Source organism: Aegilops tauschii, chromosome 3 (genome assembly GCF_002575655.3).
Source record: "Aegilops tauschii subsp. strangulata cultivar AL8/78 chromosome 3, Aet v6.0, whole genome shotgun sequence".
In the NCBI taxonomy this organism is placed as follows: domain Eukaryota; kingdom Viridiplantae; phylum Streptophyta; class Magnoliopsida; order Poales; family Poaceae; genus Aegilops; species Aegilops tauschii.
The window spans coordinates 289,843,189-289,915,277 of record NC_053037.3 but is presented as its reverse complement, the minus strand read 5'-3'; the positions used below and the strand labels follow the sequence as shown (position 1 = coordinate 289,915,277).

The 72,089-nt window shown below is 49.0% G+C and overlaps 1 protein-coding gene across 1 annotated transcript; it reads right to left on the bottom strand.

The window, feature by feature from the left end:
- Window positions 1-41,761: 41,761 nt before the first annotated feature.
- LOC109756130 (protein ROOT HAIR DEFECTIVE 3) lies at window positions 41,762-50,295 on the bottom strand. Its single transcript, XM_020314999.4, has 23 exons — window positions 50,057-50,295; window positions 48,973-49,122; window positions 48,795-48,861; window positions 48,585-48,687; window positions 48,055-48,125; window positions 47,900-47,963; window positions 47,755-47,820; window positions 47,572-47,619; window positions 47,421-47,483; window positions 47,270-47,326; window positions 47,013-47,171; window positions 46,865-46,933; window positions 46,681-46,772; window positions 45,837-45,915; window positions 44,873-45,035; window positions 43,899-44,023; window positions 43,517-43,779; window positions 43,346-43,442; window positions 43,106-43,267; window positions 42,878-42,982; window positions 42,580-42,674; window positions 42,390-42,486; window positions 41,762-42,293 (listed from the first exon to the last, which is right to left on the bottom strand). The coding sequence occupies exons 2-23, from the start codon at window positions 49,118-49,120 to the stop codon at window positions 42,069-42,071; spliced, it is 2,418 nt and encodes an 805-aa protein (XP_020170588.1). The 5' UTR covers window positions 49,121-49,122; window positions 50,057-50,295; the 3' UTR covers window positions 41,762-42,068.
- Window positions 50,296-72,089: the final 21,794 nt, after the last annotated feature.

The following is a 72,089-nucleotide window of genomic DNA, read 5'->3' as shown; positions in this document are numbered from 1 at the left end:
ATATTGGACATCCCATATGGCGCTACTCGGCCTAATTCGGATAGGCTATAACAGGACGTGAGTTAGCGGGTTGTAAATGGGCTATATGCGAACAGGTTGTTGATGGGCTTTCCGTGGGCCGGCCTGCTACCTTTTGACCAAGTCAAACGGGTCGGCCTTTTCACCTGAATGGGCCTCTATTGGGCCGAGCCACGTGTCGACTTATCATTGGCGCGTCCCGTCCATTGGCTGGATGACATCTGTCCCGAGGCTGAGCTGACACATGGATCCTCCGGCATATCAGAATTTTACACGTGGAAAATCCCCATTGGTCAGGGCTGTTAACGGGTTATCGGATCCAAACCGGAACCCAATAGCTTAACGGCGACCCGTTATGGTGGATGCCACATGTCGGTTACCCTTGGCGAAAGCACTTCGATGACGCGCGATTTATCGTCATGGAAGTGGACACTTCCATGATGACAATTTTAGTAATGTCATGGAACAATTCTATGACAGCACAGGTATGACTATCTTGATTCTGTCATAAAATCGTCATGGATGTACATGCATGACAGAAAACGTGACCTACTGTGACAAACACGTATCATCATGGAAGTGTATTTTTGTGTAGTGCAACTGCGTCCTTATTGCGTAAAAAAATGATTCCTCTCCCTGACGGCTGGGACCTTACAGCGTGAGTTAGCAGGTTGTAAATAAGGCTATTCAGATAGGCTATAACGGGCTGGTATCATCACGGAAGTGTATGGAAGTGTATCTTAGCATGCAAGGAAGTGCCTGCTTATTAAGCGGGAAAAATCGAATCCTCACCATGACAGTTGGGACTCACCACCTATATCTTCACAGGAAGGAAGTGCCTCCTTATTCCCTCTGACGGTTGGCACCCACCAGGTCGAAGCGTACATAGCATTATTTGTCTGGTCGCAAACGTGTACGTACATAGTGGTCGATCAGTCTCTCGGTAACGATGAACCATGGTCGAGTAAGGAACGACGTGTGTCGTAGTAGAGCCCCTGATGTAGCATGTCACGCGGTCCCGTCTACATCATGTACACGTACATATAGCCACGCTGCAAGAAATACTGCCACATACGTACATATGGCCGGGGTCTCAAACCCGTAATCGCGCATACATATGGCCAGGGCTTGTGTACATGGAGAGGCAACGGACGGCAGCAACGACCTCCTGTTCATCGGCAGCCAATCAGCTGGATCGGAACGAAGAAACGGCTACGCCTTCTTCCTCTAGAGCCAACCAACTGGGTCGGAATACGTCCTGCTCATCGGGAGCCAACCGGCTTGGAAAGAACAGCCAAATCGGGGTCATGTTCATTGATCCCCCACGGCTCGGGGTCTAGCGTACTACAAAACGGATGAAATGGAGTTCTCTTCGACCACCTACTGTTCATTGGGAGAGGTCTGTGTCGGTGTACTAAAGTAGGGGCACTCATTTGTACCCCTTTACTCGTGCACGGACAGTCAGAGCCGCACCCACGGCCACGCTAAGCAGGGCAGAGGAGGGAAACCGGGAAGAAGCCAAAGCACAAGACGGCCAAGGCAACGCCAAGACCAGAAACACCAAAGAGCAAGATGGCGAGGTGGACTCCCCCGGCAAGGCTCTTGCCGGGGCGGCCTCCGCGGCCCGGCAAGAGCCTTGCCGGGGTAACTTGCCCAACGCCAGCAGAGCGAGCCACCCTTGAGCCCAAGGGTTCCAAACGCCATCAACAACTACTTTGGAACCTAGGCTCGGGAGGCACCTCCATGGTGGCATGCAGATCTTTGTCAAGATCATAAACATACAAGATCAGATGAGGACCAGAAGACGGCGACCCTCGGCGGGATCCTAGCCGAGGAGATCCACAAGACCCCCGGCAAGCACCTTGCCGGGGACAACTGCGCGCCACGGCAAGACCCTTGCCGGGCCCCCGGCAAGGCCCTTGCCGAGGGCGCCAGCAGGGCCACTGCCAGGCCCGCACCAGCCAAGGTTCCACCGCCATTCACATGCAGCTGCCAGCCCAACCAGCTGGGCAGGCACCTGCGCGGCAACACGTGGCTTCCAGACCAACTCAGCAAGCACCTGCGTGGTGGCATGCAGATCTTCGTGAAGACCCTGCCACCGCGCCACCTCAGCAGCCTGCCTGCCTACATGGCATCACACGCATCGCTGACCTGGGCGCGTGTCGAAGCGAGACGGAGCGGCGACGGACGGGACGGGCCTCGTTCCCGTCCCCGATAAAGCTAATGGACACCTAAGAAGCGCATTTAATGCGCTTTGTCCCGTAATGTCGGGCGATAAGCTCGCGCACTGTACACCTTTCCACCTCCTGTGTGCCACTGTGGCAACCCCTTTTCGACTATAAAAGGAGGCCCGAGGTATACTGGAGAGGGATTCGGCTCTTTGGAACTACGCACCCACCGTAGCTAGTTCGAGAGCTCAAGAACACTCAATACATCCACCAAAGGAGGACTAGGGTTTTACGCATCCTCGTGGCCCGAACCTGGTTAAACGATCCTTGTGCTAGCTCCTGGACCTGCTCTTCTCACAACCCCGCGCCCGCCGACCGTAGAAGGGATTCCAGTGATCCCATAGGTGTCGTTCCCACCGACATCTTTCCAGTGATCCCATAGGTGTCGTTCCCACCGACATCTTTGGCGCGCCTGGTAGGGGGCGCAGTTGTGAGAATCTGGTCTAGCAGTTAGCCTATCAGTTCTTCGTGGCCACGGCTTCCAAAGAAGAAGACGGCCAAGAGGACGACACCGCCTGCAAGCGCGAAGGACGCCGGTGCGGCGACAGGAAAGCTAAGACATGCCGAACTTTAAATAATTTCTTTTTATATAAGGTTATTCCCCTCGGAGATCTCGTTCTTTGTATGGAAAACCTGCATGCAATGGGGCCATCCCGCTATTGGCAACGCCCTTATCCTGTTTCGAGTCCGCTCAACAGCTTAAGCGGCCGCGTCGAGAGCGGCATGGTAGCCTTCCGCAATCGGCAACGCTCTCGATTCTGACTCGAGTCAAGCTCGACAGTTCGAGCGGCCGCGTTGAGAGTGGTGAGGTGGTTTGCCCGGCAGCAAGCACACCCGGCAGGCTATCGGGGATCCGTCCTCAAGGCGCCGCGCCCTGGGTTACGCGCCGGCGAGCCTACCCGATTAACGTAGGGTGGACATACAGAGAGAGAGATTGAACAGGAAAATAACATGCCATGGTTCAGAAGTAATGCAGAGTTATATTACATCAATTGTTGATGCGGTTCTAACTAAAGATAGAAATTGTCTTGGCCATGAACCTGCAGCAACGATAAGAAGCGGGGTGCCTAGTCCCAGCGCTGGCCCTCTACCCTCTGGATTTTGTCGATGCCGCTGATGACGGGCTCGATCCGCTCCCTGAGCGGCGTGAGGTCCACACCCTCCGGCAAGCTCTCCAGCGCAGCGTCGAAGTCGAGGTTGGGATTCCAGTATGCCACCTTGGTGAGAACCTTGGCCATGGCACCCCGGCAAAGCCTCCGGGCCTCATTGGCCAGGAAAGTCGCCCTGGTGGAGCGGAAATGCTCCAGGGCTCCAAGAACACCCTCGAAGAACAGGGTCAGCCTGGTGTTGGGAGTCGTGCTGTGATCCGGAGCGTACCTCACAGTTGGCATCCCCATGGTGGCCAGCTGCGTGGTGATCCTGCTGGCGACATCTTCAAGGCGGCCGATCCAGCGATTCTCACCCTCCACAAAGTCTTTGTGGCTGGCGGTCTCGTTCTTCCGCAGCTGCTTCTTGTTCTCCAGATCTTTGGTCAGGGTCTCCTCCCGGGCCTTCCTCTCCCACAACATCCCCTCGAGACCCTCCGGCTTCAGCTTGAGGTCTTTAATGGAGTTGTTGGCCTTGGAGAGCTCCCCGGCCCTGCTGATGGCCGCGCCCTGCGCCTCCGTCAGGGCGCCATTGAGCGTGTCCTTCTCCTTAGACAGCTTCAGGTCCTCGTCCCTTAGCTCATCCCGCTCCACCTCCAGCTCCTTCACCCTGCCGGCGTGAACCAGAGCCTGGGCATCGAACGCCTCTTTGTGCCTCTGCTCCAGCTCCTGGGTCTGCTGCACGACGAGCTTTTCCACCTCTTCATCCTTGCCGCGGAGCGTCGCGGAGCGTCGCGGCAAGCTTCTCCTCACGCGCGGCAAGGTCCTCCTCCTCGGAGTTCAGCGCGGCCTAGTGCTGGGCCCGAGCGGCCTCGGTTGCGGCGGCCAAGCTCTCCGCCGTCTCCTGGGCCTTCTCGATGTTGGCCCGCTTCATGGTGAGCTCCACGTCGCGCTTGGCCAGCTCACCCTGGGCGGCCTTCAGCTCCTCACAAACCTAGCGGAACCAAGTCTGCGTCTCGGCGACGCGCACCTTGAGGTCCGCCTCCGCCTTGTCCACCGTTGCCATCCTGGACTTGGCCTTGTCTAGGCGGGCGCGGTGGAGCATCTGGAGCTTCCGAAAATTGGCGCCCATGGCCTGGAGAAGCCGCTCCTCCTGAGAACCGTCGCCACCGGTGCTCGGCTCGTCAATAACCTTGAGCCCGGCGGCGGCAAGCACCTCCTCATCGAACACCTCTCCCTCAATGGGCGCCCTGGAGCTCAACGACACTGGGAGGTGGACGAAAAGGTCGTCACTCACCCCTAGGTACTTGCCGGAGCCAGTGGCAGCGGAGGAGGAAGGCTGGTCGTCAACCACCTCTTCCTCGGCAGCGGCCTTGCCGGCCTCTCCGGCAGGCCCCTTGCCGACCTCCTCGGCAGTAGCCTTGTCTGGCTCCCCGGTGCGCCCCTTGGCGGCGTCCTCAGCAGTGCCCTTGGCGGCCTCCTCGGCGGCGATCTTCTCGGTCTCCGCCTCGGCGGCCTTGGCGACGTCCTCGATGGTGGTGTCTATGTCCTCTGGGTCGACCAAAGAAGGACCTGGACACCGAAAAGGGGATAAGGCGAAGCCAGGAACAGAAAAGACAGGGACGGAAGGCGAGTGACTTACCCGTGCCGGGCTGGGAAGCAGAGGTCCCCTCCTCGCCAACATTTGGTGCTGATGTGAAGCCACCAGCGCCGGGGTTCTCCTCCTCCTCCGTGTGCATGGGCTCGGTGCTTGGTGCCCTTGCCGGGGACGCCCCTCGGGACGGTGTGGTTGATGGGGGCGGCGTGTTGGGGGTAGCCCTCTGTGGCTCCTCGTGCTGTTGTCCTCCTCCTGCAACCACGGCAAGGTCAGCGCCAAGAGATCATGCCCCCAACACACGTCGATGAGGGGTGAGTGGGAACTTACGCTGGGGGCTCTGCCAGGGGCTGCTGTCCGGGCTGCTCAACACCACCAGCGGTGTGCCGGAAGTACCTGCCGGGGGCTGGCCACTTGCCGAAGCCCTGGCCCTCTTCACCCTCTGGGCCAGTGTCTCTGCATCCCTGCAAAGAAGAAGAACAGGTCAAGACAAGCGGCACAGATTGAGGAGACGGGGATGACAAAAAGGAGCAAGATACTTACTCGTCCTTTACCTCCTCCTCTGCTGCCTTCCTCTTCCTCCTTGGGTTGAGGGACCCGAAGTCGAACAAGACCTCCGTGTCGACATCTGCCGGAGGAGGGGAAGCCGATGGAGTTCAAGGGCGCTTGGACGAAGAAGAGGCAGTTGCCTTCCTCGTCGCCATCGCGGCCTTCACCGATTTCTTTGCAGCCGCGGCCCTCGTTTGGCGCGCGGACGCCTCTTGGGCTTGCCGGGGCTGCAAGACCCTGCCGGGCCGAACCGGCTCGCCAGAGGTGGCCCGCCGCAAGACTCGCCCACCCCCCGTGGCCGGAGGGTCGACGGCCACGATTCCTCCGACGACGACTCGTCGACCACATCTTCGACGAGAGGGGCCCCGGTGCCGGCGCTGCTGGCCTCCCCAGCGGCCTCCGCCCACTGGGCGAGCTCCTTCTCCTCCGCTTCCGCCGCGGCCTTGTCCTCCACGCCGCCGGCGCTGCCGACCTCCTTGGCGAGCTCCGCCTCCACCGCCCTGGCGGCGATATAGTCCAGCTCCACCTAGGTGGTGTCCTGGACGAGCCGCGGCTCGGCGGTGATGTACTTCTCCTTCAAGGTGTCGAAAAACTCCTGCACCTGGTCCTCCGACGGCTCGGCCCAATTTGGGACGAGGCCGTGCGCGTTGAAATCCGGCATCATGGCGATGATGTCGCTCCGACGCGAATTGTTGCACAGCGGGACCACCCCCGTCGGCAACTTGAACAAGGGCCCCTTTGCGACCTTGCCGGCCTTCACGGCGGCCTTCGCGGAGGCCTTCGCGGCCTTGCCGAACCGCTTGACCTCACCATGGCGGTTCACGTCGAGCTGAAAGAGCTGCTGGCAGAAGTGGGTGTGCCCCATCACCGTGAAGTTGTGATCCAGGCCGGGGCGGAGCCTCATGATGTCAGCGGCATTCGTGAAGAGCCAGGCCGACCTCCCCTTGTTATGCAGCGGAGCGATTCGGCGGCGGATGAAATCCGCCCCGATCATCTCAAGGGTGAGCTTGGCCTCGGTGAGACGAAGGATCCTGGTGGTGGCGATCATGAGCTTCTTGTCGTTGACATCGACATCGCTCCAGTCGTTTCTGCGGACCGGCGGCGCCTGCCGAACCTCGCAGAATTCTGGTGGGTCCTTCTCCTCAATCCAGCACCACCGGCCTCGCCACTCCTCCCACCTCTCCTTCTGGGCGCCGTCCGGATATGTCTCTTTCTCCTGGGTCCTAGGGATCCAGGCGACGCAACCGGAAATGGCGCCCCCCTTTTGGATGCGAGGGAAGAAATAGTGGCGGAAGAGCGCCGTGTTGGGATGCACCCCGGCGAAACCTTCGCAGAGGTGCGCAAAGAGAGCCATGCACGCCACGGTATTTGGAGTAAAATCCAGAAGGTGGAAGTCGTAGGTGTGCATGATGTCGCTGAAGAAATCAGAGAAGGGGGCAGAGGCCGCAAGAAAAGTAGTCGACGAAGAACGGGTACCGATTCGGGCCGGCTTCGGCGAAGGCGGCGGGGATGACACGCGTGGCCGGATGCCCCATCGTCTCGCTTCCCGTCTTGCACCCCCACGGGTGCTTGAAGTAGTCCCGGAGTTCAACCGCGTCGACCGTTGACGGGAAGTAGGTGTGCTGCGTCCGCCGCACCGCCAACCCGCTCTCCGGCGGCTCCTTCTCCCCGGCGTCCTTGGCAACTCCCTTGCCTCTGCTGGTCTTGGGTGCCATGGCGGCTGCGGGAAGCGGGGGATGGGACATGGCGAAGGCGCAGCGGCGGCGAGCGCAGGCAAGAGCTTGGGAAAGAAGGAGGGGACGGTGGTTCCGAGATTGGGGAAGGCACGGAGGGTAAATGAGCAGCGCGCCCGCGGTTATTCCTTTTTACAGGGAAGGCGCGGGCCGCCTCTTTTCCCATTAACTGCGACGTGATGCATGCATGCGGGAACCGCCCCACGCATGACCCCCACGTCATGCACGACCCTCCACATCGCGCGCAGGTCGTGGGGAAGCGCAGCGGGCGAAAAATTACTGCGGTAAAATCCTGCCTCGACTGTCGCGCACCGTTCTGGGCCTGGCCCAACACCGTGCCGCGCTTGTGTGTGGCCCAGGCCCGGGGGCTCCTGTCGGTGTACTAAAGTAGGGGAACTCCTTTGTACCCCTTTACTTGTGCACGGACAGTCAGAGCCGCGCCCATGGCCACGCTAAGCAGGGCAGAGGAGGGAAACCGGGAAGAAGCCAAAGCACAAGACGGCCAAGGCAACGCCAAGACCAGAAACACCAAAGAGCAAGAGGGTGAGGTGGACTCCCCCGGCAAGGCTCTTGCCGGGGCGGCCTCCGCGGCCCCGGCAAGAGCCTTGTCGGGGCAACTTGCCCAACGCCAGCAGAGCGAGCCACCCTTGAGCCCAAGGGTTCCAAACGCCGTCAACAACTACTTTGGAACCTAGGCCCGGGAGGCACCTCCATGGTGGCATACAGATCTTTGTCAAGATCATAAACATACAAGATCAGATGAGGACCAGAAGACGGCGACCCTCGGCGGGATCCTAGCCGAGGAGATCCACAAGACCCCCGGCATGCGCCTTGCCGGGGACAACTGCGACGCCACGGCAAGACCCTTGCCGGGCCCCCGGCAAGGCCCTTGCTGAGGGCGCCAGCAGGGCCACTGCCAGGCCCGCGCCAGTCAAGGCTCCACCGCCATTCGCATGCAGCTGCCAGCCCAACCAGCTGGGCAGGCACCTGCGTGGCAACACGCGGCTTCCAGACCAACTCAGCAAGCACCTGCGTGGTGGCATGCAGATCTTCATGAAGACCCTGCCACCGCGCCACCTCAGCAGCCTGCCTGCCAACATGGCACCGCACGCATCGCTGACCTGGGCGCGTGTCGAAGCGAGACGGAGCGACGATGGACGGGACGGGCCTCGTTCCTGCCCCCGATAAAGCTAATGGACACCTAAGTAGCGCATTTAATGCACTTTGTCCCGTAATGTCAGGCGATAAGCTCACTGTATGCCTTTCCACCTACTGTGTGCCACTGTGGCAACCCCTTTTTCGACTTTAAAAGGAGGCCCGAGGCATACTGGAGAGGGATTCGGCTCTTTGGAACTACGCAGCCACCGTAGCTAGTTCGAGAGCTCAAGAACACTCAATACATACACCAAAGCAAGACTAGGGTTTTACGCATCCTCGCGGCCCGAACCTGGGTAAACGATCCTTGTGCTGGCTCCTGGACCTGCTCTTCTCACAACTCCGCGCCCGCCGACCATAGAAGGGATTCCAGTGATCCCATAGGTGCCGTTCCCACCGACAGTCTGGCATACCGAAAAATGGAGGAAACAGATTTGTCTCCAACCACCTACAGTCAAAACGGGGTCATGTTCATTGGGAGGGGTGTGGCGTACCACAAAATGGAGGAAACGGACTTCTGTTCAACCGCCTACTGTCGAAACAGAGACCTGTTCATCTGGACGGGTGTGGCGTACCGCAAAACCCGACTCCATGGGCTACTAATCATCTACCATCAACTTCCTCCAGGCTCCATCGGCTATTGTACATCCATGCTCCACGGGGTCATGTTCATCCACCCGCAACCGATTGGGGTGTGGCGTACCGCGGCATAGCCTCCTCAGGGTCATGTAGCGGCAACTGCCTACTACCATAGGGTCATGTTCATCCAAGCCCCACCGGCTGGGGTGGGGCGTATGAGCAGGCGCAGCAATGGGACTGTTCATCCACAGCCAACCAACCGGCTAGGTCAAATCACCATGTCTTGTGCAAGGAGCTCAACCGATGCGTCTCGACTCATGTCTACGTGTATCACACATGTAGTAGCAATAGGCACTATTAATCGAGAGGCAACCCAACCGGCTATGTCTCAAACAGGGGCTCAATGCAACGCATCGATCGATCAGCTTCAGTAAGCAGCAACAATGATTGATCGCTCGGGTTCATTTAGCAACGAAGAAATCGCTTGGGTTCAGTTAGCAGCGAAAGGATCGATCGGCTTCAGTACATAGTGGGATTAATTGCTCGTGTTCAGTATGTAGCTAGTGCGAGGGATCGATCGATCGCTCGGGTTTAGTAAGTGAATGCCTTGTTCGGGTTCAATTAGCGAACGCCTCACACGCACGCGCGTACAAGAGAAACACGCAAACCACACTGCATCGCTCGGCCCCGACCACCCACCGTAACCGAGAACTCCCCAACATTTTCCTCGCCCTCACTTCTACCATGATTTTTTTTACATCATCGACGGCCCAAAGAATATCATGCAGATGCGTCTCTGGCCCGCCCAGGACAAAAAGCCCATTTTCTGTCATAATTTTTTGTCATGGAAGTAGGAGCCCACCACATCTATGATGATACGTGTTTTTGTCACAACTATCGTCATAGAAGAGTCACATCCATGATAGAATGAAATTTTCGTTCGGGCCATAATGTCACGGATGTGTCTTTTTTTGTAGTGGGCCTTGGTGGCCCAATTCTTCCTCCAGCACTTGGCCTTTTAAGGCTCGTTGATATTAAATTAAATATAAAATCCTCCAAAGAATTACTACAACCTTTTATTATTATTTTAGCATCAACGGAAACATTTCCCACCTATATATTATTTATCGGTAATACACATTATTACCAGATAAACTCTAAAACCCTTCGAGTGACCCCAAAACGCTTCCGGTTCCTCTCGAATGTATTCTGAATATTAATGAAACAATTCCACAAATAAATCCTCATACTCTCGTCCTACTAAAAGTTAGCAGATCATGATTAGCTTAAGCTTGTGACCTCGTAGGTTCGGTAAAACATAGACATGAACGAAACCCCTCCGTTCAATGACCGATAGCGGAACTGTGGACGTTCATATCGATCCCTATGATTACATGTATGACATTTGAGTGAACCTTTGGTTATCATGTGATGTTCCGTTTGCTTTTGCGATACTTTACAAAACCCGAGATGTATCGGTATCCTCTTGAGTCATACACATGCTCACTTACCGTTATACTCATTACTGGTTTTGTTCTCTTTCTCATTGAAGTGTTTTGGCATCCCTGTGACCTAGTCACCTATGTCTATCCGGACGATGATTGATGCCGCCACACTAAGAGGGCCCTAAGAATATCTCGCCATCGTCGGAGGAGCGAATCCCACACTCGAGCTATCTAGTCCCTTGTCAACCTTTTCAATGAACCTATAAGTTGTCGATATGACTAACATGTTACAGATGATGTTTGAGCAACCCCAAAGTCTGCCATACGGTAAGAAGTAACTATGATACTCTCATGGTCTAAGGAACAAAATCACATGTTAACACTCCATATTATAACAACTAATTTCGGACAATATTATCTTAAAGTATAACAAACAAGTTTGGGTCGATTCAATATGATCGTTCTTCTAACGTCATACTCTCACTGTTGTTTTAGGTCTATCGTTATACTTAGCGATATCCTAAGATCTAGAAAACATGATCACCAACAACACTTGAGCCAGTCTTAGAGGCAAGACTAGGAACCTATTATTTACTGTTTATCATTCCACACGTGCATATGAATCTTCCACTGAATCACATATTCCAGGATCATAGCAGTTATAACATGAAATATAAACTCTTAGTTATGAAAATGGAAATGTAGTAATACAATATTATTGCCTCTAGGGCATATTTCCAACAGTCTCCCACTTGCACTAGAGTCAGTAATCTACTTGCATAGTCTATTTTAACACATATGGATTATCTGTTGTTGCTCATGCTTTGCTTGTGGTAGAGTCTTCGTCATCGGCTTTGACACATTCAAAACTATATAATATTTGTGTTATTCTTAGCCATGTCTGATTTTTTTATGTAGGATCTTTATTCCTTTTGCTTCGAGCAATGGCACTATTATTCACAATATAGTGCCATTGGTTTCATCGCATTTGAGATCACACCAACTATATCAAGACACTTCTTGATTACCTATATCAAGACACTTCTTGATTCAGACTACTTTGAAACATCTGATGCTTGCAACATATTCTTATTACGTTATAGTATCCACAATATTGTTCATGCTTGAAAACTATTCCAAACTATTATTTTATCATAGCCCGATAATAATTTATATCATTCATGAAGTTGTTGTTCATGTAACCATTTAGAATGAACTTCTTCATCTCCTGTATAGTCAATGAGAAAGTCCTTTGTCCTTATGAGGTACTTAATATATTAACAATTACCTAGTGAGCCAATCCAGGATCACTTTGGTATACATATCATAACATTCATGTTGGATTGAATTATCCACTGTCTTAGGACACTGATTTCTTCTAAGCATCATGTTATGTGACATTGGGAGAAAACACATTCTCATTTTAAACCTTTTGAAACCTTGTCAATGTATTCAAATCAGCTAGCGCAATTAGAGATCTTGATCTATCTTTATGGATCTCTTATGTCCAATAATATGCTTCGCTTTAGTCTTTCATTGGAAACATATCTTCTCAATCTTTTATTGCGCTTAGAAACTTTATATTGTTTATAATCTACAATATGTCATTTACATATAAGATCAGAAATGCTATATAGCTCCCACTGAACTTCATATACACGCAAGTTTCTTCATCATTTTAATAAAGTCAGAATCTTTAACTATTTCATTAAAATGTTGATTCCACCTCCTTGATACTTGATTCAAAACATAAAAGTCTTTTGAAGCTTGCACACACATCCGGTATTCCGAGGATCTACAAAACTTTCTAGTTGTATCATTCATACATCCTTCCCATTTAGGAAACTAGTTTTGACATCCATTCCATTTACTCCATACCTCCTGGAGGATCAACCAAATTCCAAACTTAATTATCGTATATGAATTCCACATGTTCTGGAGGATCAACCAAATTCCATACTTAATTGTATATGAACTCCATTTCGGTAAGCATGGCTATAAGCCATTCTTTTGAGTTGGGCGCCACCAACGCTTTCTTGTAGTGCGCAGTTCATCTTCTTCTAAGATGAATATCTCACTGTGAGATTATTTAGGAGGTTCGTTAACTCTTCCTGATCTACACAGTTGGTTACAAGCTTTAACTAGAGTACATATAGATGGTGTTGTAACTTATGGCTCGGATGTGCGGACAACTTTCGGAACAACTTCTGGTTTGTTAATCCCGCTAACTTCCACGAGAGATTCAATAATCTTATTAAGTTGCACTGTCCTCCCATTTACTTATTTAGCAACGAAACTCCTTCTCGATAAAGTGTTCATTCTTTGTGACAAACACTTTGTCTTTGTACTTTGGAAGAAGGAATACCCAATTACTGTTGGGAAACGTTGCATGGAAAACAAAAAAAGTTCTATGCACACGCAAGATCTATCCATGGAGATGCATAGCAACGAGAGGGGAGAGTGTGTCTACGTACCCTCGTAGACTGTAAGCAGAAGCGTTTAGTAACGTGGTTGATGTAGGTGAACTTCTTCGCGATCCAACCGATCGAGTACCGAACGTACGGCACCTCCGCGTTCAGCACACGTTCAGCTCGGTGACCTCCTCGCCTTCTTGATCTAGCAAGACGGCGAAGTAGTGGATGAGTTCCGTCAGCACGACGGCGTGGTGATGGTGGTGGTGATGCTATCTCCGCAGGGCTTCGCCTAAGCACGACGAAAATATGACCGAGGGACGAAACTGTGGAGAGGGGCGCCGCACACGACTAAGAGATTGTCGTGGCCTTCTGTGGAGCCCCCCTCCCACATTTATACTGGTGGGGGAGGGAGGAGGCAGCTAGGAGGCGCCCCAAGTGGGCCCGAATCCCACTTGGGCTCCTGCCCCTACCCCCCCCCCCTTTCCTTTCTCCCATGAGGAGGGGAAGGCGGGAGGGGCTAGCCCTCCCCCCTTTCCTTCCCTAGGGCCAGCAGCCAGGGAGAGGGGCGCGCCAGCCCCCTTGTAGGCTGGTATGTCTCTCCCCTTGGCCCATTAGGCGCATAGACCTCCCGGGGGTGTCCGGAACCCCTTCCGGCGATCCGATGACTACCCGGTGTACTCTGAAACTCTTCCGGTGTCCGAATATCATCGTCCTATATATCAATATTTACCTCTGGACCATTCTGGAGATCCTCATCATGTCCGTGATCTCATCCGAGACTCTGAACAACATTCGGTCACCAAATCATATAACTCATATAACATTATATCGTCAACAATCGTTAAGCGTGCGGACCCAACGGGTTCGATAACTATGTAGACATGACCGAGACACCTCTCCGGTCAATAACCAATAGCAGAACCTGGATGCCCATATTGGTTCCTACATATTCTACGAAGATCTTTATCGGTCAAACTTTATGACAACATATGTAATTCCCTTTGTCTATCGGTATGCTACTTGCCCGAGATTCAATCGTCGGTATCTTCATACCTAGTTCAATCTCGTTACCGGCAAGTATCTTTACTCGTTCCATAATATATCATCTCATAACTAACTCCTCGGTCATTTGCTTGCAAGCTTATTATGATGTGTATTACCGAGAGGGCCCAGAGATACCTCTCCGATACTCAGAGTGACAAATCCCACTGTCGATCCATGCCAACTCAACAAACACCTTCAGAGATACCTTTAGAGCATCTTTATGATCACCCAGTTACGTTGTGACGTTTGGTAGCACACAAGGTATTTCTCCGGTATCTGGGAGTTGCATAATCTCATAGTCGAAGGAATATGTATTTGACATTAGGAAAGCAATAGCAATAAACTGAACGATCATATGCTAAGCCAACGGATGGGTCTTGTCCATCACATCATTCTCGTAATGATATGATCCCATTATCAAATGACAACACATGTCTATGGTTAGGAGACCTTAACCATCTTTGATCAATGAGCTAGTCTAGTACAGGCTTACTAGGGACACGGTATTTGTTTATGTATTCACACATGTATTTAAGTTTCTGATCAATACAATTCTAGCATGAATAATAAACCTTTATCATGAATAAGGAAATATAAAATAACAACTTTATTATTGCATCTAGGGCATATTTCCTTCAGTCTCCCACTTGCACTAGAGTCAATAATCTATTTTACATTGTAATGAATCTAACACCCATGGAGTCTTGGTGCTGATCATGTTTTGCTCGCGGAAGAGGCTTAGTCAACGGGTCTGCTACATTCAGATCCATATGTATTTTGTAAATCTCTATGTCTCCATCCTTGACCTTTTCACGAATGGAGTTGAGCGTCTCTTGATGTGTTTGGTTCTCTTGTGAAACCTAGAATCCTTCGCCAAGGCAATTGCTCCAGTGTTGTCACAAAAGATTTTGATTGGACCGGATGCATTGGGTATTACACCCAGATCGGATATGAACTCCTTCATCCAAACTCCTTCATGTGTTGTTTCCAAAGCAGCTATGTATTCTGCTTCACACATAGATCCCACCACAACGCTCTGCTTGGAACTGCACCAACTGACAGCTCCACCATTCAATATAAATACGTATCCGGTTTGTGACTTAGAGTCATCCGGATCAGTGTCGAAGCTAGCATCGACGTAACCATTTACGACGAGCTCTTCGTCACCTCCATAAATGAGAAACATATCCTTGGTCCTTTTCAGGTACTTCAGGATGTTCTTGATTGTTGTCCAGTGAACCACTCCTGGATTACTTTGGTACCTCCCTGCCAAACTTATGGCAAGGCACACATCAGGTCTGTTACACAGCATAGCATACATGATAGAACCTATGGCTGAGGCATAGGGAATGACTTTCATTTTCTCTCTATTTTCTGCAGTGGTCGGGCTTTGAGTCTGACTCAATTTCACATAACACAGGCAAGAACCCTTTCTTTGACTGGTCCATTTTGAACTTCTTCAAAACTTTATCAAGGTATGTGCTTTGTGAAAGTCCTATTAAGCGTCTCGGTCTATCCCTATAGATCTTGATGCCCAATATATAAGCAGCTTCACCGAGGTATTTCGTTGAAAAATTCTTATTCAAGTATCCTTTTATGATATCCAGAAATTCTATATCATTTCCAGTCAACAATATGTCATCCACATATAATATTAGAAATGCTACAGAGCTCCCACTCACTTTCTTGTAAATACAGGCTTCACCGTAAGTCTGTATAAAACCATATGCTTTGATCACCTCATCAAAGCATATATCCAACTCCGAGATGCTTGCAACAGTCCATAAATGGATCGCTAGAGCTTGCACACTTTTGTTAGCACATTTAGGATCGACAAAACCTTCTGGTTGCATCATATACAACTCTTCTTTAAGAAATCCATTAAGGAATGCAGTTTTGATGTCCATTTGCCAGATTTCATAATTATAAAATGCGGCAATTGCTAGCATGATTCGGACAGACTTAAGCATCGCTACGGGTGAGAAAGTCTCATCGTAGTCAACCCCTTGAACTTGTCAAAAAGCTTCTGCGACAAGTCGAGCTTTGTAGACAGTAACATTACCATCAGCGTCAGTCTTCTTCTTGAAGATCCATTTATTCTCAATGGCTTACCGATCATCGGGAAAGTCCACCAAAGTCCATACTTTGTTCTCATACATGGATCCTATCTAAGATTTCATGGCCTCAAGCCATTTACCGGAATCTGGGCTCATCATAGCTTCTTCGTAGTTTGTAGGTTTGCCATGGTCAAATAACATAACTTCCAGGACAGGATTACCGTACCCCTCTGGTGCGGATCATCCTCTCATCGTCCTACGAGGTTCAGTAGTAACTTGATCTAAAGTTTCATGATCATTATCATTTGCTTCCTCTCTAATTGGTGTAGGCATCATGGGAACGGTTTTTTGTGATGTGCTACTTTCCAATTCGAGAGAAGGTACAATTACCTCATCAAGTTCTACTTTCCTCCCACTCACTTCTTTCGAGAGAAACTCCTTCTCTAGAAAGGACCCATTCTTAGCAACAAAGATATTGCCTTCGGATCTGTGGTAGAAAGTGTACCCAATAGTTTCTTTAGGGTATCCTATGAAGACGCACTTCTCCGATTTAGGTTCGAGCTTATCAGGCTAAAGCCTTTTGACATAAGCGTCGCATCCCCAAACTTTAAGAAACGACAGCTTAGGTTTCTTGCCAAAACCACAGTTCATACGGTGTCGTCTCGACGGATTTAGACGGTGCCCAATTTAACATGAATGCGGTTGTCTCTAATGCATAACCCCAAAACGATAGTGGTAAATCAGTAAGAGACATCATAGATCACACCATATCTAATAAAGTACGGTTACGACATTCGGACACACCATTACACTGTGGTGGCGTGAGTTGTGAAACAATTCCACATTGTTTTAAATGAAGGCCAAACTCGTAACTCAAATATTCGCCTCCGCGATCAGATCATAGAAACTTTATTTTCTTATTACGATGATTCTCCACTTCACTCTGAAATTCTTTAAACTTTTCAAATGTTTCAGACTTGTGTTTCATCAAGAAGATATACCCATACCTACTCAAATCATCTGTGAAGGTCAGAAAATACGATACCCACCGCGTGCCTCAACACTCATCGGACCGCATACATCGGTATGTATTATTTCCAATAAGTCATTAGCTCGCTCCATTGTTCCGGAGAATGGATTTTTAGTCATCTTGCCCATGAGGCATGGTTCGCAAGTATCAAATGATTCATAATCAAGTGATTCCAAGAGTCCATCCGCATGGAGTTTCTTCATGCGCTTTACACCAATATGACCTAAACAACAGTGCCACAAGTATGTTGCACTATCATTATCAACTTTGCATCTTCTGGCATCAACATTATGAATATGTGTATCACTACGATCGAGATTCAACAAGAATAGTCCATTCATCAAGGGTGCATGACCATAAAAGATATTATTCATATAAATAGAACAACCATTATTCTCCGATTTAAAGGAATAACTGTCTCGCAATAAACAAGATCCAGATATAATGTTCATGCTCAACACTGGCACCAAATCACAATTATTGAGGTCTAAAACTAATCCTGAAGGTAGATGTAGAGGTAGCGTGCCGACGGCGATCATATCGACCTTGGAACCATTCCCGACGTGCATCGTCACCACGTCCTTAGCCAATATTCGTTTATTACGTAGTTCCTATTTCGAGTAACAAATATGAGCACCTGGACTAGTATCAAATACCCAAGCACTACTACGAGCATTAGTAAGGTTCACATCAATAACATGTATATCAAATATAACTTTGATCACTTTGCCATCCTTCTTATCCGCCAAGTATTTGGGGCAGTGCCGCTTCCAGTGACCATTCCCTTTGCAGTAGAAGCACTCAGTTTCAGGCTTGGGTCCAGCTTTGGGCTTCTTCCCGGGAGTGGCAACTGGCTTGCCATTCTTCTTGAAGTTCCCTTTCTTTCCCTTGCCCTTTTTCTTGAAACTAGTGGTCTTGTTAACCATCAACACTTGATGCTCCTTCTTGATTTCTACCTCCGCGGCCTTAAGCATTGCGAAGAGCTCAGGAATCGTTTTATTCATCCCTTGCATATTATAGTTCATCACAAAGCCTTTATAGATTGGTGGTAGTGATTGAAGAACTCTGTCAATAACACTATCAACCGAAAGATCAACTCCCAACTGAGTCAAGTGGTTATGATACCCAGACATTTGGAGTATGTGTTCACTGACAGAATTGTTCTCCTCCATCTTGCAGCTATAGAACTTGTTGGAGACTTCGTATCTCTCAACCCGGGCATTTGCTTGAAATATTAACTTCAATTCTTGGAACATCTCGTATGCTCCATGACGTTCAAAACGTCTTTGAAGTCCCAGTTCTAGGCCGTAAAGCATGGCACACTGAACTATCGAGTAGTCATCAGATCGAGCCTGCCAGACATTCATAGCATCTGCAGTAGCTCCTGCAGCAGGTCTGTCGCCTAGCGGTGCATCAAGGAAATAATTCTTCTGTGCATCAATGAGGATAATCCTCAAGTTACGGACCCAGTCCGTGTAGTTGCTACCATCATCTTTCAACTTAGCTTTCTCTAGGAACACATTAAAATTCAGGGGAATGGTAGCTCGGGCCATTGATCTACAACATAGATATGCAAAACTATTAAGACTAAGTTCATGATAAATTAGGTTCAATTAATCAAATTACTAATGAACTCCCACTTAAATAAACATCCCTCGAGTTATCTAAGTACATGATCCAAATCAACTAACCCATGTCTGATCACCACGTGAGATGGGGTAGTCATCAATGGTGAACATCTCTATGTTGACTATATCTACTATATGACTCAGGTTCGACCTTTCGGTCTCCAGTGTTCCGAGACCATGTCTGTACATGCTAGGCTCGTCAAGTTTAACCCAAGTATTCTGCATGTGAAAAATTGTCTTACACCCGTTGTATGTAAACGTAGAGTCTATCACACCCGATCATCACGAGGTGCTTCAAAACGACGAACTTTGGCAACAATGCATACTCAGGGAGAACACTTTTATCTTGAAATTTAGTGAAGGGATCATCTTATAATGCAACCACCGTTCTAAGCAAAATAAGATACATAAAGGATAAACATCTCATGCAATCAAACTATGTGACATGATATGGCCATCATCATATTGTGCTTTTGATCTCCATCTCAAAAGCATCGTCATGATCTCCATCGTCACCGGCTTGACACCTTGATCTCCATCATTGCGTCGGGGTCATCTCGCCAACTATTGCTTCTACAACTATTGCTAATGCATAGCGATAAAGTAAAGCAATTACACGGTGCTTGCATTTCATACAATAATTAAGAGACAACCCTAAGGCTCCTGCCGGTTGTCGATATTACAAAACATGATCATCTCATACAATAATGTATATCACATAATGTCTTGACCATATCACATCACAACATGCCCTGCAAAAACAAGTTAGACGTCCTCTACTTTGTTGTTGCAAGTTTTACATGGCTGCTACGGGCTTCTAGCAAGAACCGTTCTTACCTACGCAAAAACCACAATGGTGATTTATCAAGTTTGATGTTTTAACCTTCTTCAAGGACCGGCCGTAGTCAAATTTGATTCAACTAAAGTAGGAGAAACAAACACCCGCCAACCACCTTTATGCAAAACTAGTTGCATGTCAGTTAGTGGAACCGGTCTCATGTGCGTGGACATGTAAGTTTGGTCCGGGCCGCTTCATCCCACAGTACCGCCGGATCAAAATAAGACGTTGGTGGTAAGCAGTATGACTATCACCACCCACAACTCTTTGTGTTCTACTCGTGCATATCATCTATGCATAGACCTGGCTCGGATGCCACTGTTGGGAAACGTTGCATGGAAAACAAAAAAATCTATGCACACGCAAGATCTATCCATGGAGATGCATAGCAACGAGAAGGGAGAGTGTGTCTACGTACCCTCGTAGACCGTAAGCGGAAGCATTTAGTAACAGGTTGATGTAGTCGAACTTCTTCGCGATCCAACCGATCGAGTACCGAATGTACGGCACCTCCGTGTTCAGCACACATTCAACTCAATGACGTCCTCGCCTTCTTGATCCAGCAAGACGGCGAAGTACTGGATGAGTTCCGGCAGCGCGACAGCGTGGTGACGGTGGTGATGATGCTATCTTTGCAAGGCTTCGCCTAAGCACTACAAAAATATGACCGAGGGACGAAACTGTGGAGAGGGGCGCCGCACACGGCTAAGAGATTGGCGTGGCCTTGTGTGGCGCCCCCTCCCACATATATATATAGGTGGGGAGGGAGGAGGCAGCTAGGAGGCGCACCAAGTGGGGCCGAATCCCACTTGGGCTCCTGCCCCTAGCCCCCCCCCCCTTGCCTTTTTAGGCGCGCGGGGAAAGGCAAGGGAGGGAGCCCCCCCCCCTTCCTTTCTTCCATGAGGATGGGAAGGCAAGAGGGGCTAGCCCTCCCCCCTTTCCTTCCCTAGGGCCGGCGGCCAGGGAGAGGGGCGCGCCAACCCCCTTGTGGGCTGGTGTGTCTCTCCGCTTGGCCCATTAGGCCCATAAACCTCCCGGGGGTGTTCGGAACCCCTTCCACGATCCGATGACTACCCAGTGCACTCCGAAACTCTTTCGGTGTCCGAATATCATCGTCCTATATATCAATCTTTACCTCCGGACCATGCTGGAGATCCTCGTCATGTCCATCTCATCCGGGACTCCAAACAACATTCGGTCACCAAATCATATAACTCATATAACATTATATCATTAATGAACGTTAAGCGTGCGGACCCTACGGGTTTGAAAACTATGTAGACATGATCAAGACACCTCTCCGGTCAATAACCAATAGCGGAACCTGGATGCCCATATTGGTTACTACATATTCTACAAAGATCTTTATCGGTCGAACCGTTATGGCAACAAACGTAATTCCCTTTGTCTGTCGGTATGTTACTTGCCCGAGATCCGATCGTCGGTATCTTCATGCCTGGTTCAATCTAGTTACCGGCAAGTCTCTTTACTCGTTACATAATACATCATCTCGTAACTAACTTCTTAGTCATTTGCTTGCAAGCTTATTATGATGTGTATTACCGAGAGGGCCCAGAGATACCTCTCCGATACTCAGAGTGACAAATCCCAATCTCGATCCATGCCAACTCAACAAACATCTTCGGAGATACCTGTAGAGCATCTTTATGATCACCCAGTTACATTGTGACGTTTTATAGCACACAAGGTATTCCTCCGGTATTTGGGAGTTGCATAATCTCATAGTCTAAGGAATATGTATTTAACATTAAGAAAGCAATAACAATAAACTGAACAATCATATGCTAAGCTAACGGATGGGTCTTGTCCATCACATCATTCTCCAAATGATGTGATCCCGTTATCAAATGACAACACATGTCTATGGTTAGGAAACATTAACCGTCTTTGATCAACGAGCTAGTCTAGTAGAGGCTTACTAGGGACACGGTATTTGTTTATGTATTCACAGATGTATTTAAGTTTCTGATCAATACAATTCTAGCATGAATAATAAACGTTTATCATGAATAAGGAAATATAAAATAACAACTTTAGTATTGCCTCTAGGGCATATTTCCTTCAATTACATCTTTGGGATAACCTACAAATTAGCATTTGTCTAGATCATGTACTCCATAATTCATATGGTGTCATCCTGCCAGACTATAAAACGATGCTCGGTTTAGTATATATTGTTGTTATTCCAAGTGCATATCCCCAAAATAATAAAAGTAGATCGATAAATAACTCCACAATTATTCGAGTGTTTGCTAAACTCATGACGCAGACATATTTCTTCATGATTGAAGAATCTTTTATCTTTTGTCACAATGATTCTTAACTTTGCTTTGAATTTCATTGAACCTTTCAAATATTCTAAATTTCATATTTCAACAAATAAATCATATTTATTCAAAAAAATCAGTGAAATATAAGTATTCACCGCGCCCTGGTTTTCTCATCTGACCACATACATCACTGTGTATTTTGTCTATTGATTATAAATCAAAATACTTTAATGCTTCATCTACATGAAGATTATTTTCTGATACAACCAAGCAGTGCCACACTTAAGTGGTGTTATCATTCTTCTCAAGACGTTCAACATTACTTTATAAATTTCCAATTCAAAATTCATGGATAAACCACCAATAGCTGAGGTAAATCCAAAACATATTCATATAACCACTTGAACAACCATTCTTTAAAAATTATAAGAATATCCATCGCATAACCGAAAACATAATGCTTTACACAACTCCGGAAAGAGAAAACTATTATTCGGTCCTAAGATGGATTTTGAAGATAAACTAAAGGCATTACATCAATGGTCTTGACTAGCGATCCATCAACATTCCCGATTTGCATCATGACTTCATTCCTTCTCAACTTGCGAGCTTTCTGTAGTCCCTGCATTGGTTTGCAAATGAGAGAAACTGAGCAGTATCAAATACTCATGACATACAGGAAATTAACAAGTAGAATAACATTAACTTTGTATAACTTTTATACCTTCACTGGAAGAATTGTTCTTCTTCTTATCTGCCAAGTACTTCTTGTAATTGCGCTTCCACTGTCCTTTCTGCTTGTAGTAGAAACATTGAAAGGATCGATATAGTTGACTAGAGGGGGTGAATAGGCAACTAACAATTTTTAGCTTTTCTTTACAAATTTAAACTTTGCATCAAAGTAGGTTGTCTAGATATGCAACTAGGTGAGCAACCTATATGATGCAACAACAACACGCACACAAACAAGCAAAGGATACAACACAATATAAGCTTTCACAAGTAAAGGTACGAGATAACCAAGAGTGAAGCCGGTGAAGACGAGGATGTGTTACCGAAGTTCCTTCCTTTTGAGGGGAAGTATGTCTCCGTTGGAGCGGTGTGGAGGCACAATGCTCCCCAAGAAGCCACTAGGGCCACCGTATTCTCCTCACACCCTCGCACAATGCGAGATGCCATGATTCCACTATTGGTACCCTTGAAGGCAGCGACCGGACCTTTACAAACAAGGTTGGGGCTCTCTCCGCAACTGAATTGGAGGCTCCCAACGAAACCACGGAGCTTCACCACAATGGAATGTGGCTCCAAGGTGACCTCAACCGTCTAGGGTGATCAAACACCCAAGAGTAAGAAAATCCACACAAGAAAGTATAGGGAAGCAAATATCCTTTGGTGGAAGTGTAGATCTAGGACTCCTCCATCGATTCCTAGCAAATAAACAAGTTTGAGTGGCTAGGGAGAGAGATTGGGCAACAGAGCTTGAGTGGCATTAATGGTGGAGTGAGAGAGGTAAGAGGTAGATGTGGTAGGTGGAAGAACCACCCTTATATAGCAAACCCTAAAATCCAACCGTTACTACAAATTCTGTACTGCAGCGGTACAATCGCTCCATGTCCCGGTACAACCGGGACTCACGGTTTACCTGCAGAACCCAACCAGGCGGTACAACCGGGCGAGCAGGCGGTAGTACCGGTCCATGTGAACAACCGGAACAACCGCCCAGCCACCGCTCAACCACCGCATTGAAACAGTAGGGTGTCACCCCTGAGTGCTGTAGTCGAGCGGTACAGGACCGGTGCAACCGCCTGGCCTTGGGCGCTTGGGCGGCTAAGTCCCAAGCGGTAGAACCGCTCAGGGCACCGGTGGTACCGATGCGCGGGGCATAACCGGACCAACCAGGCCACCACCGCCCAAGTACCACATCAATACTGAAGATTGTCCGGTTGTTGAGCGGTACTTGGCCGGAACAACCGCCGCAGTCTTTGTTGAGCATGGTGGCGGTACCACCGCCCGGGAGCAGCGGTACAACCGCTCGTTCAAGACTGGGTTGATCAACCCCAGGGTATAACCCCTGGGGTGGAGGTTGGGTAAGAGCCAAGAGCCAGTGGTACAACCGCTCGCTCGAGCGGTACAACCGCTGGGAAACCACAGCAAGCAGTAGGGAAAGAAGGGGAGCTCTCTCTCTCAAAAGATAAAGTAGGCAAAGGAGGGTGTGGCAAGTGTGTACGTGAAAAGATTCCCCAACTCCTTCCAATGTGGATTCCCTCTTGATAGTACGGGATCCCTACGACCAAAGAGATAAACACGTAGAAACCTCGTCTTCGATCTTTACCTTCCAGAGAGAATAGCTAACCGATGTAAGCCTAATCACCGAGAACCTGAAGCACTTAGCACACGATTAGACCAACAAAGGGTTGTCATCATCATCCAAAACACAAAGTAGGGAAATGCCCTTATAATCTCCCCCTTTTTGGTGGATGATGACAACAACACGATTTGCAAGAGAGAAGTCTAGAAAATATAGACGGGACTCCCCCTAGATGTGTGCCCCAATTTGAAATTGCTATTGGAGTGCAAGAGCACACATTAAGGGCAAGACTCCCCCTAGATTTTATAGACCCGCCACTCCTACTAGACATGCGAAGATAAGCAATAAGCACATAATAGGAAGGTAAGGACTATAACGGATAAAAACAACAATATTAACGACAATAATGATAGATAGATGAGCGCATGTCTCACACCATGCAAGACGAGATAAGCAACAAGGTCCACAAACTAAAGTTCAACACGACGCACGAAAGAACTAAACACAAACCCAAGCAAAGCAAATCCCATGCAAATCCCGAGACCTAATAGAACTCTCTCCCCCTTTGGCATCAAGACACCAAAAAGGAAAAGAGTGAAGCTAGCGCCCCAGAGCTCAGTCGTCCTCCTCTGAATCCTCGGTTGCATCTGGATCCTCATCATCATCAGACTCCTCATCATTGTCCTGATCTGCGTCTGCCATGATGGCATCATCAGCAGCAAAGGGGGTGGAGGGCTGGCGAGGAGCCTCATCATCAGACCAAGTACTGTGCGTAGAGATCCATCGCTCCTCCGGTGTGATGCTCTTCTCAGAACCACTCTGAACAGGCATATTGAGGTGCTTCATCATCGCAATCTGACGACGCCTGGCATGCTTCTCATTGACATGGTCCTCATACATCCTCTTCTGATTGTCAGTCTAGAGGCAGAAGGTCTTCTTCACCTTGGTAGCGAGCTTGGTCACCCAAGAGGGCTTCGTCCCTGGCTCCATCTCAAAGTCCTCATCCTCTGAAGTGGCATAAACATCCTCGGGATCATTCGCAGGAAAGCGAGGCTCGGCATGCTTCTTCTTCTTGAGTAGCTTGACCTCATGAACCGTGAGATTATCTGGAGAAGTGAGAAGCTCTCCAGGACGGCGAACAGCCCAAACTGAGTTCAGAAAGCACATGACAAATGGAGCATAAATAGGGACCTTTCTGTAGATGACCATGTTGTACATCTCGTGCCACAGCCAGTTGGACACATCAAACGTTGTGACATATCCCACCTTGGTCTTCATAGCAACCATCAAGTCAACAAGGTAGCCATGAATTCCATCTTGATTGCCCACCTTGGGCAGAAGCACATTGCGAAACACTCTATGCGTGATGTCATAGACCTTCACCAAATCCTTGGATTCTCCAATAATACCACGGCCCCGAATGTACAGAGGGGCAAGCTTCTCCTTAGGCATGGACTCGGGATGGTCGTGAGGACGAATGCCACCATTCTCCTCAAGGCCTGTATTGTCATATCCAAGAGCATTGCAGAAACCCCTCCAGGGTACTTGAAAGAGCTCATCACACATGAACGTGAGTGTGCGAGTGTCATCTTCTCCAAAATGAATAGTGGCATAGAACTGATGGATAAGCTGAACATCAAAGTCACAATTTACTGACATGAGCTTGACCAAATCGAATTCCTCACAGAGAGCCAAAGCCTCACCAAAATACTCCAAGTTGTTCCTCCAATGGTCAAGATAAATGGTCCACTGCTTGGCATACCTGTTCTTGTTGTGCTCAAAGATTTCATGAACAATCCTCACTTGCATCTCATTCCGGAACTGAACGGTGGTCCAACGAGGTGCAATGGGAACCTCGTAAGGATTCTTTGAGCGAAAAGGCTTCCCAATCCTTGGCTTTCCAATGGTGCAAGGGCATAACCACATGTTGCTTGGCAGCGGCAGACTTCTTACGGCGAGTGGGCTTGGTGGGAATCACAACCTCTTCTTCTTCATCAGACACAGCCTGGCGTGGGCATCTCTGAGCCCTCTTCTTGGTCTTGCGAGGAGCAGAGCAAGAACCAGAGCCACCTGAACACACGCACGAGGAGAACACAAGAAACCCAGCAAAGATGAGAGGATTGCACACACGAGCAAAGGAATAGATAGATTGCAAAATAGAGAAGACAGAACAGGGCCACGTGGTTCAGATACCACGGTTGTACCGGGTCTCCGACCGGTAGTACCGCTCCCGCGGTTGTACCGCCCTTACGACGCGGTAGAACCGCTGAACAGTGACACTACCAGTTGGAGATAGGTCTAACCACGAGATATGAATCACACTAATCATATTCTAACCTCTAAGAAATGCACACTAAGCAGGAGGCAAATATAGATCTCTTCCACCCAATAGTTTAAACAATAAACGCGGAATGTCAAGTAATGCCCTAGAAGTAGGGAAAGAACCCTAGAACGAAGAACGAAAGACATGGGGCATTACCGGCATCCATGGGAAGAGATCGGGAAGGAGGAGGCCTCCACAGAGAGAATCCACGGAGAGCCCATGGATCCGGAGCGCGAAGAGCACTCCGGGGCAGGGGCAATGGCGATCGGCGGCTAGGGCACGAGATGGGAAGGATAGGGGATGAGGGGAAAAGAAAACCCTTCAGCCCCGGCGGCTATATATATGCCCATAGACGCGAGGCAGTTGTACCACTCAAGGGAGCGGTTGTATCGCTTCCTGGTACGTGCCAGCAGTTGCGGGTGGTACTTCCGTTGCCAAGAAGGCAGCAGTTGTACCGCCTGAACCCAACCGGTAGTACCTGCTAGAAGCACGCCCTGGGGTCGAGTGGTGGAACCGCTCAAGCACCACTGGGAGTCCTCCTGGGATGGTACAACCCGAGTGTACCAGCGGTTGAACCGCCCGTAGCACCGGTTGTACCGCCCAGTCACCATTACCCGAACCAAGATCAAATGAGTGCAATTGGATTGAATGGTTTATAGGGGATGGAGAAAGGCTTGGGATAGAGTACGAAACTGGAATATGGTGTGAGGGTCTCCAAGAGAACAAAAAGGAAACCAACAAGAGAAAAACCAAACTTGGAGACCACAACACCTGGTGCCTAGAACACGACTAGGGAAAAAAAAGGACAAAACACGAAACACAAACTCTCCCAAGAGATGGCAGTGGCCGGAGCCACCTATGTTTGAGTCAATTGGTATGGCACAATGAAGAATTATCCTTGGGCCCATGACCAAAACTCGTCTTTGAAGCACAAGTACCATCAAAAATGGCTAATGTGAAAGAGTTGATCAATTTATGCATAATGGGGGGATGAAGAGTTCATTGAGAGAACAACACTCCCCCTATGTCCATGCCTACACCTAGAACAAGATAACAAGATGAGTATGGTGTGGTGTGCACGGGTTCAAGCAACATTGCTCGAATCAATGATATTTAGCTCATGCCTTAACTCGCAAAATCTTGCTTCATCCAAGGGCTTCGTGAAGATATCTGCAAGGTTATCATGAGTGTTGACATAGCTGAGATCGATCTCCCCTCGCCTAATATGATCCCGGATGAAGTGATACCGAATCTCAATGTGCTTCGTCTTGAAGTGTTGCACCGGGTTGAGAGAAATCTTGATGGCACTTTCATTGTCACACCAAAGAGGCACTTTGTCACAAATGACATCGTAATCCTTTAAAGTTTGCCTCATCCATAGAAGTTGTGAACAACAACTACCGGCGGCCACATACTCCGCTTCGGTGGACAAGAGAGACACACAACTTTGCTTCTTAGAAGACCAACTCGCCAAAGAGCAACCAAGGAATTGGCACCCTCCAGACGTTGACTTCCTATCCACTTTGTCTCCCGCCCAATCGGAGTCCGAATATCCTACAAGGTTGAAGCTTGCTCCTCTTGGGTACCATAAGCCAAAGTTTGGGGTATGAGCCAAATATCGAAAGATTCACTTGACCGCCACAAAGTGGCTTTACTTAGGTGCGGCTTGAAACCGTGCACAAATTCCCACACTCAACATGATATCCGGTCTAGATGCACAAAGGTAAAGCAAGGAGCCGATCATGGAGCGATATACCTTCTGATCCACCGCTTTACCATTGGGATCTATGTCAAGTTGGCATTTGACGGGCATTGGAGTGGAAGCCGGCTTGACATCACTTAGCTTGAATCTCTTAAGCATGTCTTAAGTGTATTTGGCTTGGTTGATGAAGGTTCCTTCTCTTCGTTGCTTGACTTCGAACCCGAGAAAGAACTTCAACTCTCCCATCATGGACATCTTGAACTTTGAGGTCATGAGAGCGACAAATTCCTCATTGAAAGCTTTGTTAGGAGAACCAAAGATAATTTCATCAACATATAGTTGGCACACAAACAACTCCCCTTTGACCTTCTTAGTAAAAAGAGTGGGATCGATTTTCCCGATTTCAAACCCACGATCTTGCAACAACTCGGTAAGGTGGTCATACCACGCACGTGGGGCTTGTTTAAGGCCATAGAGTGCCTTATCGAGTTGGTACACATGATCGGGGAAATAGGGATCCTCGAACCCGGGGGGTTGTTTGACGTACACCAACTCACTAATAGGACCATTAAGAAAAGCACTTTTCACATCCATTTTTTGCAACTTGAAATTATGATGAGAGGCATAAGCAATCAATAAACGAATAGATTCAATGCGAGCAACGGGAGCAAAGGTTTCACCGTAGTTGATACCCTTGACTCGGGAGTAGCCTTGTGCTACCAAACGAGCCTTGTTGCGGACTATAATTCCATGAGCATCTTGTTTGTTCTTGAATATCCACTTGGTTCCAATGACATTATGGTTCCCTGTTGGCCTTGGCACCAATCTCCACACCTTGTTGTGCTTGAAGTTGTTGAGTTCTTCATGCATAGCATTAAGCCAATCCGGATCTTCAAGCGCCTCATAGACCTTTTGGGGTTCAACACAAGAGACAAACGCGTTATGTTCACAATAATTTGCCAATTGTCTACGAGTGCTTACCCCCTTTCGAATGCTTCCAAGCACATTTGTCATGAGATGACCCTTGGTAGAGAGCTTGGATGCAATATTGGCGGCACGACGCTCCAATTCCTCCTCGGGAGTGAGTTGAGGAGCGGTTACTTGATCATCTTGAGCGTCATCTTGAGCTTGTTCTTGATCTTGAGCATGCTCTTGATCTTGAACTTTCTCGGAGGAGAGAACTTGACCTTGGGCATCACTTGGTGGTTCACCACCATCTTGAGGTTGATCTTGCCCTTGGTCTTGTTCATGAGGTTGAGGGCCTTCACTTTGTTCTTCGGAAGCGTGTGGGCCTTGGGTTGGTGATGGTTCCACTTGAGTGGAACATTGTCCTTCTCCTTCGGCCACAAGGGGTTCCTCAATGGGTAGGATAAAACCAACACCCATTCTTCTTATGGCTTGGGGAGGAATTTCATCACCTACATCACAAGTTCCACTTTGCTCCACTTGGGAGCCGTTATTCTCATCAAACTCCACGTTACACGTCTCCTCAATAAGTCCCGTGGACTTACTGAGGACACGGTAAGCATGAGAGTTTGTAGCATAACCAACAAATATGCCCTCTTGAGCTCTAGCATCAAATTTAGACAAACGAACACCTTTCTTGAGAATGAAACACTTACACCCGAACACCCGAAAGTACTTGAGGTTGGGCTTGTTACCGGTGAGTATCTCATATGGAGTCTTGTTCAAGCCTTTGTGGAGATAGAGCCGATTGGATGCATGACATGCGGTGTTAATGGCTTCGGCCCAAAAGTTGTATGGAGACTTGAACTCCGCCATCATGGTCCTTGCCGCATCCATCAACGTCCGGTTCTTCCTCTCCGCTACACCATTTTATTGAGGGGTGTAAGGTGCGGAATATTGATGCTTGATCCCCTCATCACTAAGAAACTCATCCAAGGTGTAGTTCTTGAACTCGGTACCGTTGTCACTTCTTATTGTCAAGATCTTTGCATTGTGTTGGTGTTGGGCTTCATTTGCAAAGTCAATGATGGTTTGTTGGGTCTCACTCTTCCTCTTGAAGAAGTATACCCAAGTGTATCTTGAATAATCATCCACAATCACCAAGAAGTACTTCCTACCCCCAAGAGTATCAAAGGATGGAGGCCCAAAGAGATCCAAGTGAAGGAGCTCCAAAGGCCTCTTTGAGTAGATGATAGTCGTGGGAGGGTGAGCCTTCTCATGTAGCTTTCCTTCGATACAAGCACTGCAAGCACGATCTTTGGCAAAACTAAAAAAAATTAGTCCACGGACATGGTCCCCCTTGAGAAGACTTTGCAAAGATCTCATATTGACATGGGCTAAGCGGCGATGCCAAAGCCATCCCACGTCAACTTTAGCCATTAGGCATGTCGCGGTCTTAGTGGGTCGCTCCAAAAAGTTAAGCACATAGAGACCGTTCTCGACATGCCCAACGAAGGCTAATTTAAGAGTCTTGCACCACAAGAGGGCCACGGTATCAATATCAAAGAAAGTGGCAAAGCCCATGATTGCAAGTTGACGAACGGGAAGTAAATTGTATGCAAGGGACTCAACAAGCATGACCTTCTCGATCGTGAGATCATGAGAAATGACAACCTTGCCAAGTCCCAATACCTTAGAGGACGAGGCATCACCCCACTCGACATTGGTGGGCATAGTAGGAATCTTGTGCACGTCCACCACCAAGTCCTTGCTTCCGGTCATATGATTAGTGGCTCCACTATCGAGCAACCATGATCCCCCACCGGAAGCAAACACCTACAATAGATCAATGCTTGGTTTTAGGTACCCATTTTGTAATGGGTCCTTTGATGTTAGTAACAAGGGTCTTAGGAACCCAAATAGACCATTCAATGTACTCATAAGGAGAACCAACAAATTTAGCATAGACATGTCCATCACTAGCACGGCATAGCACATAAGAAGGGTTAAAGTCGTCGGCTTTGTTGGAAGGTGTGGCATTGCCCTTCTTGACACCACCACCCTTCACATTGTTCTTCTTCTCCTTAGGAGCGCCCTCTCCCTCTTTCACAAAAGTTTGCTTGAGAGGAGGATGTCGTTTGGCCTTGTCATTCTTCTTCTTGTTCTTGGGTTTGGGTGTGAACCCAATCCCTTCCTTGGCCACAACTTCCTTTTGGTTGCTCAAAAGATCGTTGAGGTTCTTCTCACCTTGTATGCACGACACAAGGCCTTTCTCAAGTTGCTCCTTCAACTTAGCATTCTCCTCAACAAGATGCACATGCTCACAACACGGGTTAGTAGCATTTGCATTATCAATTAGGACCATACGAGGAAAAGTGGCTTTCTCCTTAGTTAGCTTTACTTGGAGTTGATCATGAGACTCTTTGAGGCTAGCATGAGCATCCTTCAAGACCTTGTGAGCATTGTCAAGTAAATCAAACTCCTCTTTGAGTCTGGAAAGATCAACCCCAAGCTTGGCTTTCTCAGCGTTTAGCACACGAGATACAACAAGAGCATGATCAAGATCTTTCTTCTATTTAGCATGGTCCTCGTTGTATGACTCCTAAAGAGCCAAACGATGACCGCGCTCTTCCTCAAGAGCATTGGAGAGATTCGAAATCTCATCGGCATAGTCACGACTATGCCCCTCCATCTTAGAGATGGTATCTTCGTGAGCCTCGATCATGTCATTGGCTTCACCAAGTTGTTCCAAGAGAGCAACGAAGTGCTTCTTGGATTTACCCTTGAGCTTACTCATAAAAGACTCAAACTCATTTTCCTCCCCATTAGACCCCTCATGTTCATCAATGCAATCCGTCAAAGAAGGATTAGTAATGATGGTAGTTTTGATGTTGGGGGTTAACTTTTTGGTGGCTTTAGCCATGAGGCACTTGGCGGTGATGTTATCATTGGGTGAGTCAAAGAGAGATACCCTTGAAGTTGTTGCAATGGCAACGGAGGCCATGGCAACCGACTCACCGTCTTCATCGTCATCATCATCCTCATTGTACTCTTCTTGTGCCACCAACCCCTTGGGAGGAGTCTTCTTGGTGAAGTTGCTCTTGTTGGGGAAGGACTTGGCATTATCTTTTTGGATGAGCTTGCCACCATTGTCTTCCCTCTTCTCATAAGGACATTCCGCAACAAAGTGACTCACATTGCCACAATTGTAGCACGTCCTCGCACGTGGCTTGCCCTTTGCTCCACTTGAGTTGTTCTTTTTGAAGTTGGGCCTTGTGTTCTTCTTGTTCCAAAATTGCCTTGAAGCGAGAGCCATGTGCTCATGATAAGCATATTTTGTATCTTAGGGGTTGCTCTCCTCTTCTTCCTCTTCATCTTCTTCTTCCACACTCGCCTTGGCCTTCAAGGCAAGGTTGGATTTCTTTGCTCTTTGAGAATGCAACACCGCATTGTCGGCGGTCTTGTCCAAGATACTCATTGCCACAAACTCATCCAACACTTCACTCGAGGACAAGGTGTGGAAGTCCGGCCTTTGGCGAATGACGGAGGACATGGCCTTGTGGTATGGCATCATGGCCTTGAGGAACTTGCGCTTGATCCAATTTTCATTCGTATCCTTGCTCCCATGATCTCGGAGTGAGACTGCGAGAGTGGTTAACCTCCGGTAAAGCTCATGAGGTTCTTCATCTTCATTCATTGCAAACTCATCGGCTTCATCTTGCACCACTTCATAGTTGGAGCGTTGAATGCTTGCGCTTCCTTTGTAAAGGGAGACAACATGGTGCCAAGCTTCCTTGGCCATGGTGAACGGTCGGAGATGTGCAAGATCTTCGGGTGGGATTGCATCTTGGATGATGAAGAGAGCATTCTCGTTGAATTGATGATCCGCGGCTTCTCTAGGGGTGAAGTTGCTTGGGTCATGCGGATAGAAACCTTGCTCAATGATTCTCCAAAGATTAGTGTTAACATGGTTTAAATGACATTTAAAACGATATATCCAAGCATGAAAATCCCCATTTTTCACAATCTTAGGAGGAGGGCCGGCATGATTTAGATGAGTGGAGGGAATAGGTCCTCCATAAATAGGAGGAGGTTCCACATGGGCAAAGATGCCACTGCCATTTTTACCACCAGACGAAGGAGCTTTCTCACTAGTAGCTTCCTCCTTGTCGGAGTTAGCATCCGTCACCTTGTTAGTGGGATCACCCACTTCCAACGATGCGGTGGATAATTTGAGACCATCAAGAAAATCCTTAAACATGCCTTTGACCTTGGCCGTCATGGAGTTTTTCAATGTGTCCAAAGCCACATTGAACTCTTCATGAGAGACCGCGGTTGCCCCATCGGCCGTAGACGAGGATGGATCCACACTGGAGTGCTCCTCGCCACCGTCTACGGTGTCAACCATACTCTTCGGAAGGCAAAATCCTTAATAAAGAGACGAGGCTCTGATACCAATTGAAAGGATCGATATAGTTGACTAGAGGGGGGTGAATAGGCAACTAACAATTTTTAGCTTTTCTTTACCAATTTAAACTTTGCATCAAAGTAGGTTGTCTAGATATGCAACTAGGTGAGCAACATATATGATGCAACAACAACAACACGCACACAAACATGAAAAGGATACAAAACAATATAAGCTTGCTCAAGTAAAGGTATGAGATAACCAAGAGTGGAGCCGGTGAAGACGAGGATGTGTTACCGAAGTTCCTTCCTTTTGAGGGGAAGTACATCTCCGTTGGAGTGGTGTGGAGGCACAATGCTCCCCAAGAATCCACTAGGGCCACCGTATTCTCCTCACGCCCTCACACAATGCGAGATGTCGTGATTCCACTATTGGTGCCCTTGAAGGCGGCGACCGGACCTTTACAAACAAGGTTGGGGCTCTCTCCACAACTGAATTGGAGTCTCCCAACGAAACCACGGAGCTTCACCACAATGGAATGTGAATCCGAGGTGACCTCAACCGTCTAGGGTGCTCAAACACCCAAGAGTAACAAAATCCACACAAGAAAGTATGGGGAAGCAAATATCCTTTGGTGGAAGTGTAGATCTAGGTCTCCTCCTTCGATCCCTAGCAAATCAACAAGTTTGAGTGGCTAGGGAAAGAGATCAGGCAAGAGAGCTTGAGTGGCATTAATGGTGGAGTAAGAGAGGTAATAGGTAGATGTGGTAGGCGGAAGAACCACCCTTATATAGCAAACCCTAAAATCCGACCGTTACTGCGAATTCTGTACTGCAGCGGTACAACCGCTCCTTGTCCCGGTACAACCAGGACTCATGGTTTACCTGCAGAACCCTACCAGGCGATACAACCGGGCGAGCAGGCGGTAGTACCGGTCCATGTGAACAACCGGAACAACCGCCCAGCCACCGCTCAACCACCGCATTGAAACAGTAGGGTGTCACCCCTGAGTGCGGTAGTCGAGCGATACAGGACCGGTGCAACCGCCTGGCCTTGGGCGCTTGGGCGACTAAGTCCCAAGCAGTAGAACCGCTCAGGGCACCGGTGGTACCGGTGCACGGGGCACAACCAGACCAACCGGGCCACCACCGCCCAAGTACCGCATCAAAACAGAAGATTGTCCGTTTGTTGAGCAGTACTTGGTCGGAACAACCGCCGTAGTCTTTGTTGAGCATGGTGGCGGTACCACCACCCGGGAGTAGTGGTACAACCGCTTGTTCAAGACTGGGTTGATCAACCCCAGGGTATCACCCCTGGGATGGAGGTTGGGTAAGCGCCAAGAGCCAGCGATACAACCGCTCGCGCGAGCGGTACAACCGCTGGGAAACCATAGCAAGTAGTAGGGAAAGAAGGGGAGCTCTCTCTCTCTCTCTCTCTCAAAAGATAAAGAAGGCAAAGGAGGGTGTGGCAAATGTGTACGTGAAAAGATTCCCCAACTCGTTCCAATGTGGATTCCCTCTTGATAGTACGGGATCCCTACGACCAAAGAGATAAACACGTAGAAACCTCGTCTTCGATCTTTTCCTTCCAGAGAGAATAGCTACCCGATGTAAGCCTAATCACCGAGACCTCAAGCACTTAGCACACGATTAGACCAACAAAGGGTTGTCATCATCATCCAAAACACGAAGTAGGGAAATGCCCTTACAAACATTTAGTATCCTTAGTGGCTCCGCCTTTGTTCCTCTTCTGAGATGTAGTCTTACTGGCACCAGTAGATTTCTTCTTGGACTTACCCTTCTTGGAACTGGTGGTCTTGTTGACCATCAACACTTGTTTGTTCTTCTGCATTCTAGCTTCCGCAGTGTTGAGCATAGTGAACAACTCATTTGTACTTTCCTCCATCCCGTTCATGTTGTAATTCATGATAAAACCATCATAAGATGGGGGAGTGAAGCAAGCACAATATCTATATCGAGTGTTGAAGGAATTCCAAATTCCAGAGAAGCTGGTCTATCAACATAGCCAGCAAGCTTCACTATATTCACTTATTGAGGAACCTTCTGCCATCTTGCATTCAATCAAGGCCTTGGTTATTTCAAAATGTTCGATCCTTGCCTGCTTCTTGTACAGGACTTCCGGTAACCCAATTATAAATTGAGTAGTAGAATGTTCAAAACGTTTCTGTAGTTCAGGATCCATGCAAGTCAACATAAGGCACGGACTGACTCGTAGTCATCACTACGAGCAGTGAAAGCATCTACAACTTCTTTTGGTGCATCCATTGCAGGAGGATCACCTAGGGGTTGATCCAGCACATACTCCTTCTTAGCACTCTTGAGAACAAATATCATGTTCCGGATCCAATCCGCATAGTTTCCACCATTTGTAGCCAACTTTTCTTGCTCTAACATAGAGGTTAAGTTGAACATATTGCGAGCCATTGATCTACAATGATAAGCACAAATTTACTTAGACATTGATTCATAATAATTTTGCACTATTGTTTAAACAAATTTTAATATAAAGTGCACTCTCACTCAAATCATATCTCTCATAATTGATAGTGAGTGATTCAAGACCTTGATCTTATTCTTAGCCCTTGATGTGGACATCACTGATGACGAGAATTTTGACCGGTAGGCAAACTTTTGTCGATCATATCTCCATATGACACTTGTTCATCTTTCGATGCTTCGTGCTCCTAGCTCAGAACGATTCTACCAAAACTTCAAGACAACCCAGTGTTATATGCATACATGGTTTGACCATCCCCGTCTTACACCTCACAGCCCGTTTGTACTCATGTGGACGTGATGTGCTTCGGAATACTATGTGTTATAGATGGTTGCAATACTATGAAGAGCACCTTTTACTTGATATTTGTTGTGAGAGATCACCCTAATAATTGACTACTACGCAATCAAAGGGTGCAAACAACAAAGGGATAAACATCTTAGCAATTCATAATAGCATGATATGGAATAGCCCTGGGCACTGGGAAGTCTTTATGGTCTTCCTGAATCTTCAGTTGAAACGTCGCCATGGCGGTAGAAAAATCGTTGTCGTGGCAGCCGTCTCAAAAAATGCTGTTGTGGCGGCAATTTCAGAAAATGTTGTCGTGGCGACCGTTTCAAAAACATTGTCGTGCCATGAAAAATTCAGTACCTCCTCCCGCACCTGTACACCTTCTCCACGCCGGGATCCTCCGTGTACACTTGCCACCATCACATGTAACATGTAGGCTTTCTCTACATCTATTACATTAAAGTGGCAATCTCGTGGCTCCATTCATCATGTTGTGATGCGTAGGCCATGTAACATTTCAACATATAACCATCTCATACATAAACTCATTATCATGACGAAGGCCATACCACATCATATGCGAACCTGCAAAACCAAGTTAGACGTCCTCTAATCGGTTTGGCAAATTTTAATTATGTGGCTTCTAGGGTTTTCAGATAACACTAGCTACCTACTTACACAATCAAGACGATAATTATTGTTGCTAGATTAACTTTCAGGGTGTGTGAGGGAAGATACTTAATTAAAAATCTCTAGCCCCACACCAAACTTCGTCAAATACGCATGACCCCCTAGAAGATTGTTCATCTTCATCGCCCTCTTGTGTTTTCGACGGTTCATTATTCTTGACTATGATGAAGCCCAAAGAACTGTTAGCAGATCGTCGACAGCCAGAGCCGATCGATTGTCAGAACTTTGTACAAAGCTACATCATGCCATTAATGAACTGAACCGAAGCAACACTCGAGGGAAGCATATCAAGAACATCAAACCCTAAATCCATATGTGATCTAGATCGTAACCTGTATCTACTCATAGAACCGCTCATGATGGCACTGTTGGGAAATGTAGTAGAAACAAAATCACCATACGATCACCAAGGAACAATATGAAAATGCATAAACGGTTTGGATCACAATCGTTACTGACTCTGGAATGCGGCGGAAGTAGATGGGTCAGTTTAGATTGTACTTGGAGTCCCTCGAACCATAGATGTACGATCCCGTGAACCGCCCATGAATGATCCCTCGAACAGAAGACCGAAAGCACGGCCTCTCTACTTGGTTGCAAGCATACGGTCTTCCCGATCCTGCAGAGTTTCGTTGTCCAGAGATCGTCACCGGAGAATTAGAGGAAGGAGATTAGAACCATACTAGGCTTCTAATTATGAGGATTAGAGAATCTAGATCAAGCTCTAATTGATCAACTTGTACCAACTATAATGAGAACTAGAGAACTAGAGGAGGCTCCAAAACTTATATGTTCAATAGTGCAAAATCCTCTAGTATATATAGGTTTGGAGGGGGAGAGGGGGCGCCACACAAGTAGGGAAGGAGTCCCTTCTTGGTGCGTCGGCCATAGGGGGAGGGGAAACCCTCCCCCACTCCAATTCGGCCTCCCCCTAAGGAAAGGGGGCGCCTTCCCCACTTGGGCCTTAGTGGCCCAATTCTTCCGCCACCACTTGACCTTTTAATGCCCATTGATATTAAATTAAATATAAAAGCCTCCTAACAAGTAATAGAGCCTTTTATTATTAACTTAGCATCAACTAAAACATTTCCACCTATATATTATTTATAGGTAATACACGGTATTACCAGATAAACTCTGAAACCCTTCCGGTGACCCTGAAATGCTTTCGGTTCCTCTCGACACTATTCTGAATATTAGTGAAACAATTCCACAAATAATCATTGATACTCTCCTCCTACTAACTCTCAGAAGATTGTGACTAACTTAAGCTTCTGACCCTGTAGGTTCGGTAAACCACAGACATGAACGAACCCCCTTCGTTCAATGATCGATAACGAAATAGTGGACGTCCATATCAATCCCTATGATTACACGAATGACATTCGAGTGAAAAATTGGTTATCATGTGATGTTCCTTTGCTTCGCGATACTTTATAAAACCCAAGATGTATCGGTATCCTCTTGAGTCATACACATGCTTACTATACCGTCATCAGTTTTGTTCTTATTTCTCGTAGAAGTGTTCCGGCATCCCCGTGACATAGTCACCTGTGCCTGGCCAGATGATTATTGATGTCGTCACACTGAGAGGGCCCTAAGAATATTTCTCCATCGTCGGAGGAGCAAATCCCACTCTCAAGCTATCTAGTCCCTTGTTAAACTTTCTGATGAACTTGTAAGTTGTCGTTATGATCACCATGTTACAGATGACGTTTGAGCAACCCCAAAGTCCACCGTGCGGTAAGAGGTGACTATGATACTCTCATGGTCTAAGGAAATAAAACACATGTTAACACTTCGTATTATAACAATTGATTTCAGATGATATTATCTTAAAGTCTAACAAACAAATTTGGGTCGATTCAATATGATCATTCTTCTAACGTCATACTCTCAATGTTGTTTTAGGACTATCGTTACACTTAACGGTATCCTAAGATCCAGAAAATATGATCACCAACAACACATGAACTAGTCTTAGAGGCAAGACTAAGAACCTATTCTTTACCGTTTAACATTCCACACGTGCATATGAGTTTTCCACTGAATCGCATATTCTAAGATCATAACAGTTATAGCATGAAACATAAACTCTTAATTATGAAAATGGAAATATAATAATACAATATTATTGCCTCTAGGGCATATTTCCAACACTAGTAGTCTAGAAAAAATCACGGTAAAGTTTTGTCGTGTTTGGACTTCGTTTTGTATAGTTTTTCTGCGAAACAATGAAATAGGGGGAAAACAGGATCTGGCACTGGCACTAAGTTAATAGGTTAGTCCATAAAAATAATATAAAATGGCATATAAAGCATACTAAAAAGATAATATGATAGCATGAAGCAATCAAAAAAATAGATACATTGGAGATGTATCACCCCCCTCGTCTCCCTGCCTTGTCGCATCAGCAAGGCCAAATAAGTTGGGGTACATAGCATGGCTATGGCTGATGTCAAAAAGGGGCAATGACAGACTCATCCCTCTTTGACGAGTGACAGCCTCTTGCGCAGGGGCGACATGCACTCGGATGGACCAATCGTCGTCATCGCTCCCCATAGGATAGGCTATCATAGGGGCACCACTTTTCCTGAGGCATATCGGTTGATGAGGGAATCTGAGGACGACTCCGTCCACAGGCCAAACCCTACCCAGCAAGACGTACTTTCCGGGAAGACATACCAGCCCGAGCACGTGCCCGGAGAAGTGATATAGAGCAAGCCTCTAGGGTGGCCCGATCTTCACGAATTGGAGGTGGATTTGAGGAAGATCATGATGAACACGAGAGGAAACACAAGGGTAAACACTCAAATCAACACACATAGATGCAAATAAAGATGTACATGGATAGATCCTCGGTCCAAATCATCCAAAGAGAAAGATGAGACAAGATAGGGTTCTTCCCCAAGTCCTAGGATAAGGAGGGCTTGATGCTTCTATGAAGCCTTTCTTGTCCACAAATGGAGGTCTTGATGATTCACTTGGGAATCCTTCCCCTCAAGAGGAGGCCTTGGTTCTACTAGGGAAGATAGATCCCACAAAGGGGGCATACATGAGCACAACTCTATGGTTTTAGTTCCAGTCTTCGCTAACCCTAGAGAGGAGGTCGGGTAGGCTATTTATAGTCCTAGGCACGAAGAGGTATGGAGGAGGGAAATATACATGGGTTGAGGCTGACTCACTACGCGTAGGCAGGGCCGGAAGTTCGTGGGCGATGGCCATAGGTTCCGAGGTCTCCAGAAATCTTCTCCTTGTTTCTTCTTCCTTCTCTTCCATGCTTCCCTCACGGATAGTGTAGGCGTACTCTTGTGTGTGGCCTTTTCCTCGACAAGTGTGAAGCTCCACTCGAACCTATGCATGCACGCGAGAGGAGGGTTACGTAGTATATCATCCAAGAAGGGATCAAGTCGACACGTGTAAAAAAGAAAATTCATCTTTATATGTTTAAAATAGATGTTGCACGTGTCTTTTGAAAATGTGTTCTTAATATGGTGATGTCCATAGGGTGCTCCAACACAAGAAGGCCGGCGAGGACCGCTGCGGCCGGGCCTACACGTGCTTGGGGCGCCGCGCACACTCGTCCTCAAGGCCATCGCTAGGCCGAGGTCAGCTCATGTCGTAGATCTGGGAACCCCCTCACCCATATCACTAACAGAGTACATATTCTAGAAATGTGCGCGTATTTTATTTCCTACCTGGTGACCGGGTAAGGCTATGTATAATGCAATCTGCTTAGAGCATCTCTAACCGAACCTCCAAAATTGTCTGTACATGTTCGGACGGACAGCCTGGACAAACAAAGCCTCTCTAACAGGGTGCTCTCATATGTATTGGCTGCCCCCCCCCCCCCCCCCCCACACACACACACACTGGGGCCACTTACTTTTTCCATTCCCACAGATCATATATGCAGGGTTTAAAGCGGACACGCCCGGACACTGTCCAGACGTGTCCGTGGACAAATAGGATGTCAAATTAGCCTTTGGAGATGTGCTTAGGCAGATACTTGCCAAAACGAACTAAGTTTTGTCTTATGCATCGGTGCTTTGTGTAGAACAGAAACTTACGTAGGAATCTGCTATAGAAACACGCACCGCTACTTAAGAAAAAACTGTTTATTCTAATAAGCACCGCTGCTTAAGAAAAGACTGTTTATTTTTATAATCACCACTGCTCAAGAAAAAACAGTCTAAGAATCCAAGAGCATCAATTTTCTGTTTATTCTAATAAGCACCGCTGCTTAATAAAAGATTGTTTATTCTTATAAGCACCACTGTTTAAGAAAAACCGGTCTAAGAATCCAAGAGCACCAAAAATAATAATTTTTTTAGTGAATACGCTTAGCAGCGTATCATTTCATTGATAGGTAGAAAAGGTGTTCACAGGTTACAGTTTGCCCCCTTGCAAACGTGCACAAACTGGCGTCTGGGAGGTTGCAAGGTCGAGCAGTAGGAAGGAGGATGCTCACCTCTAAGACACAAGGTTCATGTTACAGGGATGATCGCGGCTAGTCCTTTTGCGCCCGCCTTAGCCCAAAGGCGGGTGTCGTCTTTGATCAAGTACTAGGTCATCGGTAGAGGGGCGCCGGCCCTCGAATATGACCACATTGCGGTGCTTCCAAATGGCCTGGGCGGTGCACCAAATCAAGAGCACCAAATTTTGAGATGGTCGCACTGTTCTGTTTCATTCTGTGCAGCAGTTGCTCAGTTCATATAAGCACTAGATGAAATGTCGAACAAATCATCACGTGAAGCACATATATTAATCATGCAAAATGTACATTCAAGCTGTAGCTACTGATCGGTATTAAAATAAAATATCACAGAAACGCGAATATCCAGAGTTCAAAAACATCTACAAATGGATACGCACAAATTGCAATCTATGCAACCAACCATATACCATAGTGTGTAGAAATGGGCCGCTTTGTTTTTCCTGCCCTCATGGGTTGGGTGGATATAACAAAAATAATCACAAATCTTCTATACAACCATCATATAAGATATTACAAAAATAGAAGTGAAAAGGAAGTTATTCTACAATGTTTCTTACAAACGATTCCCAACCCCAAAATTCCTTATATAACAGCTGTGGACTCTTCCACATAATTTTCATACATCAGGTTGGGAAGGGCAAGCGAGCGTACAAAAACCGCAAGGCACTTCAATCTCCTAGGCTCAAACCGTTGCAGCTACAACTAGAGCTTTCAGCTAAAAGCTAGGGATCCACTCATCATTGTGCTACCGGGCTTGAATATTCAGGTCCATTCTCTGAAGAGGTTAAGCTGGAGGAACCTGCTGATGTCACGTTGCTGTTTGAACTATTATTCCTTGGTTGGAGCTCCGTCTCTCTCTGCCTCTCTGGGGCTGCGGGCGCTGCCCCCTCATCAGCTAGTCTCTTCAGAATGTTCATAATTGTCGGAACAAATTTTGTCGACAGCGAAAGGAGAGCTGGAAGCTGTGTAACATTCAAGCAATAAATAATAATACTAGGTCAGATGTTATTTCCTCGCAAGAAATAGTAGCATGACAGAACTGCGGGGTCAATACTTACAAATCCATTTCGGAATTCATTGGCAATGTCTAGTTGTACCCACATGGCTTTCCCGACTAGGAAAACTACAAACATGACGGCCAGGTAAAATGGGTTCCTGTTTTAACAAATGAATTTCCCAGTCATATAAATTGTGTAGATGCCTTAACCAAAACTTATGCATGTTTCTGTACACAGAAGAAAATAATACCTCAGTAATGTCATGAACTCATTGAAACCAAGGACAGCCATCGCAGCGAGCGCCCATGGAGGAGGCAGCCAGTTGTTGTTCCTCTTGTTTGCTTCCTTTGGTGGAGAACAGTAAATGGTTAATGACAGTGTACACAACACTTAAAACCATGTAGACCAACCTCAATTAAAAAGAACTCCAGAAGTATACATGGTTTGGAGTACTGGAGTATAAACAGAAGAGCTTTGACATGGAAACAACCCAATAATTTCGGGTATCACAAAATGAATAGTTATTGAAATGTTGTTTATGAGGATACCTGAGCAGCTATGGCTTGAGTGACGGTATACTCAGTTTCAGCTTTAAATTGCCTCCACAGAGACTTGCACTGGACAGGGGAGATTAAAGTTCTCTCCTCTGGAACCTGTTCATAATAGCGACAACTATTTAGCAAGTACCAAAACTTGGTCTACGTAAAAAAGAACAGTGTATTGCTTCAGCACACAAGCATAAATAAATAAATATATATGATGCATTGCCCACACACCCTTTCCCATGAACTGGAGGCAAGTGGATCAAGCGATTGAATACTTCTATCTGTAGTCCCTGGCCTCGCAGCATCTACTAGAGCAAGGGAAAGAGTGGTATCAATGTTGTCACCGTCTTCTTCCAACCGAATTGCAGCCATCGTAGAAAGCAACTTCATGGACTGTAACAGAGGAATCTCAAGTTTCAGTTCTCAAACGAGTTCTTCTATTTCAAATAGACAGTATTAACATTTACATACAGCTGAACGAGCAGTTTTAGTAATTGCTTTGATGTCTTCCTTTCCTGTCCATACTCTTGGCATCGAGTCGGCATCACGACTGAATAACGTCGAGAACCTGTAAATTTTTCCAGAGTTAGTTCCGTGCAGAAGATGTCACCTTCTCTGAGTTAGATATGAAGCAGCGCTCACCTGTCCTTCATGCGGATCAAGATCCTTGCAGCTTCTTCTCTTGCCTTTGATTCAACAACGCTCCTTCCATGATTCTCCAGCCTCAAGAGCAATTCTTTCTCAGTAGCTTCATCAAGCTCAAAAGTTGAAATAGCAGATTCAAGACCTGAAACGGCGGCTGTTGTCTCACGCTGAAGAAGCTTTCTAATAGCTGGCCAGGTGTCTTCACTGGCTGAATCTAGAAGAGCTTCAACAGGTTCTGCAAGAGCTTTGGTAAGTTTGCCCTGAAACAATAGGTCTGAAGTTATAAAAAAAGAAAGATACATGTGCCTTTCGTGACAGACTGGCAATTACACCGATCATTTGATTAGATAAACAAACGAAATTGGAAACTGCAAGCAACCTCATATGTGGCACAAAGTTCAGAAAGCTTTGTAGCACGAACTGACACCACATGAGCCTCAATGTCACGCTTAAGCTTATCCTTAACTTTCGAGGGATCCCAGTTCACTTGTTGAATGGTAGCATCTGCCAAATAATATCCAGATATGTGACAATAAGATGAGAAATAACATGCCTTAAGGGTAACCATAGTATACTTAAAAGTATGTGTTCAATACTAGCTAATATATTACTCCCTCCGATCCATATTACTTGTCGCTGCTTTTGGTACACTAAAGTCGTAGTTGGTATTTGAATGCTGCCACCAATTTAGTACTTCTAGCAAGAGCAGTACCTCAGACAATTAATAGTGTATGTATCTCAAAGCTGACATAAAAGGCAGAAAAATAACAGCAAAACTTTGATGTTTCTAACAAGTTTTTACTACTACCTCCGTTCCAAAATAAGTGGCATGGTTCTAAAACCACGACACTTATTTTGGAACCGAGGGAGTACATATTTACAAATTACTCCCAGCTTCGTCTGGCCGGTACCATTTCCCAACAGGAACGGGACACATAATTGCCATTTGAGACATTTAAATGCTATAAAATTAAGCATAGCATCCAGTGTCGAATAGTTGGGAAAGGCTGCGTACAATAGACCCAAAGTGGTCGGACCCTTCCCCAGACCCTGCGCAAGCGGGAGCTACATGCACTGGGGCTGCCCTTTTATCCAGTGTCGAATAGTTGGTTCCGTGGATGACTGAATTGGAATATTGATTACTCTTGGGCAGTTTAGTTTTCTACATTTGAACCTCAAAAGAAGCGCGCTAGATTCCTGTTTAATTGCAATAACCTAGCCAATTCGACACCAAGTACAGCCTAATAAACCAGCAGTACCTGAAATTGACTGGTTTCCTACTTCCTACGGCAGCAGATCACTAATTCCTACAAATATATGGCAAATACATTACCAACATTGCTAGAGACATACCTTCAGATCCTTTATCAAACTTCTCCAAGAAAATCTGGGTAGAATCGCGAGCAGCAACAGCAAATCCCTCCTTTTCAACGGCCTTATCAAAGGACTCTTTGAATGCTTCTAAAGTTCTAGTCCGTAAATGACCAAGAAGAGATTGGTACGCAGGATTGACAAGCTGGCAAGGAATGGGCATTCTGTGAGAATTATGTCATGCAACAGAACGCTTAACTGTGGCAACAATGCATAAATCCAAGACAGAACAACTAAACAGTGAACGGAACATGAGATAAGAACAATGAACAAAATTTAGTCAGGATCAAGCAAAAAAAAATCTATGGACATAATATACATGGCAGGGAAACTTCTATTGGACTAGGATTTAGTTTTAGGGTGTATTTGATTTGACCCCAACCTAACCCACCAAAAATCCAGCTAACCAATATCTTTCCCAAGGTTTTGGCTGCCCTTGTTTTGGCTAATGTTGGCAAGAAAAATAAACTAGAGTTTGCTATGGAGCATGGGCATGCCAAACTATTGGCAACCATCCAAGCAAGAGCCAAAATATCAGGCATGACCAAAAAATTGATGTGGCTTAGTGTGTTCCATACATCCAAACACACCCTTACTACAAAATATTCTACTCTTCTACTAATCTCTTATCAAAATATGGCACCTCTATTAAAATATTTGCATCAAGATTTTCTCGCTGAGTTAGTTTCAAGATTACTGGTACGATGTTGTTCCACTAATATATTACAAAAGTGTGGCAACCAGTATCAAGAAATTAGCATAAAGGTTTGCCCTCAGGGTTATGGTTGGATGCATCTGTGTACGAAGATGACTGATTGGTTCATGGCATATATACCACAAGTGTGCATGCCGGCTGTTGATTAAATGGTTGGAAGTGAGGAACAAGTAATCATCAGTTGATAAAATGGATGATATATGAGTATGACCAAAAAATATAAGGGGAAACCTGCAAGAGTTTAGACTCAAGTTGATGTCTTTTTGATGTTCTGACACCTTCATCAAAATAAATAGCCTCCATGTCGTATCTGCAATTTAACCAAAATCAAAAAAATTGAAGCCACAGAAAAGTTTCGAGACCCTATTTTGTAACTCATTGCATAACTGTTGAGGTCTCCTTTACAGTTTTCCATCAAAAAAATATGCACGGCTTGCATCTCAGAAGGATGTTATAACCTACTCCCTCCGTTCGGAATTACTTGTCACAAAAATGGATGTATCTACAACTAAAATACATCTAGATACATTTATTTCTTGGACGAGTAATTCCGAATGGAGGGAGTAGTACATAATTCATCTACAGCAAACACTGAATATGCTTTATGGGCTGCTTTTCCATTTGCCAGCACCCAACCTTCAATTGGCGTGAAATGCTTGCTATCAGTAGCAGAGGGTGAACCAAATATAAGAGGGGGGCGATTGCCCGATTACTTAAGAATCAGCCTTCCTTTGCTGACCCATGAAATTAGGCTAACTAATGGGCCATATATCCTGTAAAAGGAGAATTGCACCTTGGAAGGGTGGCCAGTGCTTGTTATTGATACAAAAAAAAAGGAACACACGCAGGGTTCTTAAACAGTATGGCATGCAGTAATTTACTGAAAATATGTGTGACTATGTATTTCACCAACTTGACTAGAATCTAGAACCATGACTGGTACTTGGGATCCCACCACCAACCAGTCTGGCTGATAAATTTTGCTGTAACCAATCCACATAAGTTTCTGAACATCGGACATGCCACTACCAGAATAAAGGGAACACTATTGACCATAAAAAGGCAATGAACTCACTCTGATAAACATCTATCAAGCAGGCTGCTGATTTTCTTCCCGAAACCTGGTACATAGTCACTTTGAACAGCCTCCTCAAATTGTTGCCATTCCTTTATACATAATACATATAAATATATAGTATCAGTTGGTTTTACGAGTCTATGCAGCATTTATTAAGCTTAATAATATGCACTATAATCACCTCATCGGCTGTAAAAGTGGCAACTTTCTCATAACCGATTTCTTCACAACGCACAGTAGCCACCATAACCTAAAAAATTGATGCATAAAAAAAATCTCAATATTCATTATGTCAATAGCTGAATTAGAAAATGGAGGATGATACTCACTTTATGAGCAGGTAGGTCAAGGTCTTTGTTCTCCTTGATGACCTTCCAAAATTGCTGTGAGCTAAATGAAAAACCTGATGCTGGAACAACACCACGCCGATCTCCAGCAAGTCCACCAGGAGCAATAGACTGTTGAAACCTATCTCTCAAGTTGGAAACCTTCAGAAATGTAATGTATTGTGTTATTCATATTTCTAAGAAAATCAGCAGCAAGCATCTATCTATCATATAGTAATAGACATTGTAGTTACACCAACCTGCTCTCTAAATAACTCTTCCTTTTCCTCATAACTGTTAAGGGCCACCACTTGCACCTGTATGTGGAAAACATATACTCTGGATAGTGAGTAAATCTAGCAGATGCATACAAGTTCAACAAACAAATATAATTAAGGTAATGGATTTTACATTGAAAAATTCACTGAGAGGAGTATCTTTATGGGCATGGGGTTTAGGAACACCATCCCATATCTGCAAACAGACGAAAACAATTTAGCATACTGAAAACACAACGAATGTCAGATTTAAGTAGGACACAGGCTACCAGGAAGTAAATTACCTTCTGAATATCTTCTCTTAAAATCGGTTCAAGATTTTCCAAAGGTGTCTGTTTAAAACCAGAAAGGTTGTATATATCACCATACACAAAATTAGGTTCAGGAAGTAAAAAAAAAAGATAACTGGCAGTTGCTTCGGAAAATATCATAGTTCGTCGCATAAAATGCACCCTGTCAGCGCTCACCTTTGATTTGTCACGAATAACAAATAGCATTGTTGTTTTGCGAGGACTGAATAATCTCATCATGACCTGTACAGACAGAAGAAATATTAGGGCATAATAATGCCTTTAATACAGAAACACCCCACTGCGTATTTAACAAACTAACCTGGAAAACAGTCTTCAAAAGAGGCTTGTTCGCAGCCTGTTCTCTGCCAATATCATGGCACCACCTAAGGAATAAAAGCAAACGATCAATTAAATATAGTGTCCAATTTAGGGAATTATAGGTTCGACATCCATCACTTAGAAAAACAAACTTACATATTGATCAACACAATATCCGAAACAGCCAAAGCAAATAATGCACTCTGTTTCTCAAAGGCCGTGTCATCCTGAAATTTTGTGGATGAATTAGGCAAATACAATTTGGAATAAAAAACTCCATAATGCAAAACGTAGTAACTTGCAACCATCTCATAGCCTGATGTGTGCAAGCAATCACAGGGGTCGGGGTTAGCTTCAGCTTGTGAGCTTACTAACAGAAGTCCAGACACAAACATGCAACATATGATAAAGTTTACTCAAACTAGAGCTCTCCTTACACTACAAGTTGGCAATATGATGCAAGAAACCGATGGGAGGGGCCTTACAGGCTTGCAAGCTGGAAGAGCTATAATGTGGCTTACTGGAGATGCCCTGGCTGACCCCCCTAACTCAGAACTATGAAATTGGAGGAAGAAAATGTTTCATCTAGTAATTTTTTGGGGGGAAAAGGTGAATCTTAACATGTGTCTTCTGTGATATTGCACGTTCAATCAAATCTGAATTGGGGAATTCGTGATTCTCATTACCTCTCCCCTCTCTCTTCCATCAGTGCCTTCCAAATCCATTACAAGGGTGCACGGTTCAATATTCTGGGCCTTTGCCATCCATATACCTTTGGTTGTCTGTGACCTGAAGTTCCAAATAAATGCTATTTAATAGGCGCAGAGGATAAATTGATTCCATCAAAGCCGCGGAAGCATATATAGAGAAGGCATATAAGAAGAATGCCAACACACCTTCCTCTGAAAGCATCCATCTCCCTAAAATTGGTGCGGAAAAGATGATTCAAAAGTGTACTTTTTCCTGCAAAAGATTCGGATGGGGCAGGGGGGAGGGATTGAAGACCAATGGTATAACATCTAATGGCTTAAAGTTAAGCAGGATGGAAACGATGAGGAAAAAAGTGTCGCATACCACTACTCTGTGGGCCCATTATTGATACAACAGCGTATGAGAGCCCACATTCGGCCAATTTAACTTCCTTCATGAAACTCTCCAATCCAGAAACATTGAAAACACCATCTCCATCAATAAGCTGCGTAGAAAGACAGGGGTCCTCCATTTCTGCAAGAGAGGAAACGTATGAGACTCTCACATTTAAGCTAGGGAATGGGACACCAAGAAGTGAAGAGTGTGATATTCAACGCACAGAGCCTTCAGATTTTTAAAAGAACAGATGGGATAAATAAGACACGCAGATTCTAGCGCAAGTCCTTCAATAATGCAGTTTCTGGAGCATATACAAAAAAAATGTCAAGAAGAGAAGTATTGGAAATTATCAGATGATGATTACTGCATTAAGCCCGTGAAATGAGTGGGAGCATTAAATGGGGGGAGAGAGCTATAGGCGGTCAAATGTTAATACTGTACTGAGGGAGCAAATTGATGGAAGAATGCGCTCATACGGCTTTCCTCTGGGTCAAACTACGATTCACTACTACAATTATTACTACAGATCGCAGAACGTACAACAACCCAGCCAGGAATACATGTTACACGGATCAAATGATCCTATATACTCCCAGAAGGAGAGTTCTACGGCAACTTACAGTGACAGTGCTGCCGCAAGTATCATTAACCCTAGTGAGATCGTACGGCCGGAGAGATCACGAAATCAGGGGGGGGGCGGGAGGGGGGAGCTAAAAAAAGGCGCGGCCTTTCGATACGATCCAGCGGGAGGCGATCCAAGCACGCGCCCCGGACTCGAGGCGAATCGAGCGCTGCGGGTCGGAATCGCCCGACAGGCATAAACCCCCAACACCGAACGGGGAGCCAGCTGAATCTAGCGGTCCGACGCCACCGACGTGGATTGGAGCAGCTCCCCGCATCGATCTGGTCGCCTATTCGGCAGGAATCACCGTGCGCCACGAGGAGCAACAAAAAAAAGCAGGTGGGGAATCGAAATCCGGGACCCTGGAACAAAGTCAGGGAGCGATCCGAGGAGCGTTGATCGGATCAGCGAGAGAGGGGAGGAGGCGAGAGGGGGTTGGATACGCACCGTGGAGATTGCGCTGGAGGGCCCCCGTGCGGCAGTCGGCGTCGGCGTCGGCGGCGAAGGACGGGGGAGAGGGACGAGAGCGGGTGGGGGATGGGGGCGAGGAGGAAGAGAGAGGAGGAGCACGAAGGCGTGGCTTTTATGGGGAGGTTGGTAATTTGTGAATTTCGAAAAGAAGGAGAGGAGTAAATACGAACGGAAAAGCAGAAGGAGAAAGAAAAGGAATAATGTTCGGATTCGGTGAGGGTATGGCCGAGGCCGACACGACGCGTACATACAGTTTGATTTTATTATACTTATACACACACGTACAGTATATTTGATGAAAAAATACGCGTATATATAAATCCAACAGCCATGGATGGAAGGGAATGGAATTCTAAAAAGCGAAATAGCGTGCGTCATTATATCTGGGTCTTTGGGTGCCGAAAGGTGGCCGTCCATGCCAACCCGAGCCTGCTACGATCGAGTCACCCTGCGCCGCCCACGGAAGCCTTGATAAAGTATCGCGCTGGAGCTTTTAGCTTATGCACAACAAGGGTTTGTGTCTTAAAAAAACAAAGACAACAAGGGTTTTTGCTCCCAACAAGAATAAAGGCATCTCCAACGACAACCACAAAAAAGGGACCACTCCACGGATACGGATGCGAAAAATCGACATCCAACCGTAGTCGCATACATCCGGCTTTTCGGGTTTTTTTCCCGGTCCGCACGATTAAGTAGCAGCATTGCAAAGGGCACAGAAGTTCAAATAGCCGCATGCAGCACTAGTTAAAAATTAAAAAAAGTTCATACATTTTACATCCTAGCATTGCTGTGCTCTTTCACCGCCCACGGATGCTCAATCAGATCTTTCTTGAGCTGCTCGTGAGTTGGTCGATGCCGAATTTGTTCATGCATTTGAATAAACTCTGGCCGGATTCTGGTCCCGAAGTTGGATAAGATCACCCATGTTCTCAAATTCCAGAGGTACGGCAACATCGTCACCCTCATCCTCGACGATCATGTTGTGCATGATCACACAGCATGTCAGCGCCTCCTACAAGGTCTCCAGATCTCATTGTTTTGCAGGTCCACGAACAACTGCAAAACGGGCCTAAAGAACTCTAAATGCCCTCTCGACGTCCTTTCTAGCTGCTTCTTGTCTTTGGGCAAAGTGAGCTTTTTTCTGGCCAACTAGGTTGAGATGGTGCTGACAAAGGTAGCCAATGGAGGATAGATACAGCCAATCAAATAGTAGCCCATGTTGTACTCATGTTCGTTGACAGTATAATGGCAAGGAGGAGCTTTTCCTTCAGTCAGACGCGCAAACAACGGCGATCGTTGCAGCATATTAATGTCATTGTGAGACCCGGAAATGCCAAAGAAAGCGTGTCAAATCCAAATATCATGTGATGCAACTGCTTCAAGAATGATGGTGTGCTTCTTAACATGACCTTGATATTGCCCTTGTAAAACCTTGGGGCAATTCTTTCATTTCCAATGCATGCAGTTAAGAGATCCAAGCAAACCTGATCACCATCTTGCCTCCGAAATTGGCAGGAGCCTCTTGGTGTCTACCACAGTTGGTTCTCTCAGGTACTGAGATTCGAACACCTTGACCACGGCAGTTGCAAATCTGACCATGGCATCTCCACATGTGCTCTCAGACATCCGTAGGTACTCGTCCCATGAATTAGCGGTTGTGTCATATGCAAGCATCCGGAGTGCGGCCGTGCACTTCTGGTAACCAGAGAAGTCAGTCGTTCCCACGACGTCCTTCTTCGGGATGAAGTAGTCATCGTGGACCGGATGCCATGGTACAAACGATCGAAGACGGTCTTGCACATCCGAAAACGCCAAAAAAATGGTTAGAGAATAGTGCATCTGGGGCAAAGTAGTCGGCCATCAATGTCAAATGCCCGCGCGCCCTGTCGCGGTTGAGCACTCGATGGCCCTTGACCAAGCCCTTTAAAGAACATGCTCTTTCGCACGCTTCGCATCTTCAACGACTGCCTGCATCATCACCATCTCATCGGAGTACACCTCGTCCGACGAGCCGTCGGAGGACTCAACATACTACTCGTATATGTACCCCAAATCGGAATCTATTGCTACAAACAAGAAGGGACAACTGTTTTCAGCTCCGATGATTCATCGAACAGTTGTCGGGCATGGTAGAGGATGGTACCTAGCGGGGTGGTCGGAGGACATGGGATTGAAAGGAGATGATGGAGAAGCGGCGGGGAGCCCTGCTGGATCGTCGGAGGTGATGGAGACACAGATTTCCGGCAGGGGGTGTGGCGTGGTGACCGGGGTGGTGGAGCGGTGGCGGCGGCAAAAGAGAAAGAAGGAAGGAGAGAAAATGGGGAGGATGGAGTCGCGGGGTCCGGGAAGGGTTTTGGGTGGGCCTGGGATGTTAGATTCGTACGTTTCGCGTGTTTGGACTCCCGGAAACCTCCCCCACTTTTGTCTATGTTTTGCGGGAGAAATCGTGTCCGGACCGCCCCGCGGACCGATACATGACCGCATTGGATGGCTTCCGCGGTCCGGACGGTTGCGGGAGGTTTACGGGTTCGCCTTGGAGATGCCCTAAGCACACATACAACTACGCTTAGGTGGTCACAATGGAAAGTAAGGCCCTTATATTTCTTTGAGTATCATATACTCCCTCCGGTCCTTTTTAGTGTGCATATAAGTTTTGTCCGAGGTCAGAGTATCTCTACTTTGACCAAACTTATAGAAAAAATTATCAATGTACAATTCCAAATCAATATTGTTAGATTAATTACGAAATATAGTTTTATAGAATATATATTTGGTATTGTAGATGTTTATTTTTTTAATATATATTTGGTCAACTTTACAAAATTTGACTTGACACAAATCTAATATGCGAAGTAAAAAGGACGTCACAATGCACAGCATCATAGCTCTGTATCATATTGGCATCATTTGTTGTCATGCATGATGTTATGCTCTTGCTTACGATATCTCAAATCCAAGGAAGGAGAAGGGGATACAAGGGAAATCGGATACAGGGGGAATTAGGGAAAATGAGTTCCATTCTTCGCTGCCGTGTCCAGCCACACTTCTTCCTATTTATCCTTGACGCTCGCTTGGGCTCGGAACGCCCCGTCCAGTCTCCTACATCGCCTGGTAGCCTCGGGTCGTCGTCCTAGGTCGACCCATGTCATGACACTCCCCACCCCTTGAGAGGCGACTTGGCCCCAAGTCGACAGAAGCGGAAAGCGTGCTCGGAGAGAGTACACATCATCCCAGGTATCGTGTGTGGCGGGATGGCCTTGCCAGCGAATCCTCGGGCAAGGAACCACACGCCCGCCCCATTGAACCAGCCTTGTATGCATGACACTTGCTGGCTGAAGCAGAGAGAGATCCTTGGGTGGCTCCAAAGAGAAGTCTTGTTACTCCAAAGTGGCACGAGGAGGAACATGCTTCTTTAGTTGCACCGCAAGAATGACATCATGGATTTGTGACCCTGATGGAAGCAGGCACGAGACTTCTCTCACCTGATGCAGCACTTCATATGGCCCATAGAACTTGAGAGAGAGCTTCTAATTGCGCTTGGCTGTCAGTGAATGCTGGAGATATGGTTGTACCTTGAGATAAACATGATCCCCTACTGCATAAGAGCGCTCACTTCTATGTTTATCCGCTTGTTTCTTCATCCGGACCTGGGCCTTGTGGAGATGTTGGCCAAGGAGCTCTGTCACGGATGCCTACTCCTTAAGGGCATCTTCCAGAATGTCGGACGGGGCAGAAGTTGTGACTCCAAAGGAGCGAGGCACATACTTGTAGAAGGCTTTGAATGGCGACGTCCCGACAGTTGTATGGAACGAGGTATTGTACCAGTTTTCTGCTAGCGATAGCCAGCTGGCCCATTTGGTCAGGGCATCATGAGCGAAGCAGCGAAGGAATGCCTCCATACATTGGTTTAGGCACTCCGTTTGTCCATCAGTTTCCGGGTGACAAGCCGAGCTCATATTCAGAATGATGTCTGACAGTTTGAAAAGTTCCTTCCAAAATGCACTTGTAAAGACTGAATCTTTGTCCGAAATAATCTGTGATGGCATTCAATGGAATTGGTACACTTAATCAAAGAAAAGTTGAGCCACTTGTTATGTTGTGTATGGATGCTTTAGGGGCAGAAAGTGTCCATACTTCGTCAGTTTGTCGACCACCACCAGGATGACATCCACTCCTTTTGATCTGGCAGCCCTTCCATGAAATACCAGATAATAGTATGCCACAGTTGTGGAGGAATATCATGAGGCTACAGTAACCCTGGTTGTCTGCAATGTTCCACCTTGGCCCTTTGGCAGATCTGACATTGCTGAACATACTCCTGCACAAACTATTTTAATTTGGGACACACAAACATGTGTTTAACTCGCTAGTACGTGGCTAAACTGTTGGGAAACATAGTAGAAAACAAAAAATCGCACCTACACACACCCAAGATAATATGAAGATGCATAATGGGTTGGGATCACAATTGTTACCGTCACCGAGTTGCAACGGAAGAAGAATGTGTCGGTGTAGATCGTACTTGAAGACCCTTGAACCATCAGTGAACGATCCCTCTTACCGCCCATGAACAGTCCCTCAAACCGAAGACCAATAGCACAACCTCTCTACTTGGTTGCAAGCGTGCAGCCTTCACGATCCGGCAGCGCTTTGCCATCCAGAGCTAATCGTCGTTGGAAAATTAGAGGGAGGAGATTAGAACCACACATGTCTTCTAATTATGAGGACAAGAGGATTAGCCTAGCTCTAATTAGGTAACTAGGACCAACTAGAACTAGAACTAGAAGAACTAGAGGAGGCTCCAAAACTTGTGTGTTCAATTGTTGCCAATACCCCAAGTATATATAGGTTGGAGGGGAAGAGGAGGGTTGCCACCAAGGAGGGAAATCCTCCTTGGGGCACCGGCCTAAGGGGGAAGGAGTTGGACTCCTTCCCTACCCCGTTTCAGCCTCCTTCCTTAGGGAAGGAGGCGCCTCCCCCACTTGGGCCTTTCTGGCCCAAGTTGCCTTTCACCTCTTGGCCTTGTTAGGCCCGTTGATATGTAATTAAATATAAATACTTTCAAGCCATTTTATATATAATTTAACATCCCCGGAAACATTATGCACCCATATATATTTATCGGTAATGCCTGGTATTACCCGATATTCACCGAAACCCTTCCGGTGACCCTAAAACGCTTATGGATCCTCTCGGAACTATTCTGAATATTAATGAAACAATTCCACAAATGGCTTCACCGGTGGGCGCTTCTTCGTCGGCGTCGTTACCCACCGGGAGAGGGAGGAAGGAAGAGAGGAGGTCGGGGAGGACGTGGTCGCGGGAGACGTAGGCAGGCTCCTACGCCTTCCTCACCGCCACCCACTACTGTAGGATGCTGCTAACGCGACACTACGATCAGAGACCCTTCGATGAAACTGTGCGCGATGCCATAATCGCAAACGGTGGTGTAAAAAACCGTCAAAAAAGGTGCAAAACATTTGCGATGGAGGATGCATCAAACACGGTTCAGATTTTAGATGCGTGTGTGATTCAGGGCATACGGTTCAGTTAAATTAACCGTTTTCGATGAGGAGGAACAAAAGAAACGGCAGCCATATGAAGGTGTGTGCGATGTACAGCATACGGTTCACTCGGATGAACTGTTTGTGATTAGGCAACACAAAAGAAACGGTCAGCCAGATGAAGGTGTGTGCGATGTATAATATACGGTTCACTCGGATGAACTGTTTGTGATTAGGCAACACAAAAGAAACGGTCAGCCAGATGAAGGTGTGTGCGATATACGACATGCGGTTCAGTCGGATGAACTGTTTGCGTTGACACAAGAGAACAAAAACGATTCAACTTAACAAGACGTGTGTGTTGTGCGATGGGATTGCATATAGAACAACACACACACACACACACACACACACACACTTATAAGGACATGCTTGCATAACCAAATTAAACATCCACTTACATAGGTGGCTACTACAACCATGGCATTTGCACACACTAAAGTAAACTATTACATGCATAATTACATAGGTGGCTACTACACACATGACATTTCCACACACCAATAAAGTAAATTATATTACATGCATGATTAACTAGCATAAACGATCATCTGATCATCATCTACTTCTTGTGACGCTTGCTCTACTTGTGGCTCGATCCGGGCTCGCCGATTTGGGTAACGAGGCACTTCCTCATGTCAACGATCCGCATGTGCATCTCGTAGCATGTGTACACGCTCTTGGCCGCAAACCTGAGGTGAGGTTCATCCAGTTGCTGCATCCAGGCCCCATGCCAGGATACAGGACTTGTTCTCTGGGCATCCTGCTTCATCTTTTCGTAGTAGGGGTCGATGATGGCCGAGTCGAGTTCGACCAGGGAGTCCTTCTTCATGCTACCCCAGACCGTGTAGTGGTCACGAATTTTGACAAGGTTCTTGCAGGCCAAGCCCGTAACACTAAGCGCTTTTACATCGTTGGTGGTATCCACCATGGCGAACTTGTAGTCAATGTTGTTGACAAACCTGTTGAAACGGTCGCAAGGCTTTGTGGCCATGCAGTAGTGGTAGATGAGGACATGATGGCGCACGCACAACTGGGCGACGACAACCTTCTGATCTATGCCGGGACGACCGGCGGTGTACTGGAGGTCGATGCCGACCACCTTGTACTTGTCTCCAGCAAGCAACTGCTCAACGCTGTTGATGTAGTCGTCCACCATGGCCGGGTCGATGGTGTACACCACCGAGAGATCCGTCTCCTGCCGGAACCCGTGATAAGTTCCGCAGCTTCGTCCTCGCGCCCTCGACCGGCGATGCTACCGATCCTGCGGCTCCATCTGGCGGTGCAGGTGAAGGCGATGCTACCAAGGGAGGAGCACCTTCTGCGGGTGATGGCGGTGTCCAGGGGTGACTTGCTTGCGGCTGCTTCCCTGTTTTATCCCTGCAACATGTATCATGCCTCGCGGAGGCGTTTAAACTCGTGCTTGACATTTGGGAGAACGATATGGCTTGTAATATTTGCTTTGAGATTTTGCGATTTTCTTCCTATTTGCTTTGTGTTCTGCGTCGGCAGAGCCCGACCCCGCGCATACCTCAACCGCCGTTGGGCCGACCGGAGACCAGGACGGACCAAGGAGTGAGGGGCTACATGACCAGTTAGGCTCCTGAGTCGCGATGCTCAGCAGTCCCCCTTGACGCGCAAATAGCTTATAGGAAGAATACGCGAGGATAGGTTAATGTTCTACGTCGGCAGAGCCCAGCCCCGCGCATACCTCAACCGCCGTTGGGCCGACCTGAGACCAGGACGGACCAAGGAGTGAGGGGCTACGTGACCAGTTAGGCTCCTGAGTCGCGATGCTCAGGAGTCCCCCTTGACGCGCAAACATCTCCATACCTGCCCTCGCCGAGGCTCGGCTCGGGAGGGGCGTGCGACGACCAGGTCCGAGGGACCTGGTTTGGGCGGCGTACGCTCGGGCGTGACCCGAGCGCAGCCCCCGTGCCCAGCCCCCTCACGCGACTCTCCCGAGGGGAGGCGTTGCGGTGAGGCCGGACACTGAGCTCTGGGCTCCCTGAGGTTGGTACGGCCGTGAGGCCGCCCTCAGTTGTTTATCACCAGCGCAGAGCGTAGTGCTTCCGCTTGCGCCCGGGCATAGCCGCACCTCGGCAGTGTCGACGGCCAGCGTGGAGCATGGTGCTTCCACTGGGCGTGGGAGGGGGACTCCCTACTGCGGAGAGCCCCCGAGGCGTGTACATCCCCGCCCTGACACGTGGCTTGCACGGCAGGGCTAGACGAGGTGTATCTGGGCACTCGTGAGCCAGCGCAGGACTCACGAGGCCCTACCTCAAGGCGGGTTGCGCCTGGTCTTGATTCTTGCTTGCTGTGTTAGTCTTGCGAGGTGGTCAGACAACCTGCGTCGAACGAATCTCCTAAGGTTATCGCGTGAGAAAGCCAAGCACCAACGACTCCAGGAGGTGACGTGAACGGGGCCGGCCCGCCAGACAGAGCCCAGCCGTTGGATTTATCGACGCTACAGGGACGGGCCCGAGCACAGACGCCGTGCTTAACCTACTCACGTGAAGGATCCTGAAGAAAGATGACTGGCGCGCGGCTCCCATGAAGGGCGATGACCGAGCAGGTAATAGTTATAGGTAGATCAGGCATGGAAAACATACTGGCTTAAGTAAATGCAAGGGAGATACATGCCACTAGGTCAGTCCCGAGCGGCTTGGGGATGATGCAGCCCGAGGGGCGCCCCCAACAAGGTAAGCTAAAGACATGAAAAGGGATACACGCCACAGGGACGGACCCACGCGGCCTGGGAATGATGCAACCCGAGGGGCGCTCCTAGCTAAATGAATTTGGAAAATGTCACCTGGTTCTGTTGACGACGGAGAGTTGGGGCGGCTGAAGGTACGCGGCAAAGGAACTGCTCCTCACGAGCCACCGGGGCCTTGAGCCTCGGGAGGCTCTGGGGGTCCAAGTGGTTCCCTGAGGATCGTCTCCATCTCCGCCAGGACGGCGTGATGCCTGGCCTCCTGAGCTGCCAGGACACGCCGCAAGTTGCACTGGTAGGCGGATGACATGCTCGGCAGGCCAAAAGGCATGTGAACGTAGCTGTGCGGTGGACCCTCGCAGCGGCCCACGCGTGGAGGCCAGAAAGGCTCCTGAGATGCGGCCCTATTGAGCCCTGGGGCGTCGGCGCTGACGCGCAGCCCGGCATCCTCACCTGGATGGGGAGCTGCGCCTGGTGAGCGGCGGCCTCCGCACATGGCCTCCGCGTCTTGCAGTTCCTGAGTGGTTCTAGTGATGAATTCTTGAGCGGTGGGCGCTCCTCGCCCTGTGTTCTCCTGAGGGAAACGTGCCGCGAAGCACGCCTCCAAGTGGTGCTCGAGCGCCTCCCTCGTGATGTCGGCAAGGTCAGAGGCCCTCCAGAAGAGAGCCCCCGAGCCTTGCCCGAGGAGGGCGCCGGGCGCGCCTTCCTATGCGATGGAGGGAGGCGCCCCTGGCGCGGGCGCTAATCCTGACGAGGTTCCGGTTGCGACGCCACCCTCCTGAGGTCCTGCACGGCGCAACTGCTTCTTCTTCTTGGGGGTGGCCTCAGGAAGGCACTCACCCTTGTTGTTGGGGTCGTCGATTGCTGCAGCTTGAAAGGCACGCTCAAGGGAGCATACCACATCTCTTTCTTTGCATGGCACCGTGATGATTCTGCCGCTTCCCAGCATCTTGAGGACATTGTAGCCGTGATAGGTCACCGCCATGAACTTGGCCAGGGCTGGATACCCGAGGATGGCATTGTACGACAGGCGGATATGCGCGACGTCGAAGTTGATGAGCTCGGTGCGGTAGTTCTTGCATTCTCCGAAGGTGACAGGGAGGCGGACCTGCCCTATCGGTGTGGTGGAACCGTCGGTCACTCCTGAGAAAGGCTTGGTTGGCTGAAGCTGGTCATACGGCACTTGGAGGTTGTCGAACGTGTCGACGGACAGGACATTGAGCCCTGCGCCGCCGTCGATGAGGGTCTTGGTGACTTGCATGTTGCTGATGACTGGGGAGCAGAGCATCGGGAGGGCGCCAGCGGTAGCTGCGCACTTGAGCTGATCCGCCGAACTAAAGGTGATGGCGCGCTTGGACCACCTGAGCGGGCGTGTGGCCTCAAGCTTGGGGAGGACTGCATTCACTTCACGAGCAAACTATTTGAAGATATGCTGCGAGGCTGGGGCCTGAGCTCCGCCCAGGATGCAGGCGATAGCACACGGCTCCTGGAAGCCCCCAGCCCCCTCGTCTTGATGGTGGTCATCATTCCTTCTTGGCGGTGGCGGTAGTGGGGGAAGACCGGCGTTGCCCTGAGGACGATCCTCACGAGGCTGGTCCCTCCAGGCGCCCTCGTGAGGCTGATCCTGCCAGCGATCCTCACGAGGCCGGTTGCGCCACTCCTGGCACGGGCCACGGTCATCCCAGCGTCCGCCCCCACGTCCTCCTCCTCGGCCGTAGCCCCGGTCGTTGCGCTCGGGGCGTCGACCGAAGCATCCTTCTCGAATGGCTCTGAGCTCTTGACAGTCGCTGGTGTTGTGGGTATGCAGGTTATGGAAGGCGCGGAACGGTCGGCTGCTCTTGGATGACTCGGGCTGGTCTCTGCCACGCTTGGTGTCCGGCTCCGCTGCGAGCACAACTGCTCCCTTGCGCTTCATGTCCTTGGCCTTGGCTTTCTTCTCCTGCGGGTCCGCAGCCGGGAGCTCAAGGAGGGAGAGGCGTCCTTCCTCAGCTCTTGCGCACTTGGTCGCCAGGTTGAACAGCTCCAGGGATGTGCAAAGCTCGTCGTGGATAGCGAGCTCCTCCTTCATCTTGACGTCCCGGACGCCATCAGAGAATGCGGAGATGATGGCCTCGCCCGTCACCTTGGGGATCTTGAGACGAACGTTGTTGAAGCACTGGATGTACTTCTGGAGGGTCTCTCCTAGTTGTTGCTTGACGCGGCGCAGGTCACCCGCGGCCGGCGGGCGGTCGCTAGTGCCTTGGAAGTTGGCAACAAAACAGTTGCGCATCTCGTCCCAGGAGGAGATCGAGCCCGGAGGCAGGTTCAGGAGCCAGGAGTGGGCGCCATCCTTGAGAGCCATGGGGAACCAGTTCGCCATGACTTTCTCGTCGCTGTTGGCCGCCTTGATGCTCAGCTCGTAGAGCTGCAGGAACTCCGCAGGGTCGGGGGGGCCATCGTAGCGCAGAGGCAGATCCGGCTTGAACTTGCCCGGCCAGGCGACGCTACGCAGCTCGGGGGTGAAGGCGTGGCAGCCGGCTGTGGTCACCGGGGCCTGCCTTGGAGGTGGAGCTTGGTCTTGGTGCCCGCGCGCCGCTACGACAAGTGGCGCGGGGCCTTGCCGTAGCAAACGATTCTGGCGCGACGGAGCGAGGAGCGGCGGAGCGTTCTCTTGCGGTCGAGGGACTTCTTGACAGCTTCTTTCTTCACGTGCGGGCGCCGGACGCGGTGGGTCGCGTCGTGGAGCCGCGCGCCTTGGCGCCGTCTTGGGGCAGAGGTGGTGGAGGTGCTGCGTGAGCTACGTCGCCTCTAGCTGGCGGAGGGCGAGGCGGGGAGAGGGACGACACAGGGGAGCCCCCTGCGGCGCGGACAAGCTCGGCGATGCGGTCGAGCCAGTCCTCGTAGAGGTCATCGACCGGCGGTAGCGCAAGAGCTCGTGCGCCATGAGGAGCGCGGCCCGCGCGTCCATGGGAGCGCGACGTGCATGGGACGAGGAACTGGCCGGGGTCAGCGATGGAGTGGCGGTGCGGCCATCCTGCCGCACCGAGGGGTGCAGCGAGGACGCTTGCTGCTCGTTCCCCGCTGGGCCGGTGGCGGCGTTGGCGGCAGGCGACAGAGAACGACGAGGTGGCCCGCCGATGTGGGTCGTCTGAGCGACACGGGTGGCGAGGGCAGCCCGATGCTCAGCACGAGCATGGCGAGCGTCCGCCATGGAGACGACGGAGCGGGGCAACGCGGAGCGACGGAAAGGAAGTTTCGGCACACCCCTACCTGGCCGCGGGCCCCCTGAGTGGTATCGCCGCAGCGCCTGGTGGTACCAAGGCCGCAGGCTTTGGGACCCGCGGCGCATCGTACTTGACCCTTGACTTCGCCTCGAAGCCAAGCCCGAGCGCGCCTTGGGCCCCGGGGCTACTGTCGGTGTTCTGGGAGGTGGATCACGGGTTTCGGCAAAACCCTTAAGGTTCGAACTCTGGGGTGCGTGCGAAGTTCTTTCCCTCCTACCGATCCACGTCCAAACTAGCTAAGATCTCAAGAATGAACTCGACGAACTCACAACACAAAAGACGCAAGATTTATACTGGTTCGGGCCACCGTTGTGGTGTAATACCCTACTCCAGTGTGGTGGTGGTGGGTTGCCTCTTGGGCTGATAATGAACAGTACAAGGGGAAGAACAGCCTCTTGAGGTTTGGGTGTTCTTGTGCTCGGTGTGTGGCTAAGGGTTAGGTGAGATGCCTCTGATTGAGTTGTCACCTACGGTGGTGGCTAGTTCTACTTATATAGGCCCTGGTCCTCTCCCCAAATGTTGAGCGGGAAGGGAGCCAACAACGGCCAATTTGAAAGGGGACAGCTAGTACAACTTATCCTGACAAAAGCGGTCTTCGCCTGCAAAAGGCTCTGGTGGTGACGCCGCCTTGGGCTCCATGGTGACCTCCGTCTCGCCGTCCTGCTGGTCTTGGTCTCATTGCACTGATATGGAAACCTTTGCTTGATGCCTCGGTACTCCGCGCCTGCGCTTGCCTCCTTAGCACCAAAGAGGAAACAAGGACGCTGCGCGCGCTGGCGCCCGCCTGGTCTCGATCGTCATGGCTTACATCACGAGAACCTTGCGAGGTTTGCCTTGCCTTGATCTCTCCGCCCCTCACGAGCCAACCTGGTGAGGCCGCTCCTGAGGAGGTCTTGTGTCGTTCGCCTCGCGAGGCTTGGCCCCTCGCGAGGGTCTTGAATGCCTTGTTGGTGAAGATGGGCCGTACAGGCCTGCTAGCACAGCCACGCCGCGGGCCGCAGGCAGGCAAGTCTGGGGACCCTCGTTCCTAGAACGCCGACAGTAGCCCCCGGGCCCAAGGCGCACTCGGGCTTGGCTTCGAGGCGAAGCCAAAGGTCAAGTGCGGAGTGCCGCGGGCCCCAATAGCCTGCGGCCTTGGTCGACGTGTGGCGGTTGATTGGACGTGGGCATCTCCGCTTCCCCATGCTGCCTCGGCAACTACCAGACTTGACAAGTTCCTGCGACATGCAAGGGAAAACCATCATTACCTATGATCGTGGGAGGCGTCGGTTGGCCTTCTCCCACTATAAAATGGGGAGGGGGCAAAGCCCCCGTCGCCCATCTCTTCCCATTCCGCTTGCTTCTTCCTCGTCTGCTCCATCACCGACTACAATGGCGCCGATCCGAAGGTTCTCCGCTGAGGAGAAAGGAAAGGCTCCCCGCGATGAGCCGGGGCCGCTTCCGCCGAAGAAGAGGTCGGTTCACCGCCGCGACGCAGCGGTGATGCAGGTGGTGACGAGGCCTTGGTGCGAGCGGCCTCTGTCGGTGTCAAAACCGGCGGATCTCGGGTAGGGGGTCCCGAACTGTGCGTCTAGGATCGATGGTAACAGGAGATGGGGGACACGATGTTTACCCAGGTTCGGGCCCTCTCTATGGAGGTAATACCCTACTTCCTGCTTGATTGATCTTGATGAATATGAGTATTACAAGAGTTGATCTACCACGAGATCGTAATGGCTAAACCCTAGAATTCTAGCCTATATGACTATGGTAATGTGTATGTCCTTTCCGGACTAACCCCTCTGGTTTATATAGACACCGGGGGATCTAGGGTTTACATAGAGTCGGTTACATAAGAAGGAATCTACATAGTCGGTTGCCAAGCTTGCCTTCCACGCCAAGTAGAGTCCAATCCAGACACGTGTACAGTCTTCGGTCTTCATGTCTTCACAGCCCATCAGTCCGGCCCATGGATTACAGGCCGGACGCCCGAGGACCCCTTAGTCCAGGACTCCCTCAGTAGCCCCTAAACCTGGCTTCAATGACGAGGAGTCCGGCGCGTAGATTGTCTTCGGCATTGCAAGGCGGGTTCCCCTTTTTCCGAACTCCAAGATAGTCTTCGGATGCGATGATAGTATCCGGACCTGTCACACACACCATACAAAACCGCAGAGAGAATATATTTTTACACGAGTTCCATCCGCTGACAATTTTTCCGCAGCACGACATTACGTCTGACCGGTCATAATTTCAAACCGTTTCTCTCTTGCCGCTCCATGTTTCGAGATGCGGTTGCTATTGGAACGTCTTGTCAAAGTAGAGATCGTGTCCCCTTATCGCGGGATTCTCATCAATGCGGGCATGGTTAACCCAACCGTGTCGTTTATACGACCCTTGGGAATAGGCGAGTTTAAGGCGAGTGGGGAGACGCTTGATATTCATGGCCTTTATAAGGGGATAAGAATTCCCTTTCTTCACCCACACCTCGGCTCCTCCTCAGTCCTTCCGTCCCTGAGCTCCAGCGCCCAAGCTTTTAGCTTTTCCCTCGTCCGAGAAAGTACTCCAAAGATGTCCGGATCCGGAGCTGGGGGTAAGTGGATGGCCTCCTCCGTCAAGAAGAGGGATATCAAGGAGCTCCGGGAGGCCGGATATCTGGCCAAGGAGATCGCTCACCGACTCCCGGCCAAGGGACAAATCGTCCCTACTCCAGAGCCCCACGAGAGGGTTGTGTTTCTTACACATTTCGTCCGTGGGCTGGGCTTCCCTCTTCACCCCTTCATCCGTGGACTAATGTTTTACTACGGGCTAGACTTCCATGACCTGGCCCCCAACTTCATCCTCAATATCACGGCATTCATTGTCGTGTGCGAGGCCTTTCTCCGCATCCCACCTCATTTCGGCCTATGGCTGAAGACCTTCAATGTGAAGCCGAAGGTGGTGAGCGGCCAACAAGCAGAGTGCGGAGGCGCCATGGTGGGCAAGATGCCCAACATTACCTGGCCCGAAGGCTCATTCGCAGAGACGGTGAAAGGGTGGTAATCGGGGTGGTTCTATATCACCGAGCCGCGTGACGCCAACTGGGTGGCGGCCCCCGAATTCCAATCCAGAATCTCGATGCGGCTCACCTGCTGGCAAGAGAGGGGCCTAACCTGGGGTCCCTCAGACGAGCTGACTGGGCTCCAGACCTGCGTCCAGAACATGATAGATAGGAAGATCAAGCTCGTCAACATGGTCCAGGTCATGCTCATTCGTCGGGTCCTTCCGTGCCAACGCCGGACTTGCTATCTGTGGGAGTACGATCCGACCAAGCACCAGATGCTACTAGAGCTCTTTGGCACGACGCACGAAGAAATCTGGAAAGTGCTCTTCAAGGCCGGCGAGACGCCACCGCCCACGACTGAAGATCGCGGGCTTAGCTTAAAACGCCAGGCTAACCCGGTAAGTTCTTTTAATGTTTTGAAGGCGTACCCTTTACTAGCATATTTTGAGAAAAAGCCTAAGCTTTCCTACCCATGTTTTCAGGCCTGGATCAAGGTAGCAGAGGGAATTAACTGTCCGGCTCCGCTGCCCCAAGACCAAGAATTCCCATTACTAACGAAAATGCTTTTCCAGCACCTTAGGAGGCGCCAGAGAAGACGGCCAAGAAAGCGGCCAAAGGGGCCAAGAAGGGCCCTCGCCAAAAAGGCGCTTCGGACGTGATGTCCGGAGACAAGACTTCCTCTTCGTCCGCTGACGACGACACCGACGAGGAGGAAGAAAACGACTCCCCACCTGAAGTGGGGAGGAAGAAGAGAGCGGCCCCCACAAATCCGGAGGCGAAAGCGCCTAAGAGGGTTAGAGGCTCCCTCGCGGATAACTCCGTGTGGGATGTTGATAGCAGTCCGGAGCGACCTCACCGGACCAAGCCTCAGGCCGCCTCGTAAGTACCAGAATCCGAAAACGTCTGGCCTTCCTGGTTTGTAATATTGATATACCTTAAACCTTGTTATTGCAGTCCGGCACGCGATGGCTCCCCGCGATCCTCGACAGAGGGATCGCTAGACTCAAAGGAGATGGCTAGCATGTCTCTGCCACCTGCTCATTCCGTCTCTCCCAAGGGTGATGACGTGGTGGTGTCGCAAAAGACCTTCCCCGACCGGGGGGAGCTTCCGGAGATCGTCGGGGTGGCGCCCCAGGATGATTCTTCAGTCGCCGGACACATGGGGAAAAAGTCCCTATGGGGACTGGTGAGGGGGGCCGAGTTCCCTTCGGACCTGAGCCGGATACCATTTCGGAGATCTATGTGGCCCCGGAGTCCAGCGAACGGCATTCCCCAAAAGGAGGGAATGTGCCTGTTCCGCCGGTGACCTCTGTCCAACCAGAGGCACCGGATAATCTGCTGGAGGCGCTACGAGGCGCCTCTATTGTGGATGAACACCGCGCCCTTATGGGCACGGTAATAGAGAAGGTTCAGTTCGTCAAAAGCGAACTGACCGAAGCCTGTACTAGCCTTCTATCGGGCTTTGAGGTAAGTAATGTGGTTGTAGGAAGAATACCACAGTATAGACAGTAGCCCCTGATGCCCTGTTTGGTGTTCGGGAAGAAAAAGCCGAACAAAGGATCAAGAAGAAATATCGCAGGAGTCTAACATAAGTTGTCTATGTGAATAAGCAGGTATTGCTGCAGGCTGCCACCGCTCATGCTGCGGAGGTCTCTGGACTAAAGCGGAAACTGGAGCGGGCCGAGGAGGAGCTCGGCCTCGTGAAGAAGCAGCTGGAGAATAGCCAAGGTATGCAGTAACCTGCGGGTACATTTTAAGAAAAAATGAATAGTCCGTCTGGACTAAGGTGTCATAAACTTTATTAGGGGCCACGACCGAGGTGGCAGCCCTCAAGAAGGCGCTAGCCGAGGCCGAGGACAAAGCGGCCAAGGAACGCGCCGCGCGCGAGAAGCACGAGGCCCAGGTTGGCGAGGCGCAGCAACAACTCCAGGGTGCGATCGAGAGATTTGAGTCCTTGGAGCGCGATTGTAAGGCGCAAGAGTCCGAATTGGCGAAGGCCCGCCAGAGCGCACAGGATGCACGAGCCGAAGCCCAGAACGCCCTCCAGGAAATTCAGGCGGCCAAGAAGATTGCGGCGGGTAAGTCTTTCACCATGCAAAGCAAGTATGTAGAAGAAACGTTCCTTGTACTTATCCGAATTTGGGTTTTCCAGGGGCGTTTACGGATCTGCCGCGTAGTATACCAGATGCTGTCGAGCATTATAGAGCCGAAGAAGGGATGTCTACGGAGAAGCTATTCTGGTCCCAATATCTGGGACCCGAACATCCGGTGCCCTTCAGCGACCAGCTAAAGCAGTTGGTCAAGCTGCACAGGTCGGCAGAGCTAGCCATGAAGGACCTGATAGTCCGATTGTGGCCTGCCGAGCCTATACCTAGCAGCTACTTCAGACTTGTTAAGCGGCTTGTAAGTGCCTGTCCGCGGCTCGAAGCCGTGAAGCGGTCGGTCTGTATTGAAGGTGCGCGTACGACATTTGCCCGCGTCAAGACGCATTGGGCAAAGCTGGATGCCAAGAAGCTGATGACCGAGGGGCCGCCGGAGGGCAAGGAGCATCGTCGACCCGAGCCTATTTTGATGGTGTCCTGGAGGGGTCCCGCCTTGTGGCGGAGCAATGTTCGAAGGATGTCATATTCCCATGAGAACATTTGTATTATCCTGTCCTGTAATATGGACCAATGATGTTATGTATTATAATGCTTGCGATTTATATTTTACCTCCTGTGCGGCCGTTTATGAAATCTGAGGGTTGACCAGTCGTCGGCTTCTGCCCCCACGTAGATAGTACGGGGGTGTTCGGGATAAATCTAAACACTCTTTACTCCACATTATGGTCCTTAAAGGAGGTGTTTAGCGCAACGAACAAGGCAATCAGACTATGCGGCCTTTATCGCCCTCACTTAGCCATAGGAGTTTGACAATTAAGAAAGTTGGCGAAGCCCCTGGTATTCGGAAGGCCGAACTAGGGGCGTTGTACACGCCTAATCAGAGGAACCGATTCTTCGCGAGAAGCGGAAAAAATCTCTAACGATTTGGAACCTCTCGAACAGCTGACCAGCTCTCGCCGCATCATGACAGTCAGTTTTCGGCTTTCTCTACTGAGGTGCTCGTCCGGAAGAACCGGGACACAATCGCAGTAGTTCTCCCCTTACTACCCTAGCCGATATAGCGGAACGTAAGGTAGCAAGCACAGGAGCCGGGCAACCCAACTATTGACCAAAGACATGATTCGGAGCCGATGCATATAATGCTATAAGTTCGGGGTGCCGAACTATACTGTAAAAGTGTTCGGACTTTTATTGTCGTAATACGGGGTGTAATGAAGCCCCTGGCGTAGTAATATGTACCATGGTGTACGCGTGCGATAAGTAATATATACAAAGGTGAGGAAACAGGAAAATTAAGTAATAAGCTGACGCCGCCATTTATTCACTATTGTGATGTAATTAGTACGCCGAGGCGTACTTTGTGCAAGTAATGCGATAAGCAAGTAAAGCTATTTAACATGCCGCAACCAAGGGCGAGCTGCGTGCGGGTATGTAAAACAAGTATGGCAATCGTTTAGTAGAGACCACCTGGGGATTCCCTTGTATGCCAGAGCTCCTTGCCTCCTTGGTGTGTTCTGCAAGCGGGTCGTCCGCATAGACCTCGAAAGAAAAAAAAACCGTAATAAAAAGAAAAAGTAAAGGCGTGCGAATCCCAGGGTTGGTCAAGCCGCATTGTCGATCGTGAGCGAGTTATGCCTCCGTCAGTACCCATGGGGTTCTGAGTGCGTAGTTATGTACGCGCGGTACGGATGCCATTTCCTCATCGGGGCTGGGATGGAGGCCGAATTTACTAATTCAGCTCTTGACGAACCGAGCTGCCCTGTTGCAGCGTAGTCCGGACCTTCTTAACGATGTCCAGGGGCTCGGTGGCCGGATTATGGTGCCGCTTGAGAAGGCCGTTCTGTACTTCTGCTGCTAGGGCTGCGGTATGCTCCTTTGTATGGAGGGAACGTTCCGTGTTTCCATTTACTGTAATGACGCCGCGTTGACCGGGCATCTTGAGCTTGAGATAAGCATAATGCGGCACCGCGTTGAATCTAGCAAACACGATTCGTCCGAGCAATCCATGGTAGCCGCTGCGGAAGGGGACGATATCAAAGATTAGCTCTTCGCTTCGGAAGTTATCCGGGGAACCGAAGACCACCTCCAGCGTGATTGAGCCCGTACAACGGGCCTCTACGCCTGGTATAACTCCTTTAAAGGTGGTTATCGTGGGCTTGATTCGTGAGGGATTAATGCCCATTTTGCGTACTGTATCCTGATAGAGCAGGTTGAGGCTGCTACCACCGTCCATTAGGACTCGTGTCATGTGAAATCCGTTGATGATTGGGTCGAGTACCAATGCGGCCTAACCGCCGTGACGGATGCTAGTTGGATGATCACAACGATCAAAGGTGATCAGGAATGATGACCATGGGTTGAATTTTGGGGCGACTAGCTCTACTGCATAGACGTCCCTGAGCGCGCGCTTGCACTCCCTGTTGGGGATGTGTGTAGCATATATCATGTTCACCGTTTTGACTTGAGGCGGGAATTTCTTCCGCCCCCAGTGTTCGGCTGCCGGGGCTCCTCGTCATCGTCCTCGCTCTGCGATTCCCCTTCCTTGTTTCCGCTATTTACCTTGCTGGCTTGCTTAAAGACCTGGCAATCTCTGTTAGTATGGTTGGCCGGTTTGTCTGGGGTGCCATGTATCTGGCACGGACGATCGAGTATGCGGTCCAAGCTGGATGGTCCTCCGTCGTTCCTTTTATAGGGCTTCTTTCGCTGGCCGGACTTGGAGCCACTGAATCCGGCGTGAACTGTAGTGTCATCGGTGTTATCGCCATTGCTCCGACGTTTGTGTCTGTTGCGCCAGAGCTTACCGGTGCTGTTTTTCGCCTCGGAGGGGCCTGCTTCGTTGGCTGTGTTTGTACTGCAAGCCAGCCAACTATCCTCTCCCGCGCAAAAGCGGGTCATGAGTGCCGTAAGGGCTGCCATGGACTTCAGCTTTTCTTGGCCAAGGTGGCGTGCTAGCCATTCGTCACGGATGCTGTGTTTAAAGGCCGCTAGGGCTTCGGCATCCGGACAGTCAATGATCTGGTTCTTTTTGGTTAGGAACCTAGTCCAGAATTTTCTGGCTGATTCTCCAGGTGTTGAACTATGTGCCTTAAGTCATCGGCATCGGGTGGCCGGACATATGTACCTTGGAAGTTGTCAAGGAAGGCTTCTTCCAAGTCCTCCCAGCTGCCGATGGAGTTTTCAGGCAGGCTATTTAGCCAGTGTCGAGCTGGCCCTTTGAGCTTTAGTGGGAGGTATTTGATGGCATGGAGGTTGTCTCCACGGGCCATGTGGATGTGGAGAATAAAGTCCTCAATCCATACTGCGGGATCGGTTGTTCCGTCGTATGATTCAATATCTACGGGCTTGAACCCCTCGGGGAATTCGTGATCCAGCACCTCATCTGTGAAGCAGAGAGGGAGTGCGGCGCCTCTATATCGGGCCGCGTCACGGCGCACCTCCGATGAAGTCCGTCTGCGGTTATCAGCCCGGGTGTGACTAGGTTTGTCACGTCCGAATAGGTAGCCGTCATCCTGAGTCAGGAAGCGTCCTCGCGATCCGTAGATTGATCTGGTGTGTCCTGCTCTACTGTCCAGATCCTGCCGAAGGTCGTATGTATGGTCCCAAACTATTCTGTCCCTGTTTTTGCGAGGCGGTGGGGCGGGCTGTTGTTCGGCCTGAGTTGCCGTTTTATCCCGACCGCGGGGTGGTCGGTCCGCCGCACTATCCCGACAACATAGTGGTCGGTTCGCATTGCGCGAGGGAGGTATAGGATCTGGTGCCTCCTCATGGAACTGAGGTACGTAGCAGTCTGCATTTTGGATAACTCTTGGTTGGGCGCTTGAGGCCGTATTCTTCGGCTGCCAGGACATCAGTCCACCTGTCAATGAGCAGGTCTTGATTAGTTTTGAGCTGCTGTTGCTTCTTCTTCAGGCTTCTTGCAGTGGCTATTAGCTGGCGCTTGAAGCGCTCCTGCTCGAGGGGTGCCTCAGGCACGATGAAGTCCTCATTGCCGAGTCTCTCGTCATCCTCGGAGGGTGGACGGTAACTATCGTCCTCCGGGTCACTGGGCATGGCCTGTTTATCAGGGTTAACTTGCTTGTTGTCTTTTTCCTCTTGTTCGGATGTTGCTCCAACAGGGTCTTCATTGTTTTCGGCATTGTCAGGAGTACTATTTTCTTCGGTGCCGGTGTTGCTGTCTTTTGAGCGGCGTGACTTAGAGCGGCGTTTAGGGCGCCGGCGCCTGGACTGCGTCTCAGAGGGTTTATTCGCATATGGCTCTTCTTTGTCGTCGCCAGATCCTTTAGGTGTATCAACCATGTACACGTCGTACGAAGAGGTGGCCGTCCAACGTCCAGTGAATGGCGGGTCTTGGCCTTGCTAATTGTCGGCATTGTCGTCCATACTGTCGATGTCTTCGGAGCCATAATCGAGCTCATCGGTTAAGTCCTCGACGGTAGCTATGAAGTGGGTGGCGGGTGGGAAGCAAAATTCCCCATCATCAACCACTAACTCGAACCGAACATAGTTCGGCTGTGAATCCTTCTCCAAGGACAAATTCTTTAAAGTGTTCAGCACATCGCCCAAAGGTGAGTGCTGGAAGATGTCAGCGGCGCTAAATTCAGAAATCGATAACCGATCCAGCTCGGTGTCCGCAGACGTACCCGGTCCGGAACTTGTAGCCGGAGACGAGTCCAGAGTTCCACGGACGCAAATATTGCAGGGTGTCGAGTCCGTGTGCGGCTCCAACGCCGCGGACTCTATGGCCTCAGATGGCACGATCTGCTTCGGTTCTAAGGCCGTTGGAGCAACAGGAACCATCTCCTGGACGTGACCCGATGACAGATTTAAGTCATGTTCATCGGGGCGAGGGGGAGCGATCGCTGCGGTCTCAAGTCCGTTGAAGATCAAGTCTCCACGGATGTCCGCGACGTTGTTCAAGCTTCCAAATCTGACCTGGTGGCCAGGGGCGTAGCTATCGATCTGCTCCAAATGGCCAAGCGAATTGGCCCGCAGTACGAAGCCGCCGAACACAAAAATCTGTCCAGGGAGGAAGGTTTCTCCTTGGACAGCGTCACTATCGACGATTGAAGGGGCCATCGAACCTTTCGTCGACGGCACAGTGGAACTCTCAATGAAAGCACCAATGTCGGTGTCAAAACCGGCGGATCTCGTGTAGGGGGTCCCGAACTGTGCGTCTAGGATCGATGGTAACAGGAGACGGGGGACACGATGTTTACCCAGGTTCGGGCCCTCTCTATGGAGGTAATACCCTACTTCCTGCTTGATTGATCTTGATGAATATGAGTATTACAAGAGTTGATCTACCACGAGATCGTAATGGCTAAACCCTAGAAGTCTAGCCTATATGA

Excerpts from the sequence above, each read along its gene's own strand:
- LOC109756130 (XM_020314999.4), bottom strand. The coding sequence starts at position 49,120 with ATGGAGGACCCCTGTCTTTCTACGCAGCTTATTGATGGAGATGGTGTT. Across the intron at positions 47,484-47,571 it reads TAAGAGAAGATATTCAGAAG|ATATGGGATGGTGTTCCTAA; the intron begins GTAATTTACTTC and ends GTCTGTTTGCAG. Across the intron at positions 42,487-42,579 it reads GAGTTCATGACATTACTGAG|GAACCCATTTTACCTGGCCG; the intron begins GTATTATTTTCT and ends TTGTTAAAACAG.